The 60,948-nt window shown below is 33.3% G+C and overlaps 4 protein-coding genes and 1 pseudogene across 4 annotated transcripts; all 5 read left to right on the top strand.

Annotated features, from left to right (window-relative positions):
• Positions 1 to 6,568: 6,568 nt before the first annotated feature.
• LOC134282643 (serine racemase-like) lies at positions 6,569 to 11,923 on the top strand. Its single transcript, XM_062765040.1, has 9 exons — positions 6,569 to 6,772; positions 6,888 to 6,929; positions 7,122 to 7,288; positions 8,624 to 8,708; positions 9,417 to 9,543; positions 9,798 to 9,848; positions 10,207 to 10,334; positions 10,990 to 11,040; positions 11,419 to 11,923. Exons 1-9 carry the CDS (start codon positions 6,590 to 6,592, stop codon positions 11,557 to 11,559), a joined length of 975 nt encoding a protein of 324 aa, XP_062621024.1. The 5' UTR covers positions 6,569 to 6,589; the 3' UTR covers positions 11,560 to 11,923.
• A 1,174-nt stretch (positions 11,924 to 13,097) lies between these two features.
• LOC134282690 (solute carrier family 13 member 2-like) lies at positions 13,098 to 20,954 on the top strand. The gene is made up of 14 exons (XM_062765097.1): positions 13,098 to 13,262; positions 13,690 to 13,839; positions 14,063 to 14,178; positions 14,617 to 14,765; positions 15,017 to 15,119; positions 15,576 to 15,779; positions 16,136 to 16,255; positions 16,365 to 16,451; positions 16,730 to 16,834; positions 17,279 to 17,355; positions 19,640 to 19,764; positions 20,067 to 20,228; positions 20,382 to 20,519; positions 20,704 to 20,954. Exons 1-14 carry the CDS (start codon positions 13,164 to 13,166, stop codon positions 20,914 to 20,916), a joined length of 1,848 nt encoding a protein of 615 aa, XP_062621081.1. The 5' UTR covers positions 13,098 to 13,163; the 3' UTR covers positions 20,917 to 20,954.
• A 203-nt stretch (positions 20,955 to 21,157) lies between these two features.
• Positions 21,158 to 25,338, top strand: LOC134282653 (TNF receptor-associated factor 4-like). Its single transcript, XM_062765049.1, has 9 exons — positions 21,158 to 21,684; positions 22,090 to 22,236; positions 22,380 to 22,431; positions 22,563 to 22,667; positions 22,889 to 23,128; positions 23,294 to 23,371; positions 23,590 to 23,730; positions 24,319 to 24,511; positions 25,004 to 25,338. The coding sequence occupies exons 1-9, from the start codon at positions 21,599 to 21,601 to the stop codon at positions 25,336 to 25,338; spliced, it is 1,377 nt and encodes a 458-aa protein (XP_062621033.1). The 5' UTR covers positions 21,158 to 21,598.
• Positions 25,339 to 32,021: 6,683 nt separating this feature from the next.
• LOC134282688 (atlastin-1-like) lies at positions 32,022 to 43,497 on the top strand. The gene is made up of 12 exons (XM_062765095.1): positions 32,022 to 32,144; positions 32,841 to 33,055; positions 33,163 to 33,291; positions 33,885 to 33,989; positions 35,012 to 35,062; positions 37,758 to 37,820; positions 38,016 to 38,108; positions 39,437 to 39,575; positions 40,766 to 40,893; positions 42,325 to 42,381; positions 42,487 to 42,558; positions 42,667 to 43,497. The coding sequence occupies exons 1-12, from the start codon at positions 32,132 to 32,134 to the stop codon at positions 43,003 to 43,005; spliced, it is 1,404 nt and encodes a 467-aa protein (XP_062621079.1). The 5' UTR covers positions 32,022 to 32,131; the 3' UTR covers positions 43,006 to 43,497.
• A 16,289-nt stretch (positions 43,498 to 59,786) lies between these two features.
• The window catches only part of LOC134282652 (mucin-2-like), a 5,614-nt pseudogene continuing 4,452 nt past the window's right edge, over positions 59,787 to 60,948 (top strand).

Below are 60,948 nucleotides of genomic sequence, written 5' to 3'. Positions count from 1 at the left end.
AACGTAGACTACACTAAGATACATAATTCTGTGCATCGGTTTTTGATTTCGATGAACGGTGTTGCCGTGGTTACTAAAAATAGAAATTTCTTTGAAATTCTTTCAAAATGCTACTCCTCCTACAGTTTTGGTCCAATTTCAATATTACTTGGCACACAAGTAGACTACACTAAAATACATAATTCTGTGCATCGGTTTTTGATTTCGATGAACGCTGTTGCCGTGGTTACTAAAAATAGAAATTTCTTTGAAATTCTTTCAAAATGCTACTCCTCCTACAGATTTGGTCCGATTTCAGTATAACTTGGCACACAAGTAGACTACACTAAGATACATAATTCTGTGCATCGGTTTTTGATTTCGATGAACGGTGATGCCTTGGTTACTAAAAATAGAAATTTCTGTAAAATTCTTTCAAAATGCTACTCCTCCTACAGATTTGGTCCGATTTCAGTATAACTTGGCACACAAGTAGACTACAAAGATAAATTCTGTGCATCGGTTTTTGATTTCGATAAACGGTGTTGCCGTGGTTACTAAAAATAGAAATTTCTGTGAAATTCTTTCAAAATGCTACTCCTCCTACAGTTTTGATCTGATTTTGATATAACTTGGCACACAAGTAGACTACACTAAGATACATAATTCTGTGCATCGATTTTTGATTTCAATGAACAATGTTGCCATGGTTACTAAAAATAGAAATTTCTGTGAAATTCTTTCAAAATGCTACTCCTCCTGCAGTTTTGGTCCAATTTCATTATAACTTGGCACACAAGTATATTTACATAATTCTGTGCATATCTTTCAGAGACCAGAAGAGCTTATGCGATAGTATTGCGTCCGTCGTCGTCCGTCTGTCTGTCTGTCCGTCTGTAAACAATTTTTCAAAATGCTACTCCTCCTACAGTTTTGGTCTGATTTCAATATAACTTGGCACACAAGTAGACTACACTAAGATACATAATTCTGTATATCGGTTTTTGATTTCGGTGAATGGTGTTGCCGTTGTTACTAAAAATAGAATTTTTTGTGAAAATCGTTCAAAATGCTATTCCTCCTACAGTTTAAATCTGATTTCAGTATAACTTGGCACACAAGTAGACTACACAAAGATACATAATTCTTTATATCGGTTTTTGATTTTGATGAATGGTGTTGCCGTTGTTACTAAAAATAGAATTTTTTGTGAAAATCATTCAAAATGCTACTCCTCCTACAGTTTTGGTCTGATTTCAATATAACTTGGCACACAAGTAGACTTAAGATACTAATTCTGTATATCGGGTTTTGTCATTATTCCTTTTGTAAAGTTTTATATCCCAACTGCTACTTTTCTATTTCTTTATTATAAGTACAAACCAGTAGAGCTTCAGTCTCAACAGAGACTTCTGGTTTGTAACGCAGTCTAAGGCTACATGACAAAACATTGGAAACATGAATTTCAGCAACATATTTTCGCAGATTTATCTTATGGCAGAATGGTTTATTAACTCGTTTTCTATCTTATCACAGGTTAAAGAGTATTGAAAGTTTGCATTTACAAAACTCTATGTGAAAATTTATTCCATAATAATGTCAAAAACGTATACTGGTTGACAGGCGAATGAAAAAATATATTTTAAAATGCAAAATGTATTCATTTTATCGAATATTCGAATATATCCTGTCTTCTCTTGTCGAATATTCTAATATCAATTATTGAATTTTGACATCCCTACTTTAAACTGAATAATTAATTGACAGCAAATTACCAAAATTTGTTATATTGATTAAATATATACCTAGATTTAACTATCATTGTATGAAAATTATCCATTTTATTTGTTTTGGTTTAAAAATCAGCGTACGGTTCATCAACTGAAAAATGCAAGAGTTGCTGTTATTTGTTTAGTTTATTCTGCCCTTTGTTTTGAAAAGTTCGGTAGGTGGCAACACCTCTATCCTCTGTTTTTAGAGGATAAAATCAATCCTCCAAAAACAGAGGCCGTCTAGACCTGATAAACCGAGGCCCCGTGTCGCAGTAGGTTTTGGCATAAAAAAGATCCCTCACTGCTTAATGACCCTGAGTGCCGCGGTATAGGACGAAATTTGCAGGTTTTCCCCGACTTGTGGAGGCGTCTCCATATGAGTGAACAATTCTCGAGGGACGTTAAAGAACAAAAAAAAAGTCAAGGTAGAAAAATATTGGGTTGGTATAGAAAGGTGAGAATTTTTTAACTATAAAATTTTACCATCAATGCTGAATAAATCTAATGAAAATGTTTGACGGAATTAATTTAATTTCTTTTTCTGGCGCTAAAAATAGTTCTTAGGCCATTCTCGCCATTCGGTTCGTAGAGGGTAAGCCTTTAACTTCAATGATTTTAATCGCCTCATGGGTACATATGAAATTCTTATTGATGTAGTCTGCATTCTTTTTGCATTCTGAACTTTTTAGGCGGGGCGGGGGGGGTGATTGATAACAATGTTGTTTTACTTCCCGTTCGAGATTAAAAAAAAATTATATAGAGTTGTCACCATATACCAGTTAGACGCTTCAAGTTTAATACCTAAGGCTTTAACGTGCCAACGTCTTCCGTGACACGGGGCTTCGGTTTTTAGAGTTCACTTCAATGTGTTAAGTGCTTTGCAAAGGAAAAGTTGCTAACAAATTTTTTTCGACTAACGCTAGTCGTGGCATGATTCGAACTTACGATCATGGAGTCGGAAAAGACTCATGCATTAACTTAAGGAAAATATTTTCGTATTTGCAAGTTCTATGGTCGAAATAAATAATGATATTGTCAGCAAATAAAATCTACCATAAAGTCAAATTTTAACTGACATTTTTCTTGCAAATTCTAAAGCCATTATTAGGAAACTGAATTTTCTACGGATATTCTGCTTGTCCGATCATGAAAAAGACACACGATACCGGTCAACAGGGAATGCTTATTCCTCCATGGCACCTGATCCCACTTAAAATATCAGTGGTCCATGGTGGCGTTGCTCTTATACATGTACGTTTGAGCTTGATTACTATTCGTTATATCCATATTTCATAGATATATACTTGACTGTATATATCATTGAGCAAAATAAAAAAAAAATAATTTTAAATAATGCATTCATCAATTTGATATCGATAAAACCCCCCCCCCCCAAAAAAAAATAACAAAATTAATTATACATGTATTATATTAAATTCTACATCACAAATTCAAAACTGTCTTATTATAATGGAATTGATAAAGTGAACAAAGATTAATCAAACTAAAAAAACCTAGAAACAATTTGGACCCTATTTAAAAGTTTTAGGTAAAACAAAATTATGGATCACTGGAAATTCCAAAGTCGGGAATCCAGCTGTCTAGAAGGACCGACCATCCCCCGGTCGACAAACCACAACCGCCATGAGCCGCCTGTATCTGGATCACATGGAAAAAATAATTAGCAGTAAAATTAAGTTTAAAAACAAGAACCTTATAATCAGTATGATACATGTCAGTTAGAATGCTACCTGATGGTAGGTTGGAGATTCAGGTAATTGTGGTGATACCCACACTTTCAATTTTTATGCCCCGTAAACGAAGTTTCGGGGGTATATAGTTTTTGTCGTGTCCGTCTGTCTGTCTGTTTGTCCACAAAAACTTTAACCTTGCCCATAACTTTTGTTTAGTGGAGCCATGACTTTTGTTGAGAGAACTTTCATTGGATACCAACAACCTAAACCCTTTGACCTTGACCTTGTAGATTTCCGTACCTGTGGAAAAAACTTTAACATTAGCCTTCATTGGATACCAAGCATTTTGACCCTTTGACCTTGACCTTTGAGTTTGACCTACTTTAAAAAAACAAATGTTGATCATAACTTTTAAAGGGTTAGGGCTAGTCTTTTATACTTTACATATTTAATCCTTGTGACAAGACCTTTTATTTGATAACAAGAACTTTGACCCTTTGACCTTGACCTTGGAGTTTGACGTACTTTTAAAAGAAATTAACCTTGGCCATAACTTCTGAACGGTTAGGAATGGGGCTTCCATACTCTACATAAGTATTCTATGTGGAAAGACCTTTCATTGGATACCAATTACCTTGTCCTTTTGACCTAAACCTTGGAGATATTTGTACTTATTGAAAAAACATTAACATTGGCCTACTTTCGAATTTCACACCTTTTTTTCCAGTGAGAATACCCTACTTTTGGTACCAATTAATTAAATTTGCATTTAAGAAAAGTTTAATCTTTGCTATGTTGCCATACCGGGGCATCAGTGTTCCACAAACACATCTTGTTTGCAAATGCTTAAATGACAGTTTAGATATTCATCTTTTCCCTATTTAAGAAAGTAATGCTCATTTTAAAGGTATACGAGGGCTGTTCTATAAATAATGTACTGACCTGTATGACATGCACTATACATGTAGGAATCAGGTGTCATTAAGCTTGACTTTCTCTTATGATTGAACTTTGATGAATTGATAACAGTTTATTTGACCATTTTCTATTACATGGTTTCACTGTGAGTACTGGAAAACAAGGGCTTTTCGAGACACTGCATTAAAAATGAAAATGGTAAAGAATCAGTATACTAGAGTGAAATTAAGCGCTCCATTAAAGCTGTCAGTTGTAAAACTTGTTAAGAACCCTAAAGAAATATTCACTGAAATAATGTACAGCAACCAATATTTGTTTTCTAGACACATGAGCAAGTGGATTTCAGTGAACAGAAATGATATAATGGACATCAAAAATGGGTACCGTCCTTGGCGACAAGGACTTGCATCAACCAAAGTACTTTTGCCAATATTCAACAAACTATCACCGATGATGTTTGATTGACTCTAAGACATATAGCAAATTCGATAGGCATCATTTTGGGGGTAGTTCACACAGTTTTAAAGAAACATTTGACAGTGAAAAAGCTCACTACTTAAAGGGCACCCTATGTTTTGAAAAATGGGTGAAAACGACAGCGTGTAAGAATACCTTAACAATTTTATAAAATCAGATATTGTATTTTTCCACGTTTGTCTGAAATTAAAACGGATAATATATCTTGAATTCATTGCTTTTAAGCTCAAAACAAATAAATAAATAAAATAAGATGCACTTGACAGAAATAGCAAAGGTCTGAGAAGAGCAAAGAATTGCAAGAACATGGAGACAGTGTTATATGCCATTTTCTTAAATATTAGTGGTTTTGTTGTTCAAATTCTTTTTTGGGGAAGCAGTTCAGTTTTTGGAGGAATCTAGAAAGCAAAACGTTTGCAAAAAATTGAAAACTTTTTGAGAGGAAGGAAGCATAATCAGAAATCCACTACATAATAAATTTCTTCATGACAGCGTCCAAACCCACACGCCCTGAACAATGTTCGCCAGATCTTTCACCCTATATGACTTGTTTCACTTTCCAAACCTGAAGAAAATACATTTCAGAAAGAAGAAATAAGTACAGGAAATCATAGGATTTGCCATATTCCAATATACGATGGGCCATACTCAAAAATTTGTTCTAAAAAACAAGATGTGTTTGTGAAACACTTTGCGCCCGGCGGCAGCAAAGTCACAAAAAACTATTTTTAGCATATAGGTCACAGTCAAGGTCACAAGGTCATTGATATCAGTGTTATTTGAAAGAACTTTAGTAGTGGAGTATGCATACCAAATATGAAGTCTATATCTCCTATGGTTCAAAATTTATGGCAAAAGTTCGAAAATAGCTATTTTTAGCATTAAGGTCACAGTCAACATCACAAGGTCAATGACTTTGGTTTCATTTGTATAAGCTTTATTAGTGAAGTATGCACACCAAATATGAAGTCTTCATCTCCTATGCTTCAAAAGTTAAAGCAAAAGTTTGAAAAAGCTATTTTTAGCATGTAGGTCACAGTCAAGGTCACAAGGTCATTGACCTTGGTGTCTTTTGAAAGAACTTCGTTAGTGAAGTATGCATACAAGCATGAAGTCTCTATATCTCAAGGTTCAAAAGTTAAGGCGAAGGTTAAAGTTTTCAGCAGACAGACAAACAGATAAACAGACAAACAGACAAAAAGACAAGATAAAACAATATACGCCTCGGATCTATCGATCCGGGCGCATAAAAATCAGAAATTGGATAAAAATGTCACGGACATGTGTTTTAATTAAAAGAGAATATTTAAGTGAAATCATTAAGACCAAATCATTGAAAAGTGTTTTTGTTTCTTTCTGAGCACTGAAGACATTTATTTATTAACAGCCCTCGTATATTGTTCGTTTGTCGTTAAGTGCAGTCAGCCTTAAATCAACACGGTCGTTATTTTTAAAATTATGAGTATCACGCTGCTTTGATTACGAAAACTTTTTTTCATCCATTCAGTTTGGTGCTTTAATACAAATTTAATTTTGTTGCAAATATTCAAATCGCTATATAGACGAATCTTAAAGCCAGACAGTTGCGTGTTAGGTATGTTTCTTGTACATTGGTATTGCTCTTAAGAGGACAAAGTTTTTCGACAATAATTAAGTCTTAATACAATGTATATTACTATGATTAATAATTAAAATATCAATAAGTTTACTATTTATTTTTTTTAGGTCAACGGACAAGCAAACAGTAGGATGGCAAATGAGGTTACCATTCAGGATATCAAGAAAGCTTATGAAACTATTTCCCCGTATGTTCATACGACCCCCGTCTTCACCAGCTCAACTCTAGACAATCTTGTTGGAAGAAAAGTGTTTTTCAAAGCTGAGAATTTGCAGAAAACAGGTTCATTCAAAGCCAGAGGAGCACTAAATGCGGTAATTGTTTATAGAAATGTATACTTGAAGGTTGTAAGGATCCTTTATTCTCTATCTATTTGTTTTATTACTACTTCCTGATGGAGACTTGAATTCAATGATACATGTATTTCAGGTGCAGTCACTAAAGACCAACAACCCGTGTGTTAAGGGCGTTGTAAGTTTTGTTTTCTTTTAAATATTTAACACTCAAATTGAATGATATTTAGCCATACTAATTAAAATACGATTATTTCACACCGTCTGGTTAAGATCTTGAAATTTGAGATCATTAGCACAGCCATCCATAAAATAACATCGTTCAGAGAATAGAAATTATTTACATGGATATAACAAATTTAATTTGAAGGTCACTCACAGCAGTGGAAACCATGGGGAAGCTTTGGCGTGGGCCTCCAAAATCGCCCAAGTGGACTGCACTGTAGTTGTTACACAAGATACCCCGAAAACAAAGTGTCGAGCCATTAAAAGCTATGGGGCTGATCTTGTGTTTTGTCAGTCTTCCCCTTCGGCAAGGTAAGAAACATCTTTCAATTAAAAATTTAAACATTTATTGATTTTTTTTTTCAGTGTAAATATATTTAACATTTGTTTATTGTATCGAAACAGGATCTAGAGTCGTAGAGAGATGAATTTTTATAATCAGAATAGATTCAAGTTTATTCAAATAAAGAACTAAAGGACCACGCCTTCTTCCAAGGAAAGATAGTTATAAATAAGTGGAGAAATAATGGAATGTGTTAATCTTATTCTCAAAAACCACCGGTCCAGTAAAAATGACACTGCAGTGAGTCGTCATCATGTAGTGTAGATTCAGGCTTCTACAAATCAGGTGGGTTTGGTCGAAAATGACAATCAAAATTTTACACAGGAATATATAGGGAAATCTTTAAATATCTTCCTCTTAAGAACAACAAAGTCATATGATAAGGAATCATCTTAAGGTAGTGAAGATTCAAGCATATGCAATTCATGACCCAGGGCTAGAGTAAGGTTTCAATGGACTATCAAAGTTTTACATAGAAATATATAGAAAACAATTTTTTTTTCTGCAGAATAGCAAAGCCATAATTGGTCATATTTATAAGGAAACATCCTCAGGTGGTGAAGATTCAGATTTATTCAAATCATGACCCTTGAGAGTAGGGAAGGACCACGATGATTATGAAAGTTCAAACTTTAAGAAAAAAAGTCACGGTTACTCAGTAGTCTAAGAATTATGTACTAAACATCCCTTAGTTGGTGTAAATTCAAGTTTTTTAAATCAAACTGCCAATATAAGTCGAGATCATTTACGCGCAAAATCTTTTTTAATAATGAATTGGTTTCTGCTTATTTCCTAACAAAAGTGCTCAGGTGAGCGATGAGGCCCATGGGCTTCTTGTTTATAATTATACGTCTTCTTGAAAAAAAATTAAAACAATGATAAAGATATTTACTCTTTAAAAAATGTGTTCGACTTAAAGTTTGCTGATAAAAAATCAACCATTTTATACAATTTCGACATACCTACAAATATCTGTAGCTCGTCTAAATCAAATTTACTTGCTTTTCCATTTAAATATAGTAATTCAGAATTCCATGGTGGATACACAAATTAACACCCCCCCCCCCCCCCTTCCAATAGGCAATATCCTCGATCAAAATCAGAAATTTAGTTAGGAATTTCTAGAATTTGTTTTGTTGGTATAGACTCACCTAGAAATAAAACGCGTCAAATTCTACTCGTATAGAAAAGGGTTGGATAAAGTAGGCAGAAAAATATGAGGAGGAAACAAAGACAAATTTCAGAATTCTTTGTTGATTCAATGCTCTGCTTAAATACTATATATTTGATGTTTTATCAAACAGAACAGAAACATGTAACCAAATTTCCAGCGAAAAGAACTACCCATATATTCCTTCATCTGATCACTATGATATCATTGCAGGACAGGTACGTACATGTATCACAACCCTTCTGTTACAATTAAATGTACGACACCAATATATAGCAATGACAAATACTTCTTAGTTTAAAGCGTACACATTACATGCACACCTTTCATATGAATTTATTTAGCTCCTGAAATGGAGAGGTTATTCTGAAGATATACCGGTATGGCATGCTTGGAATTAAAAAATAATCTAGATTTATGTCGACTTTTCAATTATCTGTTTCTTTAAGTAGAGTTGTTTTGCCTTCCTAGATTTTCCTCAATCTAAATCTATCATTTCTTACTGTACGAACTGTAAGAAATATGTGACAAATATTTGACTAAGTTCAGAAACATTTCTTACAAACGGTGATGTTTAAAACGATTACCTAATTTCTTTGATATGTTTTCATTTGATAATTAATTATTTACAGGAAAGATTTTTTTTCTGACGAGTAATGTTATAATTCTATATATGATAATTAATAATACATATAAATTAGTTCTTGTCCGGATACACGTGTAAATCATGAAATTTGTCCAATGGTGAGTAACACGTGTTCGATGAGTACTTTACATAATTATTTAACTTAAAAGTTAGTACTATAATTTAAAACACTCTTTTGGCATTTTGAAAAGAAAACTAAATAGGACTAAGTATTATCACATGTATCCTAAAATCTTCGAGCAGAATTTTTTATATTGAAGGAAATTGATTTATTTTGAAGGGTACAATAGCTGTAGAGTTCTTGAAGCAGGTGCCAGAATTGGATGCCATTTTGGTTCCTGTTAGTGGTGGAGGAATGGCCTCAGGGATTGCCATAGCAGCTAAAGCCATTAAACCAGATATTAAAGGTTAGCTTAAAATAGTAACCTATTACCCAGAACTTCATTTGCAAAAAATTAGCTGATACATGTACATAACAATTTACTCATCAACACGCGCGCTATATATTGTTCTAGCTTAGAATATGAGATACACATGTTAATAACTATCTTAACACTTTGTGAATGAACCACTTATATCTTATATTTATCAGTAGGAAGTCTTGATGTCCTTTATGAATGTTTATAGTAAAGCTCATGTACACACTTTCTTTTTTCTACAGTGTTTTTAGTTGAACCCGAGGGGAAAATGTGCGAAATATGCCTCCAAACAGGTACTAAATAACGGTCATTGTTTATGGTTCTTTCCTTGCATTTAATTGAACGTGATTTTGATATTATATATTTTTTTTACTTTAATTGTTGGTAACTACACGATTACATAAATGTACATAGTTTTTTTTAATTTTTTTCAAAAGGATCATTTTCATCCAAATGAAGGAACTATTGGGAGGTTTAATTTTATTCAGACTGAATTAGTCCAAAAACGTATGAAGACAAACATGAACATGTATGCCTCTAGAGTATTACTTTTTTATATATATTGTGTTGCTTGCGTTGTATTATATAAATGTAGCTTTTGTTTATCAGACATCAGAATTAATTTAACAACATTTAGTACTTAATTTCTAGGAAAACGACTCTGGCCCAACCCTCCTCAATTTCTAAATACAATAGCAGACGGATTAAAATTGCAACAACTAGGGAAGTTAACATGGCCCATTATTCTAGATCTCGCAGAAAAGGAAGTATTCTCAGTGGTATGGCTTGATTATTTTCACAAAATTTCTAAAGTAATTTTTTCATAAAGAAAATATGTTTCTTTGATAATAAAGACCAACTTTCAATGTATAATGGAAAGTTGGTCTTTATATAAAGACCAACTTTCAAAGTATAATGGCCCCGTGGGGATCCAGGTTAGAATAGGTCCTCAGTACAATCTTGCTTGTCGTAAAAGGCGACTAAATGGGGCGGTCCTTCGGATGAGACCGTCTAAACCGAGGCCCCGTGTCACAGCAGGTGTGGCACGATAAAGATCCCTCCCTGCTTAAAGGCCGTAAGTGCCGAGCATAGGCTTAAATTTGCAGCCCTTCACCGGCAATGGTGACGTCTCCATATCAGTGAAATATTCTGGAGAGGGACGTTAAACAGTAAACAATCAATCAATCAATGTATAATGACTACATATGTATGACATTTTCTTAAAAATTCTGACAAATGACTACATAATTATGTATGACATTTTCTTAAAAATTCTGACAAAGACGATCAAATTGAAGACCTCGAAATGGCATTTTATTTGTGTAACAATGCTAACTTAAGATACTGAGCTTGTAGAGTAAACACCAATTTTGTTTTTTTTTTAATTAAGTATGTATATGTACCTTGAATATTTATCAATTGTTTTTATCTTAGACTGACGAAGACATAATAAAGGCAATGAAATTTGTTTTCGAGAGAATGAAGGTAAATATAAACAGGTGGCTCTCTTTATAATAATTTCTTCATCCTCTAGATTAAAACATATCAAAATTGGTCTTAATGGTATAAATATGGAAAATCCCAATACGAGTTTGACTTGAAAAAGAAGGAGATAAGGGTTCTTGTGCGCTTTGTTATCTATATATTTTATAATACATGTATTTTAGATGATTACTTGGAATGGATTTACAGTAAAACGTCAAATATGAACATCACTGCTTCCAGAGCAATAGGCCTATTTAGACAACATTCCGGATAAGATGATATTTTTAACAATGAGATTTACCGAAACGAAGTTTCTTTGTATCATTTTTAAAAATTAAATTCTGCAATACTTGAATTTTGTTACCCTGCTTTTAACAGTTGGTGATAGAACCGGCTGCCGGTACTGGAGTAGCCGCTGTGATGTCAGAAAGATTGGCAGCGATGGATGCCAACATGAAGAATATAGGCGTTATACTGTGTGGTGGAAATGTGGACATCGACAAGCTACCCTGGTACTGATCGAGTACAAGATACTTTGTACTAACTGCATGGTCTATTAGAAGTTTGTTTATTTGATATATATAAAAATCATATGTGCAACATCGGTGCAATTTTGCTCACACATTTTATTTTATTACATGTACGATACATTTTATTATTATACATTCATTTTACTTATGTCGGTAGTAGAGATGTTGATAGACAATTTGGACCATAAAGTATACAGTTGTTGAAGTCAATTGATATTTTCTCCACGTCCCATAGACAAAAAAGCTAGGAAATATCCGCAGTGATTTTTTATAATTTGTACATAACTTGGCAGAATTTTAGAGGAGAAATGTGGCATTTTTTCCTTTTGTTGAGAATTTTTATGTTTCTAACATCTGATTGATATTTATTTATTTTATGAAATATTTATGTATATAATTTTCATTTACAATAGCATAGTGACATACATGTAAATACAAGAAAACATTGATGTAACCATCAATTGTCGCCCGGGAAATATATAAAGTAAACAATGGAAATGACCTTTGATCATCAAACCGCTTCGATACGTGTAAAAAGGCATGCGTCTAATTGATGGAGACGATAGTCGCGAATATTTGGAAAACTTATAGTCGGATAAATGTCAAACAAAAACGATACCATTTTAAACTTCAATTCCTCGAGTAAATGTTGGCTGCATAAAATATAAATTGAAGGTAGACACATGCATCACCTATATTCAAAAATGTATTTAATTTTCAATTTTAGAATATAAAACACGAAGGGTGCATAGTACGTTTTTATGCGAGAAGTAAAATTCGATGATCTAAAAAAGGGGACCTGTCGTTTTTTCGATAGTAAATGATAAACAACTTTATATATTAAATGTGAAAAACATATCTATTTTTAGAGAATCACTTTATGGAAGTAAATATATTATGTATCTCGTAATTTATAAAGGGAAAGAACATTCTGATTAACAATCTTTTCAATGTTTAGAAAACCTTTAATTTTGAATAACTACTCCCACCCCAATCCCCATATACCAACACTTAAACTTATATGTATAGAGCAGCCCGGTCCTCCGGGCTGCAATAATAATGTATCGGTTATTTCCCTTTGCCTTACATTTTAACTATATTAGACAATAAAACATATCTGTGATAGTCATTTAAGGACATTTTATATTAAAATGAAAATCGTATTCCTGGTGCATAATACTCTGATATATGTATATATGTTAGACATTTTTATCTTTTAGATAATAAAACTTCTTTACAAAAAAAGTTGTGTTCTTTCTGACGACAGGTTTGCAAAATCCCATTGTGCTTGAGCTTTCAGAGTGTTTTTTTCTGTAAAAAGACTAGAAGTGTATAAGATGTTACTTAGTCTTCGCTTTTACAACTATCCTATCTTTGTAACATTTGACTGCAACCATCAAGCATTTATTGCATGCAACATCACGCGCATTAGGCAATGCCAGTTGACAGGCCATGTACATTAAATAATATGAAAATGTTTATGTACATTAAGTCAGTATGTGAGGACGAATAATTAATATATGGAAAGAAAGATATTCAAACGGGTCAGCCAAGGTGGTCGAAAGCTGCCTCAAGGAAAATCAAATAATTAAAATGGCGAAATTATTATTTATAAGGAGAAATATTAAGAAAATTTTGTTGGTAGCAGTTCCTATCCTTTTGCTGCCGATTCCAATTGCACTGCAGTCAAAGGTAGGTTTTCAAGGTCATAACTATGATTAAATATTGCTTACATATTTTTATGTTTCAAAGGTTTCATAAGCCTCCAAATTAATATTAATAATAAATAAGGGTTGTTGAAGCTTTTGATTTATGTTCATTTTATTCATGTTCAATGACGGCAATTGCAAGTAATATGCGTTTTGTTAGATGTCCTGTAGCAGTTTGAAGACTTAACAATTATTTAAGCACGGAGTCTCTTTTTTTTCTTATCTGATTAAGCAAAGTTGACGATAAAAAGTAGCATCTTTAATTGAAAGAAAAATAGCTGACCAGAAAAAGCAAACATTTAAGTCGAATTCACCACAAATGTATGAACTTTCCTTGAAACAAACCAATTTTTTATAATGAATTTAACTAGCGAAACGATTCCTAAAATTTTGAAGTATGTTCGTTTAAGCAAGGGAACTGTGCCTATGGCCTCCTGTTGATGGCGGTATTTTGGATCTCGGAGGCCCTACCGCTGGCCGTGACCGCCATGTTACCCGTATTCGTGTTTCCTTTGCTGGGGGTCAGCAAGGTCAAAACTATGACCAGTTTATACTACAATGTAAGGAAGCCCTAATGATATATTTTTACTTTTTATGAATACATAACCGCATTCTTGACAATTTATCAGCGGGACATGATCAGCCATTTAACACTTGAAAAAATAATTTTTCCTACTCTCTTCTTTTTTTAACCAAAATTTACACAAAGTTACATATTCGTTAATACCAGAAATTTATACTGCTATTGAAATACATGTATGCAATGTATATTTTACTTTTAAGCATATCACCTTTGTCTTAATCGGAGGCCTAAGTGTTGCCATTGCAGTTGAAAAGTGGAACGTACATAGGCGGATAGCACTCAAACTGCTCCTTCTCATGGGATCACAACCCAAATGGTATGGAACATAAAACTCAGATCTGACGTCCACGATTTTCTGCATAAATTATACACTACAAAAATATTCTGCACTTTAAAGGGAATTATTCTTATTGTCATAAGATTTAAAGATATACTTATATACTTTCGTAATTGGAATTGATAAATAAATTAAGGCAACAATCTTTCTCTTTTAAATTTAAAGTAAAATCAAAGATTAAGCAAAGAAATTAGGACCTCTGAAAGAGCAGTAGTTTTAAGGAAGTTTGAAGAGAATGCTACAAGTAATAACAAAGGGGAAACAACTTGTCCCCAACCTCTCTTCATTCGCCACTGAATGACCAACCGATTTCGTTCTAAATACCATTAGACAACTGTTTCGTCAATGCATCATTCAGTCTTTTTACTCCACTTTTATCATTATATTATATAATTATACATAACAAATAAAATGCAGGTTGATGTTAGGGTTTATGTTAATCACGTGTTTCCTGTCAATGTGGATGAGCAACACCGCAACAACGTCCATGATGATCCCTATAGCACAAGCAGTCCTTGTACAACTTATCAAAACCAAAAAAAGAAATACGTCATTGATGAATCAAGGTTTGTCTATTGTAATATAGCTACCTTTTTTTTTGTGAGGTTTTGTATTGAAATGTCCAAGAATTTATTTTAAAAAATTGATATAATAAGTTACTTCTATGTATTTTTAATTAATTCTAAATCTTAAAAAAATCTACTTTGCAAAACAGAAATCAAATTTCAAGAAATAACTACATATCAAAATTTTAGTCAAATGTAAATATTTTTAAAACCTGGGTTTAAGTGAAATGGAAAACTACATTTGCTTATAGAATTTGAAGTTACAGTAGACATGCCTTATAATAATGAGAAAGAGAGAGAGGAAATTCAAAATGGAACTGAAATCAACAATCTCCAAATATCCAAGAAATCCAAGTATGTTAGATGCGCTTTTTTCATTAACTAAAAGTATTTTTTTAATCAAATTTTACATGCAGTCTTAACTTCGTCAATTTTAGCGCTAGTTTAATGTCAACTTAGCACCACATTTATAGATTTTTATTTCCAATTGTATAACTAACATAAACTTTCACATTTGTAATTGTTGTTATCCTTCTTAGGAACTAATCTAACTTGTACTCCAAATTATTTATTCATTTTTGGAAATTTAAATCATCTCCAATTTTTAAAGTTTTTAAAATAATTATTTTCTTATATTTTAAATTTTCCTTAATTATGTGGTAAAATATTGTTTCTTGAATTTTATTACAAGGAATAAATTTTTGGAAGCATCGTGTTTGCTCTGTTCCTAATCTGTATTGATTTAATTGACATTTGAGCTTGATTTGTTATCTCCATTTTTAATTTCAGAATATTTTTTCTCTTTTAAAGTGACAAACTAGAGGTTGTAGAAGTTAAAAGAAAACTGGAGAATGAAGAAGACTATGAAAATTTCAATTTTGACACTCTGGATCCCGCGTCTAAGAAATTTTGCAAAGTGTTTTGTCTGTGTATCTGTTATGCAGCAAACTGTGGAGGAATCGGAACTCTAACAGGAACCGGTCCAAATCTGGTTATGAAGGGGCAGGCTGACATGTAAGGATTTTCTGATGGTATTTTAACCCCAAGAATGAATATCGAATGCTAAAATATTTCTGAAGAAACTTCCTTAATAAAATGCTTTTAACTAAATTATTGTAAATTTAGTTTAAAAATTTATCAGGTATACCATTCAATTAAATCCTCCTTTCCCACGTAAAAATGACTTTGTCCTACAAAAATTGAAAGAGAATCGAGAACAGATACATCCAAAATTGAAAAACTCGTATTCGGCACTGAGATTTTCTTGTGATCCAAGTAGTCATTTTATACTATTGTAACAGATACAACATACATTGAAATCTTCATAATAAAATTATATTTTCAACGTAAGAATGTCTTATGTTTTTTAGGATGGCAGGTGGAGAATCTGTGATAACTTTCACTTCCTGGTTTATTTTTGGGTTTCCTATAGCTGTAGTCAACTGTATCATAGCGTGGCTAGTGCTTCAGATAGCCTTCTTTGGAGTGACGTGAGAAATTTTACTTCCTTGGCGCAAGTAGCCTTTGTATAGATAAATTGTTTATATGCACTATGACCTTTACTTTTTTGTGGAGGAAAATATGATTGGTTTCTTTCAGATCACTTTTATGTACAGGCCAGAAAGACGATTCGAATACTGTTCAGGAAGCTATTAGAAAGGAATGCCAGAAGCTAGGACAAATAACGTAAGATATCAGCCTTGTAATGAAGATTGAATACAGAAAAAATTACTTGCATAAATACTAGTATCATAACAGATGTGTACACACTTTTGAAGCCCTTACTTTGTCTGGCTTGTTACTGTCCTCAATTGTTTTCTCTAGGAGGATGTGTCATAAAATATTTTATGGCCATTTACATTTAAAAATCAAACAGATCCATTTCAACACTAACCAAAGTCCTACTATACCTCAAAGGAGTAAATATTAACCTCTCAAGATTTTTCTTTTTTTTTTGTCTACAGATTCGCAGAGAAAGCAGTACTCGTCCATTTTGTTGTACTGATAATTTTATGGTTTTCTCGTAATCCAGAATTCGCTCCGGGATGGGGTTCTTTTTTCAAAGATGGGTAAGCTTTCCAGTGGTTTGTATTGTGTAGGTAGTCTTTTTTTAATTTAATCGTAATTTTGATCACTATATATATGTGATCGTATCATGCTGTACCTTTAAGGTTTGGGAGATCCAAATCCAGGTGTAAATACAAATTGGAAAGAAACAAAAGATCTCCAAATTTGCATGTCATACCTTTCTGATTTTTTTTTTTTTTTTTTTTTTTTCTTTTCTTTTTTTTTTTTTTTTTTTTTTTTTATAAATTACATAAGTACATGTACATATACATTCATTCTTAGCTTTGTATTCTGGTTGCAAAATAACGAAACTTCAGGAAACAATATGTTTAAAATTTTCATTCTGGGCATTTGAAAGGCGTAAATGTAGTCCTCTTACTACATATATGGGAATTATTCCCATCTTAAAGTTAGAAGTAGATACGTAAGCGTTGAATGTTTTGTAGTTACCTCGGAGATTCCGTGCCAGCCATTATAGTTATGGTCAGCTTGTTCACATTTCCGAGCAGACGTATGGTCAAAGGTTTGTTTTGTTTTTACAATTTTGTAAGGATATTAACTTCCTAGATTTTTCTAAGGAAAGTATATTTTTAAACAAGAGGCCCATGGGCCTTATAGGTCACCTGAGCATCATGCAACAACTTTTAAATGATTGAATTTGGTTCATGTTTTAAGCTAGATGCTATGGCATTCACAATTCTGAAAGAGGCACCATTGCTAATCATAATTATACACTTAGCAATTGTTTAGTTTGTTTACTTAATATGGATAAGCAGGGTAGGGGAACAAAAAAGTATGTCAACTAATCAGTAATATTCAGCAATAATCAGGAGTGCTCCTACCACACATGAACCCCTGACCCTAGGTCTACACATTGCACAATTTTTGAAAAGGCACACTTGCTTATCAAAAATGTTTGATAAATACCAAGGAGCAGATTTCAAACAATTCATTTTCAGTATATAAGTAGAGCCCCCCCCCCCCTCCCCATTTTGGTATCTCTAACCCAGGGGCCTTGAAATTCACAATTCTGGAAGAAGAGCCCATCGCATCATAACTGTGTTAATAGTTCATTCTGCTTAATACCCAGGAGTAGAGAAAAAGATTTTCGTAGATGTAATGTATTTTCACCATATAATCATTATATACCACATCCTAACACCATAACCCCTGACCCTGGGGCCATAAAATTCACAATTTTGGCAGAAGCATTCTTGCTCATCATAATTATGTCCTTAATTAGATTATTTAATACTCAGAAGCAGAGAAGAAGATTTTCAAAGATTTAATGCATTTTCACTATATAATCAATTGAGCCCCGCCCTAACACCAGAGCCCCTGACCCTGGGGCCCTGAATTTCACAATTTTGGTAGAGGCACTCTTGCTCATCATAATCATGTACTTACTAGTTAGTTTATCAAATACTCAGGAACAGAGAAGAAGATTTTCAAAAATTTAATGCATTTTCACTATATAATCAATAGAGCCCGCCCTAACACCAGAACCCCTGACCCTGGGGCCATGAATTTCACAATTTTGGTAGAGGCACTCTTGCTCATCATAACTATGAACTTAATTAGTTTATTTAATACCCAGGAGCAGAGAAGAAGATTTTCAAAGAATTAATGCATTTTCACTATATAATCAATAGGGCCCCGCCCTAACAACATAACCCCTGACCCTGGGGTCATAAAATTCACAATTTTGGTAGAGGCACTCTTGCTCATCATAACTATGAACTTAATCAGTTTATTTAATACCCAGGAGCAGAGAAGAAGATTTTCAAAGAATTAATGCATTTTCACTATATAATCAATAGAGCCCCGCCCTAACACCAGAACCCCTGACCCTGGGGCCATGAATTTCACAATTTTGGTAGAGGACTCAATGCTGATTACAGGACTCAATGCTGATTACAATCATACCAACAGTTTGACTGCTTGATGTCTGGGAGTAAAGAAGAAGATTTTTAAAGATTGCACTAATTTTAGTGGTTTTTGCCCCACCCCCCAGGCCCCAGGGGGCCAGGGACCACGAAATTCACAATCTTTGTTCCCCTTCACCCATAGATGCTATATGCCAAAATTGGTTGAAATTGTTTCAGTGGTTGCAGAGAAGAAGCTGAAAATGTTTAAATGTTAACGCACGACGCACAACGCACGACGGACGACGACGGACAAAAACAGATAGCAATATGACCTAAAAATGTTTTTCTTTTTGTAAACCTCCTCTTAAAAAAGACCATTTTTCTTAAAATCTTTTAATCGTCAATATCGGTTAAAGCATTAAGGCCATTCCAAGTTTTTTCTATGTTTAGCGTCCACCCATCTTTCAAAAACCTACCTACCTATTCGCAAAAAACACACAAGCCAAAACACAAACACAGGCTTAAAAGTCATTAAAATGACGCCCTTCAGATGATTTGATCTAAATAAACTGCTTTAGTAGAAGAAATATATATATATATATACATATATATATATATATATATATATATATATATATATATATATATATATATATATATATATATATATATATATTCTTAAGCAAACACAAGGGATTAAATGCTTTAAATTCACCCAGTATAACTTACTGTACAGAATTATTTGGAGAAATTGACAAATTCAAAAATTTCGACTTAGTTAATCAATTTCAGGACTCCTGATGTTGTGTTTTTTTTCTTATGTGGGGTGTCAAAAACCAAGGCGCACGCGGACGCTAAACATATAAAAAATTTGGAATGGCCTAAGTTAATGATATACAATTACAACAGTCACCACATAAGATTTTTAGTAACTTGCAGATGATCCAATGGATAACGTCAAGGAAATCCCGCCATTATTAGACTGGAAAACTGTCTCAGCGCGCATGCCTTGGAACGTTGCACTTCTGTTAGGTGGCGGATTTGCTCTAGCAAAAGCCTGCACAGTAAGAGAAAAAATAATACGGCCTTGTTTTCTCAAATAAATATAGACATTGTAATGTCAATCAATCAATATTGTTGAGAAAAATATCGTGAACCTTTTGTTACTGTAAAAGAGAGAATTAATTTTGAGAATGATAAACTATAGGCGAAATATCGAAAATTTAGGGAATTAAATAGGTTTTTATATTTTTAATATCTGCTGTTTTTACTCTTATTTTGAGTATTGATTTCTTGATATAAATTCTTTTTAAAGGATGCAATATATATTTATATTAACAACACAATCTTCATTCTTATCTTACAGGAGTCCGGATTATCTGTTTGGCTGGCCAGTCAGATGTCTGCGTTTAGAGACATTGATTCCTGGTCAATGATTTTTGTCATCTGTTTAATAGCCTCGTTTGCTACGGAAGTCACAAGTAACACCGCCATCTGCACACTGCTTCTTCCTATCCTGGCAGAACTCGTATGTCTTAAAGATTAACAAAAATATTTTATCCCCCATTTTTTGAAAATTTAACGGAGAAAAGAAATATGTTTTATGCGGATTATAATTTATTTTTTTATTTTTGTCCCGATTTCAAAACTTTCCGTTTATTATTTGAATTTTGTGTTGTAGGCCATAGGAATGCATTTAAACCCCATATACATTATGTTACCAGCTACAATATCAACATCTTTCGCCTATATGTTGCCAGTTGCCACACCCCCAAACACCATTGCCTTTTCCTATGGTTATCTAAAAGTGATTGATATGGTAGGGTTATTATTGGGGGTACTTCTCTTGACTTGATTTTCACTTTTGCAATATTGTTGAGCATCTTTTTAATTATACACAAGTTACCATAAATTGCAATGCTTTCCGAATCCTGAATTGTTCAACGACCTAAAATGTAGTTAAAATATTATTTATTATTATTTAAAAACGATCTACTTTACAGGTCAAAATTGGATTCATATTAAATCTGCTTTGTGTTGGCGTTGTGACTATAGCCATAAATACCTATGGCATTACGTTCTTTCAACTGGACGAGTTTCCGGAATGGGCTGACAAATTCCTGAAGACGTCAACTGAAATGAACTCTTTAAAAGATAATACGACCATTGTCTATACAGACGGGGTCATTTATAACTTCTCTCTTCCTTTACCATAAAGAAAATAAATAAAATGCGATTTATTTACAATACGAAATTTTAAAATTCTTAATTTTTGTGTGTACACCTGTACATGTATGTGTCACATATGTGAGGTTTTAAAATTGTTAAGCTGTGGGAAGAAATTGAACTAATATAATAAAAATACATTGAAACAAATCATTTGTTTTATACTTTTATCACATTGAGTATATGGGATCAATCGAGCCCAGCATTTGTGTTCAGGAGAGTAACGAATCAATTATCTAATATATACATGTACATTACAAGATACAATTATTAAACAAAACATGATAGAAATGTTTCTCTTCGGTTGTTACATCTAGAACCAGAGAATGGAGTTGATAACTATTAGATAATAAAGTATTAAAATACAGAAACAACACGCTTAATACGCAACCTTTGAAAATAGACTGTAATCGATAAACTTGTCATGAAAGTGGCTTTAATTATATAAGAAATAATGATAATTGTTTTTGTCAATAGACTTCTTTCTTTAAACGGTCATTATTTGCTTAAGTAATTAGATCAATATATTGAAACTCAAAGCAATCATTAGAAGGTAAATTGAATAGAGAACATAATCGATTTTTTTATTTAAAAGAAAATTTGCTGTACCATTTTTCTTGGGCTATAGTTTTCATATCTAGAGAGAAGCTTACATTTTATTCTGGTATTAAGATGGATGACGACTACTTTTTGACCGGACGAGCGGGAACGTCCTTTAGTATGGCGTCCCCCATGGGGATGGAGGGAGGGCTTATCAAGTGAGTAAAATATCTTATTGACTGATATAAATTAAATTTTTTTACTGAATTAACAAACTTTTAATATTGTTTAATATCTGACAATACCCTATGACTCAGAGCAAAAACAGAGCTTAGACGTTTAAATTGTAAAATTCTGGTTTTGTCTAAATGTTTTAACAAACAGGTACTTAAAAATTTAGGTTTTTTTTATGATATTGAACATTTATGAAACTTTCAATATCAAAGTAAATTAGTTTATTTTAATTTTATTTTAAATGTAATCTAAATTTCATTGCAATAAAATTTTGGTTCAATTATGTTCTAATTTTGAGCCTGGTAAATAATTTGTAAAAAAAAAAAAAAAAAAAAAAAAAAATTAATATACCGTAAAACTTTGGTAAACTATACAGAATCTGCTTACAGTGGACACAGCGATACCCAGTATAATTTTCTGGTACCATTGGACAAGGCATACGAATGTCCTATCTGTTGGAATGTGCTTCGTCACCCAGTGCTTTTGGAGAAATGTGGACACAGATGTTGTGCTTCTTGTCTACCAGAAATTATGAGGTATTTCTCATGTGAATGGATTTTACATGTACAGAGATCAGAACATACCATAACAATTCGAAATTTACTTATTTCACCAATAAAATTAGAGGGAGTAATTTTGTTTACAACTTGGTAATTAAAATATAAATGTTGTTCAACAGAGGCGGGGGAAAATGTCCTTTGGATGAAAAGCCAATAGATAGAGACAGAGACGTAAGTTTTATTCCCGAACATCCATCGATCTTTAGATTAAGAATATATTTATCAAAATTTAGTTTCTAAAACAGCAGTTTGAAGTTCTGTCAATATTATTATTTTACTCCAAGAATTATCATGTTGTCTAGGTCATTCCCGACCATGAATTCCAGAAGGAAATCGGACAGCTTCAGTTAAAATGCTCTTATGTGGATAAGGGGTGTACTTGGTATGGTCTGATGAAAGACATTAAGGTGAGATATCAACATAAAAGCAAAACAAGGTTTACATTATGTTAATGCTATGGATAAAAATCGATTGATAGAATTTTTTAAAAAAATCTTTGACAATTCCATGTTGCATTTGCTATCAAAAGAAAAAAATAAATAAATAAAACAAAAGCAAAGCAAAGCATATCTGTGAACAAGATTTGTACATCAATTACCTTGTCCATAACTTTATCTTGTTTTAACAGATCCACTTAGAAGATTGTAAGTACGTTATAGTCACTTGTCCGAAACGATGTGGAATGGAACTGGAAAAAGCAAAGCTACGGAAGCATTTACAGGACGAGTGTATGAAGAGAGAGATAAGCTGTGATTTCTGCAGCATGCCTATTCCGTTTGACCAAGAAGAAGCACATCTACAAGTGTGTGGCAGATTCCTGATACCCTGTCCCAATGACTGCAAGAAAGGAGAAATTCCCAGAGAGGAGGTAATACTTTTCTCCTCAAAAAGTTTTTTAAGACGACAGCTAGAACCACAAGCAATAAAAATTTAAATTCACTCGTAAGATTTTCTTTTGTCGGGTTTAACTTTGCATCAGTAAATTTAATTTAGAATTTTTATTTTAAACAGTTAGAGTTTTGTATATTTCTAGATGCAAGATCATTTGGAGAACAAATGTCCTCAGCAGCAAGTACCTTGTCCATTCCACGACGCTGGGTGTGACTTTATGGTGGGTATTTGATGTTATGCATTAATTTACACTGAAAAAAAATTAAAAGCAAAAAATGTTTCGAAATTTGTATAAGCTCTCTTTTGAAAACTTGTTTAAAGGTAGCTTTTTACAAGTACAAATAGCTAGAATCTTATGAATTTAATCAAATTATAGTCAATGTGAAGAACATGCAAGTGCCTGTCACAAGTTTAAAAGAATAAAACAATGTTTAACAGAGTAAAAGAAAACATTTACACAAGCACATCAAAGATGATCCGATCCAGCACTTGGCAATGGCTTGTGATATCATTATAAAACATTCAAAGACCCTGGAGGAAAACGAAAAAAAGCTTACAAAACATGCAGAAAATATAGAGGTAAATATAAAATACAGGTTTGAATATACTCAACTTGTAAGTAAAATGCATTAAAATAACGTAATATTCAATTTATAAATTAGATGATAAGTAATTACAAATCCACCATTGTGTTAAGATATTCTAATTTTCTTTATGAATATGTTACTCAAAATCAGCGTTTCTTGTTAAAGTAGTTAAATTCAAAATATTTATAATTTAAATCTATTAAAAATAAGAAAAGAAAAAAAACAGGAAATACATACTCTTTTTTTCGAGTATCCCTGCTTTTTACTGATAAAAAATTGTAAGGATATTTTTTTTTCGATTTTCTTCCTCCATTAAACTTTGGTCCATCGAGTATTTTATCTATTTTAATTCTTTCGAAATAAAATAATGTAGAAATAAAAAAAAAAACTTTTATTTTTCGAAAATATTGTCTTTTGAATATATAAAAAAAAATATTGATAATGGTGAAAATATGTTTTGGAAAAATGTAATTTTTTGGATAAAGTTTATGATGAGGGAAATTAGCCTTTACTAGTAATCTATATAATACCAAATATAAACGGATTAGTTGTCAAATCAAATAAAAATTCTTTTTTAAAGACAATGGAAAAGAAAGTCAGTACCCTTGAAAAACTATATGGCTGTCAGTTGGTGTGGAAAATAGAGAAATGGGGGAACAAAATGGAAGAAGCGAAACTAGGAAGAAAGACTACTATTTTTAGTCCTCCATTTCTGACTGCCAGGCACGGCTACAAAATGGCGATGTCAATTTGTCCGTACGGTGACGGAAGAGGTTGTATACATATAATGTTTCACCATTGGCATCGGTAGCATATTGAAAGTGGAGGGGCTAAGTGTAAAAAAAAATTATACCTTCCAAAAATCTGACAAGCAAAAAAAAAAGGGGGGGGGGAAATCCATTTCCTAAACACGAAAATCCTATTTCGGGGGGGGGTTCGAACTTCAGTACTAAAATTTTTTTCCAAACACTACCACCGTCTCCATTTTTAACCTATATTGCGACGTGTCTTTGGAAAGTGGAGGTGGGGGGCTAAACCTACGAAGCAATGTTCAATGTCTATACTAAGTATATATTTGGAAAAAAAGTGGGGGGGGCATAAGCCCCCCCCCCCCCCCCCCCCGGTTTCGACGCCTATGTTTACGAATGCTGCAACCTATATTGCGCATATGTTATATACTATGAAACTTGTAAAAATGAAGATTTTAAAATTCTGATCGGCATTTTCTGTGTCATTAATACTTTATCCTTTTGTCATTTTACTAGCAAGAGGGCGGTTCCTTTCCATCTTCATCTGTATCTGTAGAGGCGAGTACGACGCACTGCTTACATGGCCATTCTGTCACCGTATTTACTTTACTCTCGTGGATCAATGCCAAGATCCCGCGGCTCGTCGTAACGTGACGTATACCATCAAACCGAACACCATCAAGGACAACAAGGCTTTTCTCGGCCGACCAATCGGAGAAAGGAACGCCAGCTTTGGTGCGCAGAAGTTTGTAGAACTGGATGTTTTGAAAGAAATGGACTACATTAGAGACGATTGTGTGTTTATAAAATGCACGATTGATAGCGAATCAAGGTTCAAACACAATTTTTAAAGAGTAAAATACCTTATAAGTAGAAATTTTAGCGAGAAGAAAATATAGCGACTTGTCCTAAAGATTGGTTTTTATTTTTAGCGAGAAGTAATTTAAGCAATTTTAAAACGCTCACATAAATTGGATTGATTGTTTTAATGAAGTGAGGGAGATGGTTAAAAATGATGTTTGTTATGCTGCTCAGCAAAAGCAAGGTGGGGAAGAGAGTAAACGCAGTTAATTTTTAGCGATGTTTAATTTTAGCGATCTCAGCACCTTCGCTAATAATCCCAAATTAATTGAATTCTCGTCCAAAATTCTGCTAACACGGTATCGCTTTGTGTGCGGAATACACTGTAATTATGTTCCCCAAACGAAGTTGGGGAACATATTGTTTTTACTCTGTTTCTTATTAAGGTCTTCCGTCTTCAGCGGAAGACCTTCTTGTTATTCTTCGGTTTCTTTTCCACTTTTTTTCTTACCTATTATTATTCTTTTTTTTCTTACCGATTTTGTGCACGCGATTTCTCGAAAACGGCTCGATGGATTTTAATGAAACTTTCAGGACGTATGTAACATTACTTGAACTTGATTCATTTTTTTCCGTTTTGATGACGTCACTTCCGGTCCGGAAATATTGGCGATTTTATGATTTTTGAAGGGTCAGGTTGTCCGCGAACGTTCTAAAAAATGGCTATAGATAGAAACATGAAAATTTCAGGTATGATAGTCCTAAGTCTATAGATGTGCAAAATGTATTTCATTTTTATCGGAAGTGCCGCACGTTGGCGCTCGCTAGGGCCCGAAAATTGTCGTATCGCGAATTTCAAAATGTTTAACACCTTTTCTACGAGATCTTTTTACCTGGAAATATTTTGATAAAACATATAGAACAAAAGAAGTGTAGAATTCCAAGATCTTTCAAATGATATCTCGAAAAAAGGGCTGGCCCCTAAAATTAAGGGCTTAGAGGGGCCGTACGTTTTTCCTTTATATCTCAAAAAGTATTGAGAATTTGTAATACGTCAAAGAAGCAAACTTGTTCAAAATGTCAAGCTCAATCTATTGGAGTCATCAAAATAGGTCCGGTGACGTCACTTCCGGCCAAACCGGAAGTTGTCGAAAAACGCGTATTTTTGCCATTCTTGACAAGTTCTTGGGTAACATATGTCATTGGAAGCCTAAAACCTAATTTTCCGTCCGTCAGTGGCACTTCCGGTCAAACCGGAAGTAGCCAAAAATAGCTTATTTTTGCAGGTTTTGACGCAAAGTTGATTTATATAAAGTCAAAGGAGACGACCTAGCTCATTTCTTTCTTTTGTTGATGTCACTTCCGGTCAAAACAGGACGGAAGACCTACTCGTTGCTTTGCAACAAGCTTTGCTCTAGTTATTATTATTTTTCTTCTTCTTCTTCTTCTTCTTCTTCTTCCTGGGTACTTTTTTGTCCGGGAGTGATCTTGTAAACTGTTGATCCGATGTAGGTAAAACCTTTTTAGGGTCAGTAGACATGTTATGTAGATTTGCGGAATCAAGGTCATTTTGTGCGCACGTGCTTGCAAGAGCGCGCACGTGCATCATGTGAAATGACCAATATAATGTATATTGCCTTAACTTTTCTATTTTTTGATGAAATGCTTTGAAACTCATAGTGTAAAGATATATTAGTACTATAGACAAGATGACATGGTCAAAATAGCAAGATCTCACGCGCATGCACGTGCGCTTTGCTCTGATTGGCTGAAGCTAAAGTCTCTATATCTTTCTTGTTTTTTGACGAAATCCTTTGAAACTTTGAACATAGCCATGCATAAGGATATCCTACAACATGGTATATAGCAATTATCATGAAAACACGTGCATGCACGTGCGCTGCAATCTGATTGGCTGAAACTTTAAATTGCTATACTGGAGTAACTCCCTTGGTTTTCAACCAAACAGGATAAGATTTGGAACATAGATATATATAATCGACTTCTACAAGAAGGTATGGTCACCATGCACAGGCATACACGTGCGTGTACGTGCGCTGCAATCTGATTGGCTGAAACTTTAAACAGCCATAACTCCCTTGGTTTTCAACCAAACAGGATGGGATTTGGAACATAGATATATATACTGGACTTCTACAAGAAGGTATGGTCACTATGCACATGCATACATGTGCGTGTACATGCGCTGCAATCTGATTGGCTGAAACTTTAAACAGGTATAACTCCCTTGGTTTTCAACCACACGGGGTGGGATTTAGAACATAGATAGATGTAATGGACTTCTACAAGAATGTATGGTCACCATGCTCATGTATGCACGTGCGTGCACGTGAAATGGGTAAAATCAAAAATACACTTGAATGACCTTTTTTTTTTTTATACTTTTGGATTATATTTAGCATATTAAAATATATAGATTGTGTAGACAATATGATATGGTCATTACGCACATGCATTCACATGCGCAAGTGTGCAATAATAAAATTTGAATGAACATGGTACACTTCTTGGTAAACGTTGTTAAAGTCTCAAATGCATAGAGTTTGTCTTATTTAATTACGCCTACAGGGAATATGATTACAAAAGGGAGTTGGGGAGCGTTTGGGGAACATCTGTAACGGTCCCCGTTACAATTAGCACTAGTTCTCTCTGTTTTAAGTACTGAGTACTATATATTAAAGAACCTCATGTGTCTTTTTGAAAATATCAACAATTGTCATTTTCCATAGACAAGTTCGTGGAAAGAGGTAACCCGAGCACTGTGGATAGGAAAAAGTAACACTTAGTTTAGTACTGATCATGAAAAAGCTTTTATGAATAAGTGGTATCATGGTCCCGACCTAGCCCTAAAAGAGGGGGATGTGACTCGAACAAAATTGTGAAGAAGCCTGTAGGATTTTTCCTGTTTCATTTTTCCTAGTCCAATAATTACTGAGAAGAAATTTAAAATTCTACCTTCAACATTTTACTATTTTGTTATTATCTCCCCTTGGAAGAAGGCTTGGCTATTCCTTTGAACAAAATTGAATTTTATTTACTTCAGGATACTCTGTGCCTGGTTTGGTTGAAATTGGCCCAGTTATTCTGGAGAAGAAAATGTGAATAGTTTATGACGACTACAACGAAAGACAACGTGAATGTGAATAATGCAAGGGATTAGCAAAATAAAACTTAACCCAGGGGCTACTTAATTGAAATATCTGATACAGGACAAACAAGAGATAAGGAAACATGAGACATGTGTGTCACACCGCTCACCCGAGTATCACTGGTCCTGTTGTTCTTCACTAGACACCCCCACCTGTTATACCTATTGTGGCCCCGCCTTCCCCCAGGGTAGAAGAGAGATAATTAAAGATATTTTTTTTATATTTAAAAATGGAATTTGAATTCTTTATTGTGTTTAGCCCTATCCCCGTGGCTGATAATTTGAACAATTTAGAATTTACATTACCTCAGGATGCTATCACTTCAAGTTCAACCTTTCTGGCCCAGACTTGAAAAGACTTGCATGCTTGTGTGTTGTTTAATGTCCCTCTCGAGATCAATTTTTCACTCATATAGAGACACCACCGCTTGCCGATGGAGAGCTGCAAAGTTTGTTCATATACTTGACACTCAAGGCCATTGAGCAGGGAGGGATTTTTTCGTGCCAGCATATACTGCGACATGGGACCTCGGTTTATACGGTCTCCACGTCCCACATTGGGATTTGAACCCGCGACATAAGGATCAACTCCTTACTTCGCTACTCTAGAGCAGATGCTCTAACCACTATGCCACGAATGCGACTGAAAAGTATGTTTAATTTTTTTTTTCATGTATGTATTTCTATGATAAACTTGGATTCACTATTGTGCTCCCCCGGGGTATTGATTTGAATAAATAAAAAAAAATCTACAATAGGATGCTCAAGATGCTTCTACATAATTCTCAGTAGTTCTTGAGAAGATTTTTAATGACCAAATCCTATTTTTGTCTTTCTTTGGTTATCTCCCCTTGTAAGGGGGCTTGAACTTCATTTGCAGACTAAAACTCCTCTTCACACAATGGATGCTTTGTACCAATTTTGGTTAATATTGACCCTGATGCCTATTAAATATTCTTACCCCTCACTGTTTATTGTGAATCGGACAATATTATATAACTATTATACGAAAACCCCATTATGGATTTCAAAAAATACCTGTTTGTACAATTTTATTTCAATTCTTTTTTAATTTTGAACTTTATACTCCTTACCTTTAAAGCTGGAATTTTAACGGTTTGTGTAACATCTGTACTTTTGTTTGTTAAAGAGATATTGATTTTAAGGTATGTCACTCGTGAAATTTCTGTTATCAAGGATTTTTTGAGAAGTGTATTTTGGATAAGTACTCATACAGAGTGACTCAAAATCGCAGAGAAAATAGGGAGTCAGAGTTAATCTAACTAGTTGATCTACAGTACAATGAAGTTGACCTTTTTGCACTTAAATTTTAACTCTTTGGTTGATTACTTTAACCTTTATCATATTTTATCAGATGTAACCATGGCAATAAATATAATTTTATTTTATGTAAAATACTTTGAATAATATTTATTAAAAAAAAGAAAAAATCTTGCAAATGAATGTGCGTAAATTATTGTTTGACCTTTTTGCACTAAAAAGTAACATATTTGGGGTATTAAAAAACTAAATGGACAATAAAAGATTTTCTTAAATCAAGCTTTTTAAGACTTAAGTGCTAATCAGTCACAGTATCGAGTACTTTAAAAGAATGAAAGAAAAAATTGGGATCAGTGATGTTGATTTTGAAATTTTGGTCAAAATATGTGATTTTCAGGCGAAAAAATGGTGTAAATTTTATCTAGACCTATTTGACATATCTTCATCTTCATTTACCTTAAATGAAGGTGTAAAACTTGTTCTAAAAATATACACTAAGGGCCATATTAAATATTTTTAGCAATATCATAATGGAAAATATTCTCCGAGTAAAAGTATTGAGGCTAAAGTTCCAAGATATTAAATTTAATAAATATGCAGATTTGCAGAATTATCTGCTAAATATCCTTCCACCACAAGAAAAAGTCCCTCATAAACCTTGCCTCTTTTAATTTTTTGAGCAGTTTTTTCGTTGAATGTTAAAACATTAACATTGTTGAAATTAGATATGTTATTCATAAAAATTGAATTTTAATAAATAGATTTGAAGTAAGAGGGTCTGCGTGGACTTTCTAAAAAGCTGACGAGTGACATACCTTAAGATTTTTATGTGTATGTTTTATAGAGAGCTACTTTGAATTACAGTTTATAACTATATACAACTCCAAAAAACAGGAAGAAATAAAATCGGCAAAATTCTACTATAACCAGTTTTCAATTTAACGTTGATTTCAACATGTTTTCATCTTCCTCTTTTAGGACGCTCTAAACACTGCACACTAAAGAACTCTATGTTCTCCTTCGTTTCACTCATCCGAACATAAAATATTTCTATTCTCAGTATCTTAGAGAATAAAAAACAGAACACAGATATAGAGTTTGTTGAGCGCCTATCAACCAGCATATATGTACAAATAACAGGCGACTTTAAGTAGCGATGCACTGAAGACCCCAAGAAACATTTCCATTCCAAATACAATCTATCTGCAAAATACAATGTAACATATCATAATTATACAATATATATAGGTAATTAAAAAAGCGTGTTCGAATCTGGTTGATTATTGCTCGTCGATGACCACTTGACGCCTAACCAACTTCTTATATACTATGACCAAACAACTATCCTTCAATCCCCAAATACAATTGGTTACAGACTAACTAATTTTAGCTAGTTCCAGTTTAAATATAGAAGTTTTTCCTTAAAAATTCTTTGGGGTGTTTATAGAGTGGAATGGGGTTATTTTGGGGCATAAATGGAAAGGAGAGGGTCTGAAAAAAAATATAAAATTGATAATGATGGGAAATTTTGCTTTTAAGCGCGTAGTAGGCAGGGTGTAAAGAGGTCCATATTTACCCTTTCCTCGAAGAGAAAGTGAAAAAAGCAGGGATGGGGTTATTTGCGATGCCATAAAAGGACTTGCAGACTATGAATGTTCCTAAGAGCTTGAAAACTTTTTGGACTTGAATTAGTGTTACTCTGTGCCAAGTTTCAGGTAAGTTGAGCCGGTGTAATTTTTAAAATCATTTTTTATATAAGGAATGTGTAGCAATATAATTGGTAGTCTGTGTCCAACTAATAGAAATTGATTTATTGGGTAGTTTTATGCAGTTAGAGTGATCTGCCCTTAGATGTAAGATTAAAGAAATTGTTATTTACCGTTAATTACATAATTCAAAATAGATTAAAATATTTTTAGCATTATATAAGACCAAGAGTAAGAAATTTAATTATTTTTATTAATTTTCCTAATGTAAGTAAAGGACAGTGATTTCTGCTCATGAATAGTCCATTGTCTTTGAACATTTTTCCTGGACAAATAAGGCACGTGCCCTATGTTCTAAATGAATGAAACAGTCTCAATATGCATATCTTTATATGATATATTTTCCTCTGAAAAAATAGTTTCTGTTAGACTAAAGTGTTTAGAGCTTCCTTAAAAATTTTTGCATTGTGCTTAGGGTGAAAAGGACATCATGGCCGATAAAATGCTATCACGCGCCCGTTTAACACGCTTAAAGATGCTATAAATAAACTATACCTGGTTTTACACATTTTATAAAATTGAATTGGAAAGCCCTGAATTTTAATTTTTTTTCGGTTTATGTCTTGTTTGCAATATTGTTGCTGTAATAAAAGAGAATTTATATCTTAACATTTAGACTGAAGGGAAATGGATCACATAGGTATGTAGTAAATATTTATTTATATTTATCCTTATATTTATAATAAGGTTGTCCTTATATACAGATAATACATTGTACTTACATGTATATAAGATTTAAAAGTACGTTTTAGAAAATGCATAACTAACATAAACGAGTATGTTTAATTTGAGAAATGCATTCTTACATACATTACATTTATTCGAAATAAGAGTTCATATATATTTTTTTCGATGAAATTGATAATGGATTTTTAAAGTTTTATGTTATCAATATATAAGTATCTATAAATATAAAATGACCTACAAAGTGGTATTTCCGATGACCATTGTCCGCAAATACATTTCAGTGAGCTAGGCGACCTGAAGTGTACTTTCGATTTAAAACTATTTGCACCTGAGAACCTCATTACAGAGATAGAGACTTTTATTGACATTTATTTGAGGTCAAAATCATTTCCGACGGCCAAATGTTTGAGCCGTTGTGCCTGCTCATTTGACGTAGAAGAGTCAAATTTTAGTTTTGTATAATATTTGATAAATATCACAAGGAATAACCTGCCACATACTTTTTTCCTCTAGGGTGGCATTTTTTAAATTCTGGCATACAGGATCATATATTGGTTAATAGATGATAAATATATTACTAGATAACGTGCATTTTTCAACGTAGTGTGCGACTTTAAGTCATAATTTTAAAATCTAGTCATTGAAACAGGTGAATCTTTGCAAATAATTCGAGTAACGACGGACGAAAACGATGGAGTGATAAGTCATGGACTTGAGCTAAATGAAGAGAATCTGGCAAAAATTCTGATGCACCCAGATGTTAAGGATAATCCTGTGGTTATCGTGTCCGTGGCTGGGGCCTTCAGAAAGGGAAAATCATTTCTAATGGGATTTTTCCTGCAGTTTTTTCAGACTGAATCTGAAGTGAGTATCAATGAAAGTAAATGAATATATGCATATACTAGGGGAAAGTTATTATTGCAATCAAATTTATTCTTTAACAGTTTTATAATTCGCCTTTCTTCCCGAAGGACTATGAATGGCTACATGATGAAGACGTGATCGAAGGATTTGAGTGGAGAGGTGGTTCAGAAAGAGTAACGTCTGGAATTCATATTTGGAGCAAACCTTTTATTCGAGAAAACAAATGTGGAGAAAAGGTACATGCATTTACTGTGATTTTATAAAACAAATACTCAATATTAATTAAAGAAAGATGGTTTACAGGTAACATTTTCATTTAGAATAAGTGAACAATGTCAATCATGACATACATATAACTATAGTTTCAGATAGAAAATCATATATTGTAATTGCATCGGATTTTGTAATTGCATCGGATGTGATTGTTTTTAAGTTCTTTTTTGAATGTATTACAGAAACTGTTTTTCATGTAACTGCGTTGACCTTCAATTGCTATTAAGACAAATAATTTGTGTGATATAATACATGAATGATTATTATATAAACCCAAAAGGTTTAACACTTTCAAATTAAAGATAACGTACTCGAGATGATTAGTACCAAAAGTAGTTATCATTACCAGAGTTGATGCTTCTAGGCAATTTTCTTTTACTTTAGCCCTGCTTAGATTGAAGGCCAACGTAGCTTTCGATTTTTATGAAATAAATCCCCCCTTTACTATGCCCCAAAACGCACTCAAATTAAAAAGACTCGATTATAATAAAATATTCTCTTTTTTAAAAACATAAATGTATTCATTTTTAAAAACAAATGTTATTTTATGAAATAGGTTGCAATTTTATTAATGGACACGCAAGGAGTTTTTGACAGCGAATCCACAGTAAAAGACTGTGCCAGTGTGTTTGCTCTCAGCAATCTGATCAGCTCGGTGCAGGTAAGAGTTTTCTGTATGTTTAACGTCTCTTCGAGAACTTTTCACTCATATCGAGTTACCAACGCTTTTGGACGTAAGGTTCCAAATTTAGACATGTACATATTTGAAATTTTGAGCATTAGAGCAGGGAGGGAAATTTTTGCGCCTGAACCTACTGCAACACGGGACCTCGGTTTTTTCTGCCTCATCTGAAGAACCACTCTCCTCGTCTATAGTGGGATTTTGCACACGAGACGTAACGATCAACTCCTACTTCGCGTCCATAGGACACGGACAAGGATCTAACAAATGTTCCAAAGGGGAGGGGGGGGGGGCTAGAACTGAAATTCTCATCATTATATTGAAAATGTTGATGACATATTTAAACTCCTTCACTTACAAAATAATACAAACTGAATGTTTTCGGGATGACGTCCGTCTGTTACGCTTTGGGATACCCATTTCTTATCCGCAACTATCGTTGAATGAAATTTAATGAGACTATCACAGAATCTTTGTTAAACAGTGCTATTATGACCTACTAGTATTTTACTTTTTTAATTGGACACATATTTTGGGTTTTGCAAGCAAAACACGATCAGTTCACTGCCATTCTTTTTTATAATATTGAAGTTTACTCATCTCTTATCCGCAACTCCTCCTATACCACTGAATAAAATTGAATTTTATGATACTTTCACATATTTTTCTTTTACACAGATAATAACATACTCAGTAATTTTTCATTAATATTGAAGGATACCCATCTCTTATCCGCAACTCCTCCTATACCACTGAATAAAATTAAATGATACTTGCGTAGATTCTTTATAACATAATGCCATTATGCACCCCTATTTTATTATTTTTTATCTGACACTTAATTCAGGTCTTCGATCCTTTACAAAACATGGTCCTTGCGTTGTAACCATATGAGAGACGTATATCATGTAGTGAGCTCATTGCTCACAATACCTCTAGCTGCTTTAAAAACTCCAATTATTTTTCAGCCTTAATTTAACATAATCGTTCTTTTTCTCTAGATTTATAACCTAATGCAACAGCTACAAGAAAACGACCTGCAGCATTTCGAGGTAATGTCTTACTACTATACATTCTATGATCCTGAAGAACCGTAGAGAAAACTAACTAACTAACAAAATAATGTAGTAATAATACAAAAAATATGGTAATATGACATGCTTAAAAACGTTTATTTAGTGTTTGGTCTTTGGTGATAATATTTTGAATAGTTTCTTTAAATTCAACCCAGTTCAATTCACTTTATTGACAATTACCATGTCGACATACAGTCATGAACAAAGTGAGTTTTATGCGCAATAAATAGTATATAGTAAAGTTAAAGGTCATTGGGAAGGTCAGCGTAAAAAAAATTGACACAGTTGATGATTTTTTTTTAAATTTATGTATCATTGCATTAGCTTTCATAGAAATATCTTGATTACTTTCTTTAAAACTAAAATGCAATTTTAAGAAGAAACAAATTATTAAAATTGAAAAGCTTTCATCAATGTGTAAAATAATGTGAAATTTGATAAATATATTTTGAACAGTTTTTTTAAATTAGCTAAACACAAATATTAGTAGGTCAAAGCAAATATTCAGATCAAATAAGTTGAATAATTTTCACCAGTGTGCATCAGTATTACCTCAAGATTTGATAAAAATTAAGATTTGATGGAATAAAAGTGTTTTCTTTTAACCTAGTTAAACATAAATGAATCATACGAGGGCTGCACAATAAATAATGTCCTCGGTGCTCGGAAAGAAGCAAAAGACGCTTTTCAATGATTTATTCTTAATGATTTAACTTAATTTTCTCTATTAATTAAAACACATATCCGTAAAATTTTTCATCCAATTTCTAATTGTGTTTAGAACTCAATTTTTGGTATGACCCTTAGTTTACTGGAAAATGGCAGAACTTAAGATTTCCTGGACTCATTTCTTACTTCTGAAAGGTGTTTTTTCAAGTTTGGAAAATGAATAAAAGTCAAAATGCGAAAGATCTGCCGAATATTGTTCATGTGAAAAAATTAATTTTCTGTTTATCCCAAAATCTCCTTTACTCTTCAGGGCGTGCGGGTTTGGACGCTGTCATGAAGAAATTTAGTGTAGTGGATTCCTGATTCTGGTTCCTTACTTTCATAAACCTTTAGATTTTTTTGGGCAAAACAATTGCTTTCTAGACTCCTCCAGATATTAAACTGCATCCCCGAATATGAATTTGAACAACAAGATCACAAATATTTAAGAAAATTGCATATAAATAATAAAATAGGCATCAAAAATGGGTACCGGCCTTGCCAACAAAAAATTATAACAACTAATGAATGTTTTGTTTACCAAATTTCAACAAATAATCACTGATGATATATGATTGAATTTAAGACACATAGCAAATATAGACATCATTTCGGGAGTAGTTAATACTGTTTAAAAGAAAAGTTTGACTGTAAAAAAACTTTCAATGTTGTTTGTCATCTTATTAATAATATTGTAACGATCCCTCCCCCATTTTTCTTGAATCTCATTTTTATCTTGGTAAAGCACTTTCATGCACACCTTCATCTTATCCATCAATTCTTGTATAAAATATTGAAATGTCCAGCGAGAGTTATTTCTTAATTATTGGTTGTTTAAATTTAACGAAGTTCTGTGCCATATTTCTTGTGTTTAGATGTGTTGAATGTCACACATCGTCTTGCTATTTAATTACACGCTTTTTGTTGGCTTAATCTTACACACAATATTATAAGGTTGCGCTGTAATTTAGGATTATCTTATAGTTCCCTTATTTGTCGTGTGATCGATGTTTTTATCGTCTTCGAGCACACACGTTTCACTGAAACTTCTGCCACCGCCATACTTTGTTTACTTGTGTATTTTCCCATGATGCATCACGGTAATCTATTTTTACTTGAGTTATGTTGGCGGAAGATTTGATTGTAATTTTTTTTTAAATTAAATGTTAAACAGTTAAATGAGCTTTGAAGAGTGTAACGTTATATTTTATGAATTTATTTAATATTTACGTATTGTAATAATTTTACATACGATGTACGAGAGTGAAATTTCATTACGGGACGATAATTAGATTTGATCAGCATTATTATTAACAGGATGTGATTTTCAATTATGATTGTTTATGAGTTATTGCGGGTTTTGTTAATTCTAAAAATACCCAGATGCTGAATATCGTTTGCTCTCTCGTTTTCTTTGCGTCCTAAAGAAAGGTCGGCAGTTTTGTATCCAGTGTAAGGTGTGTACTATTTCAGTATTGACTGAAGTACATATGTAATGTTAGGCTAAATTAATATTATCAGTAATTGTACTAGTTTTATTTATAATTACTAGTTGAGAACTAGTTATTTAATCTTCTTTAGGAGTTAGGAAATATTTATGCTGCGTGCTAGTAGTTGAACTAGTAGCGGGAATATTTATTTGTAAATAAATTATAAGTCATTCATAGCCTTTACGTTTTAGTTTGGTCGGGGGAATTTACACTTTAATTATAATTTACTGGAAATAGTGCCAGTTATATCAGTAGTTGTACTGATTTTGTCTTATGTCCCAAGGGTTGAGACTTGTGAATTTCACACCCTGTTATTTATTTTCGCTGTTCATGTATTACTGAATAAAATTATAAAACTTTACATCGGAGTTTTTGTTCTCAACACAAGGCAGGCGTTCCGTAGCGTTACAATATATATCTTAATAATATATCTTAACTAAATATGTTTTATGTTATTCTAAATTCTTTTACAGTTTTTCTCTGAGTTCGGAAGACTTGCAGTTGAAACATCAGGAGAAACACTGGCCACCAGATCAGTATAAGCTCATATAAAGCTTTGACTCGTTTTCGAACAATCATAGACAATTATTTAATGGAATTAAATTTTCCTAAGATTAAATGGAATTAAATTTTCCTAAGATTACAACCTGCAAGCTATGTATAATGCTGTAATTTCGTTCATTGAATCAATGTTTTAAAAAAAGTTAATTTACTGTAACACTTGTTCACAGCGGCTGATATTTCTCATCCGTGATTGGGGAGTTCCATATGAATATCCGTACGGAAAAGATGGAGGGAGCGCATACATAGCAAAGAAACTTAAAGTATGTAATGTTACATGTATACACGTAATCATACAGAGGATTCAGCTATTACAAAAATTTAAAATACAAATTTAGTATCCATGCCTTTCATGACGTTCAACTTGAGCATATTTTTGTCTAGAAAAGGTTAAATGTATTCACTGTGTACATAAAATAACAAGCTAATTCAGAGAATTCGTGTCCCCCGCTTAGGGAAAAAGTCGGCTCCCCCTGACTGAATTTGTAGAATTATTAAATGTATACATGTATACTGAAGCAAATAAAATGCATGTATGTCAATATGCATATAAAGATTTGATTGCTTATTCTTCATTATGTGTATAGAAGATTTTTTATATGGAATTTTTATCACACTGTAATGATGATTTTATAACCTCATAAATTTTTCATTTCACATGCTGAATACTATCATTTAGTAAAAAAAAAAAAAAAAAAAGTATTTAAAAAAAAAAAAAAAGGAAGGTTCCACCGAGATTCGATCTCTCACACTTGAGGCGAGAGACATAACCACTACACCACGGAATCGCTTTACATGGTGTGAAGTATATGCAGAAGTGAAGTCACATACATGTATATATTCATGTTCGGTATTCTCAAAATTTTACACAATCCATGGTGTTTGATTTATTTAGCCTTTATTAAACAGTTCTAATAGATGTAATAAGAACATAAAGTCCACCGAGAACCTGTTTTATACGCAATAACTCTCCTCATGCCCCTGCGCTAAAAATAGCGACATGTAATACTATAAATACTAATAAAACAAACGGGGCGGGGCACTTTGAGAGGGGCGAGAGACGTCCTATGGAGTTTTGATATAAAATTACATTGCATAAGCTCAAAATCTTCTTGAAATATCGCCCGGAAATAATAGTATTTCACACAGACAGAATGTATAAATTTACGACCTTGAACTTTGACCTTTTGACCTCAAAATCAATAGGGGTCTTCCTTAGGCCACAGGGAGTTGTTATATAAAATTTCACTGCAATAGCTCAAATGGTTCTAGAGATATCGTGTGGAAACGAAAGTGTTTTAACAGACAGAATTTGCTTATTTATGACCTTGACCTTTGACCTTTTGACCTCAAAATCAATAGGGGTCTTCTTCAGTCCACAGGGAGTTGCTATGCTAAATTTCATTGCAAAAGCTCAAAGGGTTCTCGAGATATCGTGTGGAAACGAAAGCGTTACAGACAGACAGAAAGACGGACGGACGGACGGACGGACAGACGGACGGACAAACCCAAATTAATATCCCCCACTTTTCAAGCGGGGGACAACAAATTTTGTCAATCTTGAGATATAAATGCAGTGGCATTACCTTAGGTACATCAAAGTCAACACGAAGAACATCAGCGACTTCGCAGAAATTTGGATGCATGTTTCCCAGACATTGGAGGGTTTCTTTTACCTCATCCTGGCAAAGTTGTTGTTACAAGCAAAACTTTTAATGGAAAGGTGAAAGGTATTTAAATACTGTCCGTGTGGATATATTGCTTTAAAGCATACTTTTTCAATTAATCCCTCACTTCTTGTACAAATCCAATGTTGAGTTTCTATTCTTTTTCTTTATGAAAGACATTTGGAGTACCAGGTCGATAATCTATAAATAATTGAAATGGATATTGAAGTAATAAATTCTTAATATCAGCATTTGATTTGTAAATACTTCTAGAACATATTTTAGCCGGGCTTTGCTGAAAGCTATAGGCATCATGATCGACTGTCTTACTATAAATAGCACAATAAACAAAGAAACCAAACAGCGTCAAAGCATACGCTTCCGACAAACAAAATAGTCCCATTGCGAGACGATATTCAAACAAATATTTTTAACATCCCAATCGTTGGAAAAGTTAATGATCTATATTTATGCTTGAGAATTAAACTGAAAAAGAAATTAGATCATTGCTTTATGGGAAAATCGTGATATAACAATTTGTGCATATACGCTGTTGAGTGCATATTCTAAGCGAACCATTTCAATAGCGCGGGCTTTTCGAAATGTTGAAATTGTTGAAGAGTTTCATGTTTCATATCGTTTTCGTCGATGTTATGTTAGTGGTTATATTCTGTTTTGATTTTTAGCAAATTAATAGTAAAGTGAATTGGAATTTTAAGAATTAACATGCGTGAAGTCGCTTGACAATGTACATGTATTATTGTTTCTACATGTAGTTGGCAATAAAAGTACTGTTTGTTTGAAACTAAAGGAATGTCTATTAAATACATACGTGCATTAACTATTCCAAGACTGAATTTTTAAATTATGAGAAAAAAATGCTTATTGAATAGAAAATATGCGAGAATTTCCTGGAAATATGATTTTTAAAATTTTAAAATCATAACATATCTTGGGGTCTGGACTGTTAATTTTAATTACTGGTATATAAGATATTGTTTTCAATCATAATCATACAAACTCTACCTGTTAAAAATCAACAGCCAAAATGAAAAAAAAAATAAATACAACTGTATTTAGTAATTTCGGATCCGACAACATACTCGAGCAATTAAAGCCCGGCTTTCAGTTCTTTCAGTACTTTGATTTTGTGATGTGTGGAGATACATTATTGTTTTTTTTCCTTCAGCAAACCTATTTCAAACAAGCATTTCTTTAGCTAATTTCTATGAAACTTGCATGCTTAATTTCAGATATCGATGAGGAATTCATTCAGTATGTAAAGGAATTTGTTCCTTATATTGTGTCGAGGGAAAAACTGGTTACAAAGCGGATCAATAGCACTGACGTAAAAGGAGAAGACTTGTTAAACTATATCAAAGTAAGGTGTTCATGGTATTGCCCGCAAACAATTTTTCTGTGGAGGACCACTAGTAGATAAAATTGGTCCTTTAAAGCCCGCTATCAAGTATTCTCGTGTATTAATGCATTATAAATAAATTTCAAGGTAAAAAAAAAGTTCAATGGGAAATGAATTTGGTTGGTCAAATGCCGTAGTTCTGAGTTTTAGTTACTGATTACTTACATTTTAAATCGGTATAAATATTAAGAAAAGGACTTTTGAAGGGACGCCTTGAAAGGTTTTAAAAAATGTCCTTCAAAGCGACCTATGTCAAGAAAATATGGGTTAATGATTTATCAAAACAAAATACTAGTTGCAGGAGAGAGGAGTGTCTAAAAAAAGTTTTGCATCTTTCGACAAAGAAAGATTGATTGATTGATTCATTTGATTGTATGTAGTATAACGTCCCTCTCTGAAAATATTTTTGGTTACTACTATTAGGAAATGAAACGTATTGTTTGTATTTTGATTATTCAGTAAGGAAGTTTCCATATTTTCTAAGCAGAAAGAAAGGATAAGTTAAAAGTTCTCAATTTTGTTACATACATTGTAGTCTTCATATCGTGAAATAAACTGAAAATATTTTCAATATTATTTTCTTTGGTCAAATAACAATCGTAGATGTCTTCCGAGTTTGCAAAAATGCTCCCTTTGACTGACCCTCCAATTACGTATAAAAGGAAATTTTAGCGAGACGCAAATTTAGCGATTATAAAAAGCCCACTAAAGAAGCTATTACAAATAAAGCGCAATTAATTTTTAGCGATCTTGGCACCCTCGCTAACGATGCCAAAATTAAATCCTCCCTAAATATTCTGCTTATACGAGAGGGTCGGGATGGGGCTCCCTGCTTGCCTCAAATCTGTTCAAATTTAAGTTGCCCATAGATGAAATGGGGCCACAATAAGCTATTAGAATTTTATATAGGAATGCACAGGGTAAAGAATCTTTAAAATTCTGCTCACGAACAAAAAAGACATGGATTATAGTAACATTGATATCAAAGCATTCTGTTAGCAAGTAGTGTACATTTAATTCTGTCCTCAACCCACCCCCATCCTCTTTCAATAAAATTTTCAATACTGATCCCAGTGCCAGTGTGTTCAGGTGAGCAATGTAGCTTATGAACCTTTCATTTTAAAACGACTTAGGTTTGTCATGACGGCGCTTCGATCCCGAGGTTTCTGAAACACGGATTTTCTACATGTACCGACTATATGATACCGTAACAGCCAAATTCGAAATGAAATCCCATTTCCTTCATGCTTTGTTTAAAGGTTTAAAAAAGACCGTGTGCTGTACAAATTTCTAACGACTTTATTGAAATTTATCTTATTTCAAATTAAATACTTTGCAAGGATGGTATATTGTAAAGCAAATGTTTATAAAGTTTGACTTTCATTCAAAAAGGCATATGTCCACTCCCTGAAAAATGAAGAGCTTCCAAGTCCACAGACGACTTTTGAGGTACGTAGGCTAGCCTGCCTAAATATTATGTACTCTCTCTCTCTTTCTCTCTCGACTACGTTTTAAAGAAGGGTTTTTGGCAGTTGCTACTTTTCTTTTCATAAGGCTACAGCAGCAGTGGGAAGACGATTAGCCGTTAATAAGGCATTGAAATTATACACTGTCGGGATGAAAGAGGTATAGATTTACAACACTTAAAAATTTTAGTGCACATTAAATATCATTCAAATTGTTAAAAATAATATTTATAAAAGTATTTTATTGATATTGATGCATGTTTTCTAGGTTTGTGATCTACCAGTTGGGCAGTTCCTTCACGAGACCGAATTAAGAAGTAAACATGAACATTATAAAGCAAAGGCAAGGGAGGCACTGAAAGACACACCAAGAATGCATGTGGTGGAGCATGAATTTGAATGCAAAGCACAACTTGACTCTCAAATCGAAGAAGCATTTAACTACTTTAAAAGTCTGATAGCACAGCAAAACTCAAACGCAATTCTTAAACAAATGGCAGATGCAGCTATTGCAGCCAAGAGAAAAGCCCAAGCCGCTTTAGCTGCAACGGGTACAGCAGCTCTTACTGCAGGGGCAGCTGTGGTTGCATTTCTTATTAAGAGATAGATAACAAAAAAAGGAAGTCTGCAGATGTCAGGTCTTCCTTAAATTTTGTCAGTTTATTTGCAGTTTAAAGGTAGAGGTTATAATCATAAGTTTTAACATTATAAGAAAAAACTGAAAAAAAAGAGCATCAATCTTAAGGAGAAAAATAAAACTTAAAGGAAATAAAATTTTCAGAGAACCCAAGGTACTTAAACAAGGAGTTAAGATGACCTGCACCACTGGTTGATCATAAAAGTGTTGTCTGTCACTCAGTGCGTATAAATTTTCAAATTTTGGCTTCTATCCCAGAATCACTGGACCGATTTTCCTCCATCATAACCAAAGCAGGCGGGCATATATTTTTTCAAATTGGTCATTTTTACAAGAAAAGTTTTTCCGTTTTCTTTTCCGCAATGGGCTTACTGAAATTATTTAGGTCAATATCTGAGCAATTTCGTTGTTGAATGGTCCTTTTGGATTATGGTCGCTTTCGGTAAAACAGGTAGAGACAGGCCTAGGAGAAAATCAGTAGTTTTTGTGATTTCATCGACATAAACACAGAATGTCATTTTCCTGACAGAGTGATTTCTGAATAGAATCTGATGCGACAGAAGTTGAGTTGCTATAAGATATCCATATAAATATATGATTTATATGCGCTTCTGTAATAATTAACTTACTAGCATTTTTCATGTCAAACAGTGAGTTTCCTAAAACCTGTATTTAACGTAGCATATAAAACGTATATTGAGATATTTTATTTCTCGTGACATATTTTATAAATATGTATGTTTGTTTGTCTATTTTATATAAAACTGTTGTACAAAAAGATCTTTACTAACTTTTTTAGCTCAGCTGAGCCAAAGGCTCGAGTGAGCTTTTCTGATCACATTTTGTCCGTCGTCCGTCCGTCTCTAAACTTTTCACATTTTCGACTTCTTCTCAAGAACCACTGGACCAATTTTAACCAAACTTGGTACAAAGCATCCTTGGGTGAAGAAAAATTTAAATTGTTAAAATGAAGGGCCAGGTTTTCTCATAAGGGGAAATAATCAAGAAAATACAAAAATAGGGTGGGGTCATTAAAATATCTTCTTCTCAAGAATCACTAAACCAGAAAAGCTAAAACTTAGGTGGAAGCATCCTGGGGTAGTGTATATTTTAAATAGTTCAAATCATGACCCCCGGGAGTTGGGCGGGGCCACAATAGGGAATCAAAGTTTTACGTACATGTATACTAGTATATAGGAAAAATCTTGAAAAATCTTCTCAAGAACCACTGTGCCAGAAAAGGTGAAACTTAGGTGGAAGCTTCCTGGGGTAGTGTAGATTCTAAATTGTTCAGATCATGACCCCCGGGAGTTGGGCGGGGCCACAATAGGGAATCAAAGTTTTACATAGAAATATATAGGAAAAAACTTTAAAAATCTTCTTCACGAGAACTAACTTGGCCAGAAAAGCTGAAACTTATGTGGAAGCATCCTGGGGTAGTGTAGATTTTAAATTGTCCAAATTATGACCTGTGGGATACAATGGGGTCACAATAGGTATTACAAGGGGGAAATCTGGTTAAGAATAGCATGGTCAAAGCTTCGCAGGTGAGCGATGTGGTCCATGAGCCTCTTGTCTTTTAGATTACGTTGGATTCTGTCACTTTTTTAAGATCATGAGAAATGTTACATGTGCCCTAAAATAATAACTGTTACATGTCTACAATGAATATTTGAATATGTTTTTCGATATACAAGTTATATGAAGTATTTTTTAAATATTTATAAAGATGAGATATGAAGATAACGAGCAGTAATTACGTACAAATTCCATTTAAATAATAGAAATTGGGAGCAGAACAAAAACAAGAATCTACAAGACAGCAGAGGTTGGATCAGGTACAATGGAGGTGCAATCATCCCCAGTCGATTTCTCCTTGTCATGATTGGGGAAAATCCGAAGACAATTCAGTGTGTAAGTAATGGCCTAACAATTATATGTAGCATGAAAAACGTCAGTCAGCATTAGACTTAACGATGGTAAAGGGGGAGTTTCGATAAGGCCGTTTTTTGGCCCCTCAAGAAATTTTACGAAAAGAAGATAGGGGGATATGGCGGACGAAGTGCCTATAGTGCGTCAGATAAGAAGCAGAAAATTTAACCTCAATTATATCCAAATTTTATTTGATATTTCATCTAATATTAACGTATACTTAATGTAAAATCTCTACAATTTACAAAAATCTCACAAAGACTGAAAATATTTGCCTAATATGAAAAAGCATACACACACTAAAAAGAACAAAAGCGACCATTTTTTCTTACTTAAACAACATTTTTCAATATGAGTGGGTTTTCGCTCCATTTTCTTGAAATATAATCCTAAAAGTTTGCAACAAAATATGCATTTTTTGGTTTACAAAAACATGGAGCGAAGACCCACTATACCTTAAAAGTACACTTTTATGATCAAACATTCGTATCTTTCCGAGAAATACTTCAAGTTCATGAAGTCAAGGGTCATATCATAATTTTCAAACTTATTTCAAATAAGAATTGATTTCAAAGAATTATATATAATAGTTTTAAAAGGTCTTTTTTTATTAAATCACATATAAGATACACTAATTAATGTACATGTACAGTGTAAACCTTGCCACCTTTTGAATAGATAGAGTGTCGTCAAAACACACTACGCCTCTGGGTTATGTAACAATTAAAACAATGCATTGTTTGGAGAAATGCTCCAAATTACCAGTCCTTTTCTCCTGACTGTGTTTATAAAACATTAATTGAGCTGGTCTAGCTTATACTGACCATGAAAATTCCATTGTACCAAAGAAATAGAGGACATGCAGGCATTATATGATTAGCAGATCAAAATGTACATCCTGTCTACCTATTCAAAAAGTTTGTCAATGCATTTATTATATATTTCATTATAATTAAGGCACTTATAATCAAAATAGCCTATATGCTTTATTATTAGATATTTTAGGCAGCTAGGGGTTAAAGTGCCCCAAAAGTTAAATTGCTTCATGACATCAATAGTTAAATAAAAAGGGGATATTGTACAAGTGTTGTATAACTGACAATTTAAAATCTTGAACTTTCTGTGAATGTAAGTTATTGACAATGTAATATATACAAAAACTTGAAATCAAATTTGAATTATTATTTATCATGTTTAGTTTTGAAGGGGGGAGATATCATATAAAAAAACCCGCAAAGTTTTGTATAAATTTCTATGTTTAAAAACACCCATAAGTAATGGTAATGCATTACTTTACTAACGTAATGGTAATGTAATGCATTACTTTAAGAAAATAGTGTAATGGTAATTAAATAATAATAATATGATCCGTCCATTTTCTTTGGGGGGGGGGGGGGGGGGTGGTGGTAATGCTTCAGAACCTTACAAATTAAATACTTTATACGAAACATCAGGAAGGGAGTACACTATGATTAGGAAATAGTGTATTTAGAATTTAGCGGCTCGATTTTTTTGTCTTAACATCTTTCCTACTCATCAGAGGAAAGGACATTTATTCAGGAACATTAAGGTAGATATTTATTGTACCTCAAGCAAAAGGATTACAAGTAGAATGAACATGCATATGGATAACATTTGAAAGAAGTTATAATATTGCATGATTTTTAAGATTCTTGACATGATTTTTTATTAAAATGAAGAAAGAAAGGATAAAAAAAATGTGATTGAATGAAGCAAGGGAACTGTGGCTTTTTTAACTATATGGCTTAACTTAAATCAAATACATAGGCGATCAGAAATGCCGCAAGACAGCTGAAAATACGATCGAAACTTATATGTATAATATCAATCTAAATAGTCTTAAAATTAATATCTGAATTGAGACTGACTTAAAACGAATCCTTTTTTGCATTACTAATTTTGAAGACAATTTATAACGTAACAGTCCTTAGAAATTTTTACGATTTCAAAGGGAAAAGTATAATTTCTTCATTAAAAGTGTGAATGGGCGAAAATAAAACGGGGCAAAATTGTTTGCAAGTGTGAAAGGATGAAAATTACACGAGGCGAAAATAACCCTGTATGTTTTTCTTAATTTGTTTTCCTTAGAAAAAATGGGGGGGGGCTGCGTACTATGGGCCTATATAAAAGGTCTATAGATGTACATGATGATTAGGGCAAAATGTACCTATCCCCCCTGCCCCCCCCCAAAAAAAAATAACTCAACTTTTACAAAGATGAAAAAAATCGTTGCTTTAGTGTTACTAGTCCATATTAGATACAATAATACGTCATTCTGATGTTATCGAAGTAGAGATTCTTGTGTTTGAGAATCAGGTTCAAAAACGGAATTTACTTTAATTAATTTCATGGAAATCTAATTGTTTTCAGTCATTAAATTAAAATCGTGTAACATCTTAATTTAACGAAAAATGCCGAGTGATGTTTCGATTGGAATCGAATCGTGACTTTGGCACAAAATGATCGTGTCACTCCTTTCCTTGAAGACAAGTCTAGTAAAAAAATAAAAATGTATAACGAGAATAAATTCTATGTACGGTATAAACATATGCTTTAAAATGTACATGTATTTTAAACATCATAAAGTCCGATGTCAGGTGTCTGAGATTCCGAAAATGTCCAGTACTGGGACTTTTACGAGAAGCACTGACTTTTACAGTTGACGGTTTACTTGGACATTTAAACCTGTGTCGTGTACGGAGGTACAAAACTGATAAAAGATGAGGAACTTTTTAAGTGGTTATAAATATGGTGTGAGGGGCACTTGCGTATGAAAGTTGGGATTGAGGGTAGGATGGTTGTCGTTTTCTTAAAAGACAACTTATTTGTGCTTTGAAATAACTCATTTTTTTTCGTCGAGTTAAATGTTGAGCTAAATAGTTGTATAGTAAAAGAGCTTCCATACATTGTCTTAGTGTAAAAGTCAATCGCATCATCTCGGGTCTTTCCGTCAGAGGTCGGAAAAACAACCTCGAATGTATTAACATCGCCGGATGTTAAAAATTTATACATTTCCTGTTTAATCAAATGTAGGATAGACGGAGTTATAAGTCCCTTCTATGGTATATTTTAGGTAATATCATTACATGGAATAAAGTTAAACTCCATATTCCACAGATAAAAGGTCTCCATGCATTTATTTCAAAGATCATGAAAAAGGAGGGTTGTCATGGCGTCTACCATATACATTCGAGGTCGTTTTTCCGCTAGTCGGAAAGGCCCGAGAAGTTGTGATTGGTGTAAAAGTAAGTTGTCAACTGTAAAAGTCAGCGCTTCTCGTGAAAGCCCATTTAGAACTTGGTACAGAGTACATTTTATTATACATATTTTCTAGTGAACAACAAATTAAAAACGTCCGTGAACATCTTTTATAATTTTTAATATTTGAATTTTTTCATAAGAACAGTATTTTGCGGTCCATTTAATATCGATCTTAGGTCGACCTGAACCACGTGTTCGAAGTACGTTGCTATTCATTCAACGATTGGTCAATTGTTCGTGGCAAGCACCACTGTGCGTATTGATATCAATACCCATATAAGGTAAACAAAAGTTTATTCTACAAGCGTATCAGACGATAAAAAAAATTGTCGCTTGTGAGCTCCAATTAATTTTCAACGTAATTTATCCCAAAAGCAAAGATAATTAGATTGTGATTTGTACTCCCACCCACCCCTCCAAACCCCAATATCCTGTTTAAAATCATGAAGATCATTCAGAAAGGTCTGGAAACATCTTTTCATAGGAAATTTTTTAAAAAGAAATAGACTATTGTAAATTTTTCTGTTTACTGCACATTTTATATCTATACATGTAAAACCGGTTCTACTCAAGGTGAACAGGTAATTGGATTTAAAAATTCAAAATACTCACATGACACCAAAAGTCCTGTTTCAATGCCCGAGAAAGCATCAGAATTCAACCATAAATGCATAAAAATAAACTGAAATACTTTTAGTCACATTCAACGTTGTTGTAATAATTGCTTTATACAGTAAAACATTTTAATTTTTACTATAGGGTTTTGAAAATTCATAATATAAACATATAGTTTTGATGAAAAAGTTATCATCACACGTGTACAGGTAAAAACCTGAGGGCTTTGAAGCGTATTTTATCCTGTTACGGTTATCGAGCTGATACGCCACATTAACAAGTGTTTCAACAGTTGATACATTGTAAAAATAACACAATAGACAATAAGCCTACAAAACAGTATCGTGCCTTCGTATGTTTCCGATAGTCATATGTTTCTGATAGTCTATTTTCGTCGCGCGAGTTTTCCCTAAAATGACGTCATATTTCTAATTACTAAGAACATCTGACGTAGGGAATCTCGCAACATCAATATAAGCAAAAGTCTCAAAAGTATGCTGCGTGCAAAGGTAAATATCATAAAAACAATGCAATAAGTGATAAAAATACTCATTTTTCTTATTACCATAATTTGTAGTTATCAAAATCGCCTGAAAACCCTTTTTATTCGCACTCCATCTAAAGACGCTCATCGTCTGATAAAATAAACTTCCGGTGACGTATTTTGGTATTTAAATTAATCATGTGACTCTATTAGTTTTTCTTTGTATGGAAGCTCTAAACCGTCATAAAATTAGCTGATTCGTGTGGATAACGTCATTTTTTGTAATATTTTAGGCAGTAACAAATATACTCTTCAAAAAAAGAAACGCATCGTAGAATTTTAGTGACACATTGAACATAAAGATTATTTAGTAAAATGATGCATTAATAAAACAGAAATGTGGTAAGCAACAGGAATACTATCTAAATGTCATAATTACTCAACAATTTTAAAATTATAGTCAGTTTAAGACCATTAAAGATCAATATCTGGTATGCCCCCCGCAGACACAAATGATAGCCACATACGGCATCTAATGGAAGCAAATGTGTGTAATTAAAACTGCATAGGAATAATCTCCCACTCCAAATGTAGAACTTTAGTCAGCTGTTGCAGATTCTGGGGATGCGATTGTCTTTGGAAAATCATGTAAATCCATTTTGCCCAATGCTGCTTACTTTGGATTAAATCTAGCGATTTAGATGACTGTGACTGAAACAGGTTGTTGTTTCTTTGCAAGAATAGGTGTGCCAGACGAGCCATATGTGGCTGTGTATTGTGAGATTACAATACGGCTCTAGGATGCTGCAAAATTGAATAGGTATGTGTAGGTAGAACATGGTTAGAGTACCTTTTTCAATCAAAGTCCAATGAATTCGAACCAAATCAATCTTACTTTCTTATAATACCATTTTCCATATCATTACACTACCACCACCAACTTTTTTAACGTCCTGGAGGCAGTTATCTATCTAACCTTCATTAAAAAGCATAAGCACTCTTAAACTTATAAGAGGCTTTCAGATAAACATTCTGGACTGGTAGGTTAACCAAAATGTTCAGCAGTGATGCTGTGGTCATACTCTATTCACCTGAGATCTTTGAAGTCGATATTTGGGGTGTTGTGGGGTCGGAACAACGGCATGAATAATCCTTTTGCAATAATTCGTAGTCAACTGAAAACGGTCTTGTGAGATGATCTGTGCAGTTCAGGGATAGCTAATGCTTTAGATGACGTCCTTGCATTACATTCATGCAATTTGCGTAATCCTCGGAAGTGATGCTGTGCTGCTGATGTCACACGTAGTCTACCATATTTTTTGCGAACATTGGATGTTCGATGTTAATGGTTTAGGTTTTATTGGTTAGATATGGTCTATGTGTAACATATAAACCTCTTGCAACTGTAGATTGCGGTAACCCTGCTTCCGGTGGCCCATTTTCCTTTTTGTGCCACGCAACATTCAGATTCAGCAATTTAAGGAAGCGTCATTTTTCAGATAAAACCAGATTCAAAATATCGAGGACCCCCGCTTTTGATAGCCCCTTTGTACCTGAAGGAATTGCATCGTAATTCAACAAATGAAAATCGAGATCAAAATTTTGGGGGAAATTTTGCAAAATCAGGTCTTTTTGTCTGTGAGACTTGTAGAATAGCTGTAAAGTTAACAACTGCATTAAAAAATCATTCATTTCACTCGAATACATCGTATTATTACAAAAATAAAAGGCATGACAAAATTATCAAAAATTTTCAGGGCATTGTTCCTACTATGCGTTTCTTTTTTTGAAGAGTATAAAAGAAAACGCTGTTATTCCCCTTCTGCACTTGTCAGGGCGTATCAGGCAGTGAAACAGGATGGAGTCACTGTATATAGGGCAGCTAAGGAACATGCTATTCCATTAACAACTCTTAGAGACCGTGTTGACAATAGGGTTGACATTGACTGTACTAAAACTGGTCCAGAACCACTTCTGTTTCAGTTTGAAGAGGCCAAACTTGTAAATCATTTGAAAGAATTAGCTTCTGTTGGTTATGGTTACACAAGGGCAGAAGTACTCGGCATGGCAACAGATTATTCCATTCACCTTGGAAAGAAACACATTAAAGAAAAATCATTAAGCATGCAGTGGTTTTACAGTTTTATGGGAAGATGGCCAGAATTAAGGGTTTTTAAACCATCAAGTTTGTCGGAATTAAGAGCCAGATGTGCGTCAGAAACTTTAATAAGATCATATTTCTGCGAACTTGAATCAATTCTTGACAAATACAACTTAACGGACAAGCCCCATACTTTGTTTTTCCAGGTCAGCGGATGATGCCGGAACTTTTGAAAGGGAAATCTGTTTGGTGCTGACGGAACAATGACACCTAATGGATGGTCAAATTCTGAAGTTTTTCGTTCATATATGAAAAACCACTTTCTAAAGTGTTTTCAGGGTCGGGATCAATCCGACACTATACTTGCCCTTTATGTCGGTCATAGAAGTCATATTTCATTAGATCTTATAGAATAGGGCTAAAAACAATAACCTTACTCTCTTTGTTCTGCCCCCACACTGTTCTCATATTCTACAACCTATGGATGTGGGTAGCTTAATTTGGACCCTTTCAACTAAAATACAATCAGGAATGCCTATCTTTTTCCCGCTTAAACCACAAGACAGTTACCCGTTATGATGTTTGTTCCCTTGCTTGTAAAGCGTACACTGCTGCATTGTCCCCAACCAATATTCAGTCTGCATTTTCAAAATCTGGCATTTATCCTTTTCAATCAGCCGATAGCATGATAGAAAAACTAAAACAGAGAATAACTCCATCTATCCTCTATCAAACTGAAACAGGAGATAATCTAAATATGGAAACTGAAGAAAAAATTCCACTGAAGAAAATAAGCTTGAAACATCTGTAAAACAGCTGAAACCTGCGAATTCAAGCACAACTGGCTGCAGAGAGAAACACACAGACTGCACTGGAGATAGTAATCTACCAAATGATGAAGATTTCTTTTATAAGAAAGGGGGAGAAGTTTAATGTAAAATTGAAAAATTAAAAAAGAAGGGAAGAAATAGAAGCCATGATTGGAGGGAAAGTGGTAATTGAGGACGAGAAACTCGGAAAAATGAAGGAATACTATAGTATTTGAGCAAGTCAGCTAAACAACCAAAAAATCATCCAACAAATTGACTAATAAAACAACAAAAACTGTAAGAAAACCATCAAAAAATAAACAGGAACCGAAGAAGAACAAGAAATGCATCACAACATCCTCTCAACAACCTGGACCTTCTTGCATCAATATTTCCGATTCAGATGATTATATCTTAAATTCAGATGATGAAGAACAAGAACATGAATCACAGATAAGTGACAATGAGAAATGTTGTGTATGTAAGAATTTTATGTCAAGTCTAGAAATATATATGAATTTGCTATTGTGAAATGGGCTCAATGTGATTCATGTGGACATTGGGTTCATCTGCAGTACTGTTCTCCTGTTCGTGTTGTCAGAAAATAACACACCATTTAAGTGTCCTTGCTGTGAATGGATGAATCTACAAATATAACTGCGATATAAAAATAGTGCACTTGAGTAAATGGTGTATATAATCACTGAAACATCTATTTTCCAAGCATACAGATTAATCTCGGATTAGCTAAATATTATGAAATATTTAGAATTTTATTCATAGTTGAATAATTACGAAATTAAGACATGTATACATGAATAAATATATTAAATATATTTTTAGGATAAAATAGCTTTTTATTTTGATTATTGCCCCAGTTGTTCACCTTACTTTAGCAAAGAAATATATCGACGAATCAAACTATCGGAAACATATGACGCTCGTTTTGATTGGTCAAATACGGTATCCGTTTTATTTACAGTCAGAAAATGCATATGATGACGACTTAATGTCAATTTATTGCCGGCGATTTTTAATGCATTGCCTAATGTTAAAAACTAATAAGCTTTGAAAATCAATGAGAAAACTGGAAATCAACTCGGACCGCGATGGTTGTTAGAGTATCGGAAACCCATGACGCCAGGATACAGTTTTCATTAGCAGAGACGTTTTAATCAGCAGAGAAATAGTATTTCATGCGCATTCAGGACAGTCAACTGTAAAAGTCGATGATTCTCGAAAAAGTCCACTACTACCCAACTTTCCTTGAAATAATTTTCGAGTTTTCCAGCTCCTTTTTTCGTTACCTTGTCAAACACAAACTTTTTTCATTAAAGAGGAAAATGATACAGGTTGCCAGAGATGAACAGACAATTAACTATTTTCAACATTTTTGACATTTGTTGTTAAACGCCCCTCTCGAGAATTTTCACTCAAATGGAAACGCCACCACTTGCCGATGGAAAGCTGCAAATTTTGTCCTATACTCGGCACTTACGGCCATTGAGCAGTGAGGGATCTTTTTCGAGTCAAAAGCTACTTTGACACGGGGCCTTGGTTTTTACCACCGTATACTACGGGTAACGCGGATGAGTCGCTATAAAGTATGGTGGAGTAGATTTTCACTGCTTCAGAATCGGAAGAGATGAAATGTACATTTCAGCCGTGAATGAAAGGCTGTGTAAATTTCAGATTAGGTACGTAACGTCGAGAATACATGTACCATGCCTTACTGAAAGTCCAAAGTTGACTGAGAATTGTACTATCCCACGGAGGGTAGCAATAGTTATGCTTTGTCTTGGTTCTTTGTCCGAGTTTCATATACGTTAAGTTCTCAAACACTTTGCAATTTTTCGACAGATTTCATATTTACGGTGATCGAGTGGTCAAAACATGCATGATTTGCACAATCTACGACTTGCATGGGGCTTCTGACATTTAAAACAGCAAAAGCAAACGTTTATCTTTTAAATGCAATGATTAAAACTTGACAAGACTTTCTAAAAATTAAGACATTTTCTCTTCAGTCAGTAATTGTAATGTCGGGGGGGGGGGGGGGGGTTCTGGGAAAACAAAACGCAAAATAACATCAAATGTACTCGGGGTTGCTTTTATGTTTTTTATTCTGCCAATATCTTTTTCATAACTACTCGTAGATCTCAAGAAATCGATATTTAGTTAAGGTATTCCGATCCACAGGTTCTGAAAATCAAGCATAGACTTATTGAAAATGCTCACAAAAATGTCTCTGAATTTTTAAAATAATGTGTTTTACCATGATACTTCTTCAAACTTCATCTTTAAAATAGATTATATTATAAAATAATTAAATCCAAAATAAATTTTCAGGAAATGCGAATTAAAGTACCTACTATGCATTTTCCGATTCAATTTAGAGTCGACCACTCATTTTTAGGACATTAACTCGTCAAGACTACTTTCTATCACTTTTCAAAAATGTCTGTTTGTGTATAATTTTTATCTTTACAGATCAGAAACTAAAATGACAGATTATAAATTGATGGACTGTAAGTAAATTCATGGGACTTTTAAATTTGGACAGATATTTTACTTAGTCTTATCAGCACGAGTTTTAAAAGAAATATATATAAATTTAAGTCGAATTCTGAGGATTAACATCAATATTACATGTAATTGAATTATAAAATAATTTCTACTCCGGCCAAAATAAAATCATAGTTTGTTTGGAATTGCCTCCCGCCTCATTGAAATTGCCCCCTCCTGAAAAAATTTTATTGACCAAAAGTAGTAAGATTTTTTTTTATTTAATCAGTTTTTTTGCCCATTACATGTATCACATGCACCATACAAAACACTGAAATATAGTATCAGATCTATGTAAAATTAGGTTTACTGTTTACTGAGATTTTTATCAAATTTAAATTTTTTCTTCAATTTAAAAAAAAAATAATTTCCCTCCCTCCCTCCTGTGTCTGAAACCCTTCAGGCGGCAATTCCAAACAAACAATTTTTTAAGGATGGCCTCCTTATGTAAACAAATCTGCGCACGCAAAACTTAACAGCTTCCATTTTACATAAGGAATTTTGATTTCAGTTTTGATTGCACAAAGATCAAGGAATTTTATGATATTTTATAATTATAGTAAATTATAAAGAACTCTTTCACCTAAGCTTGCTTGTAAATTTTCATAACAAATCAGATAAAATCGTAACAATCCACTGTAAAAACAACACCATCTTTTGCATCAAGTTATATTTATTTTATCAAACCCCATTATCGATGGGACTTATTATAACTTCGCGATATCCAATGTCTGGAGATGTAAAATGTGATTAGAACTTTGAAGTCACTTCAACAAATCCATGGTTTTCGAGATAACGCAGTTCAACTCGTGCAGAAGAAGCTTCGAAATTATATCTTAAGTATTTCCTGACAAAAAGTAGTCTGCTTCGTTTTTTTATAACGCACTTTTAAAAAGCATATACTAGTATGGAGACCTTTTTGTTAATCTTTGAGGGAACTTTTTTTTAGCTCACCTGCACCGAAGGCTCGAGTGAGCTTTTATGATAAAAATGTTCGTGGTCTAGCTGTTGTCGTACATAAAGTTGTCGTAATCGTTAACTTCTATTTTTTCTCATGACTGAAAGAAATACCTAGTTAATTTAATAACTAGAGTGCCTCGTAAAGCGTTTGTCTTGATTAGTTATCATTCTGTTTATTAGCTAAGATAGTGAGTACAAGGTGTCTCGTGGAGCGAGAGTCGTAGGTACTAGATAACCTAGTGAAAGTTACTTATAAATTCTAGATTTACCAATGCCATCAAGTACATGTTACCTAATCTACCCAATACCAATAGTAAAACTACTTTTGAGGTAGTGATTGTATGGACAGTAAATTTACTAGTCTTCCTAGTAACTTTAACTAGTTTTTTCAGTGCAGGGGGATGGGAGTGGTAGAGATCAGACGGTCTACCAAGAAAAGCTAAGAAGAGTAAGTAATTAACGTCATGGAACGTGATTTGTGCTTCACTGTTGCGGCACCTGCGAAAGCAAAGTTACGCAGTAAAGAATTTGAAACACTGAAAACTAATTAAAGCTTCTAGAACAACCCGTTATACCGTATAAAGAGAGGTCCCGTGTCGCAGTAGGTGCTGGCACGAAAAAGATCCCTATCTGCTCAACATGGTTAAGTGTTGGCGTTTCCATACGAGTAAAAAATTCACGAGAGGGACATTAAACAACATACATCAATCAATTGATGTTTTTTTTTAGCGCGGTCTTATGTTATAGTACCACATTAACAAGAATCAAAAACTTCTCAGAATTTTTTTTCTTTAAAACGCTACTTCTCGTACAGTTATAGTACAATTTTAATCAAACTGGGAACATCAGGAGACATTTTTCATTGTTTTCCTTTTAAGCTATGGAGATCCCAGTCTTTTTTATTCAGTTTTATCCATTAAATTATGTTATTTCATAATAAATGACATTTTTGGAACAGACATGTCTTGTGTTATTTGGCAAAAAACAAGCTCAATGTTGTCAGAGGAGTGTTTAATTCAAGGAATGAAAGTTAAACTTAAATGATGTTAAAGTTTTTGGATACAGTAAATCTGTAAAATTCTTAAGAGCCTTTTCTCTGTAAGATTTTTCTTAGTTCGATATATGTAATACTTGGAAAACTGGCCATAGTACACCTTGGTTAGGTACGTAATTTTGTTTTTATTATACTAGTTTTTTAATGTTAAATATTGTTACATAAAAATGATTAATAAAAATAATATTAGAAGAATTTTCAATGAATATCTATATCATCTATACAGTTTTAGTCCAATAAAAAACTGGTACTGAAGTATACAAAGGCCTGTGATGTTGATATACACATAGACCTAAAGCAAAAGCGAAGGGTTCGCTTTAGGTCTATGATATATTCAACTGAAAGACAGAAAACGTGAACTATTTCTAAATAGTTCATTTTTGTTTCAGTTTCGGACGAATTACTTGAGATCTGAAGATGCCATCACTTATAAAGAAAATATTTACAGTTGAACATAAAATCTAAAATTAATAGAATTTTCATTTAAAAGGATCTGATTTATTTCACTATTGAAAACAAAAACAGTTCACATTTTCAGCGAAGCATGAAATGAATATCGGGTTCGATAATTCTCAAAATAAAACAAACTGCACGTGAACAAATCAATACGATCATAACACTTACATAAAAGAGAAATGCAAATTTGTATTATCACAATTTTTAGAACATAAAATATACAAATTCTATTTGATAGCAAATGTATGGTATTTTAGCATAGGTTAGATATACGCGATCTTGAATTATTTAAACGTTCAAGGGATATTTTATGTAATATTTACAGGTGTACATACATTAGAAATTGTACGTACAAATGTTTCATAATTGTTAAGTCAATACTTTAAGGTCACTGGTATAGAATGCATAATATTATTAAAATTCTGGATTATGGCTATAATTTTGAAATGGAGAATCACTGGAAGATTATACTTGGTACAGAGATTGTTTATGACAAGAGACGGTAGGACCATGCCCAAAGGTTATTCCGCAAGATCCAAAGTCACTGGCCGAAAAAAGTGTAGAACAATTGTTCGGGGCATAACTTTGGAAACTCGTACTTGACAGAAGGACTTTGCCCAACGGTCATTCCGACAAATTCAAGGTCACACTTGCATAAAGTGTAAAAATCATAAGTTTATTTTTTATGCCCCCGTAAACGAAGTTTCGGGGGTATATAGTTTTTGTCGTGTCCGTCCGTCTGTCTGTTTGTCTCTCTGTTTGTCCGCAAAACTTTAACCTTGCCCATAACTTTTGATTTTGTGGAGCTATAACTTTCATATTTCACATGTGTATTCCTTGTGACTTTCTTTGGGAGCCACCAAATTTGACCTTTTGACCTTGACCTTGAAGTTTGACCCACTTTTACACAAAAATTCTAAACTTCAATTTTGGCCATATTTTTTGAACAGTAGAAACCAGGACATTTATACGTCAAATATTTATTTTTTTTTTTGAAAGACATTTCCTTGGATACCAACAACCTTGACCCTTTGACCTTGACCTTTGAGATTTCCGTACTTGTGAAGAAACTTTAACTTTGGCCATAACTTTTAAAAGGCAAGAGATAGGACTTTCATATATCACTTATAAATTCTTTGCGAGAAGACAGTTCATTAGATACCAAGAACCCTGACCCTTGACCTACTTTTGAAAAACATTCTTGACCATAATTCTTAAGGGTTAGGGCTAGGGCTTTCATATTTCAAATATTTAATTCTTGTGACAAGACCTTTCATTTGATATAAAGAACTTTGACCTTGGAGTTCGACCTACTTTTAAATTTTTTAACCTTGCCCATAACTTCTATACGGTTATGGCTACGACTTCCATACTTTACTATATATTTTATGTGGCAAGACCTTTTATTTGATAACAATTACTTTGACTTTTTGACCTAGACCTTGGGAGATTTTTGTACTTATTTAAAAACTTTAACCTTGGCCATAACTTTTGAATGCTAAGGGGTAGTGATCTCCTACTTCACTTATGTAATCCTTGTGAGAAGACCCTTTATTGGATACCTAGAACTTTGACCCTTTTACCTTGGAGTTTGACCTACTTTCAAAAAGCAAACTTTGAACATTACTTTTCAAGGGTTAGGGCTAGTGCTCTCATACTTTAAATATTTAATCCTTGTGACAAGACCTTTCAATTCATAGCAAGACTTTCGACCTTGACCTTGGACTTTGACCTACTTTTATGTTTTTAACCCTGGCCATAACGGTTACGGCTAGGGCTTCCATGCTTTACAGATATATTTTTTGTGGCAAGACCTTTCATTGGGTACCAATGACCTTGTCCTTGAAGATTTCCGTACTTATGAAAAAACTTTAACCTTGGCCTACTTTCATATATCACAATTGTATTTCCAGTGAGAATACCCTACTTTTGGTATCAATGTATTAAATTTGCATTTAAGAAAAGTTTAATCTTTGCTATGTTGCCATACGGGGGCATCAGTGTTTCACAAACACATCTTGTTTCTAATGGAGATAACATAGTATATCCATATTTCAGTGGAAAAAAAGTCTATGACAAGAGATCGCATATTTTTGGAAACCATTGTCTTATGGACAAGTCAATATTATATTTACAATAAAAATTCAATTGGACACTTAAAAGAATTGTGGAAGATGCATTATTTTGTTATATAACGACTGAACGAACAGCATTCAAATATAAAATATCTTCTATAAAAACGAAATAACTTGGTTTAAATATGCAAAACAACACTTAATCAAAGGAAAAGAAAACAAGTCTTTCTTTTTCGTAATAAATGCTACTTTCATAATTACCGACCTTCGTCTTTATGGAACGTTTCCCTCATCTTTCATCAGATTATCAATGTAGATAAGCTTCCAGCGTTATAAAAAGATAAAAATTGCATGCGTGAATGTATTTCAAAATTAAGGTTATAAAACATTTTAATATATGGAAAAGGTATATAAAAGTATGGATGAAAAAGCGAGACTTCACTGGCTTCTGCAGAACTTGAAGTCAGCCGTCATGAAGGTAAGATGTGTTATCTTGTCCTTTTCCTGTTAATTTATATCTTTTAAATTTTTTTTTTAAAATAACGATGTATATATTGATTAAAAAAATTTCTCGAAATAATGCATTTCTTTCCATCGAAAGCTGATTTATAACAGTGAAAGTAAGAAGTCACAAGCTAGTTTTATAGTTGTTTTCTGCATAGTAAAGCAACTTAAAATGACCTTGGTAGGAAAAAGTCATATATGTATGTAAACTTTAGACTGAAGTAAAGTGGTGCTTCCCCCCCCAACACAGAAAACGGGTTCTTTTTTTTTTGTGAAGAAAATCTGTGTGGGATATTTTTTAATATACATGACAACCCCAACCCCCCTTTGATCCACGTCTGTTTTGCGTTCACTACATGTAATGTACAAGGCTGTGTATCAAATTCAGAGACTTTTTACAGGAAATGATAAATAAAATGACACGTTCAAAATTGTTTTTTTCTGTCATCTCCGTTGCCAATGAAAGTTTCTGTTGTACAAAGTTCCACTTGAACACAGATTTAAAATACCTGTATTTATACATTTCAATTTCGTTATGTGAAACAAGAATATCTTTTCGCTTAAACAGTATGTACTCTTGACATCCTTAATCTACTTTTTAGAAGTGTTATTATAGTGTTTTAAACCTTAATATTTCAGTGCGATTGGATCTTAATTGCAACTTTCCTCCTCGGTGTCTGTTTTACTGATGCTTCTGAAAAGAAATGCGGTAAAATAAGATTTGGTTTTGGGAAATTTGACGCTAAGAATCAATGTTGGGAAACTGCGCCGACCAAGCCAAAATTGAAGGTCGGTTCTTACAGCCAATCTTTGTCTATCAGGTATAAGAATTCACTTTCCCCCCAACATTCTTTCACATAAGGCAAAAAAATATACTCTGCCACCCGACCTACCCTACATTTTATCCTAAAAGTTTTTTCTGTACGTTATTTCTTTGGACTATTTTCCCGTAATATTAGAGTCGACCAACAATATTAAATGTTTTCGAAGATGAGTCTCAGAAGTATTTGAATAAACAAAAACTTGGACAGATCTGTCAAAAAAAAGTGCATGATAAACGGCATTTATTGACAAAT

The sequence above is a fragment of the Saccostrea cucullata genome, unplaced genomic scaffold (genome assembly GCF_032062105.1).
Source record: "Saccostrea cucullata isolate Sc308-1 unplaced genomic scaffold, CSIRO_AGI_Scuc_v1 ctg183, whole genome shotgun sequence".
NCBI classification, from domain to species: Eukaryota; Metazoa; Mollusca; class Bivalvia; order Ostreida; family Ostreidae; genus Saccostrea; species Saccostrea cuccullata.
The sequence above is the reverse complement of the archived record's forward strand: the minus strand, read 5'-3'. Positions and strand labels throughout refer to the sequence as shown.

Bases quoted from the DNA above. Each gene is read 5' to 3' on its own strand.
- LOC134282643 (XM_062765040.1), top strand. From the start codon at position 6,590: ATGGCAAATGAGGTTACCATTCAGGATATCAAGAAAGCTTATGAAACT. The intron at 6,773-6,887 runs GTAATTGTTTAT...CATGTATTTCAG, and splicing joins CCAGAGGAGCACTAAATGCG to GTGCAGTCACTAAAGACCAA. The intron at 11,041-11,418 runs GTAAATATAAAC...TGCTTTTAACAG, and splicing joins TTGTTTTCGAGAGAATGAAG to TTGGTGATAGAACCGGCTGC.
- LOC134282690 (XM_062765097.1), top strand. From the start codon at position 13,164: ATGGCGAAATTATTATTTATAAGGAGAAATATTAAGAAAATTTTGTTG. The intron at 13,840-14,062 runs GTAAGGAAGCCC...TTTACTTTTAAG, and splicing joins TGACCAGTTTATACTACAAT to CATATCACCTTTGTCTTAAT. The intron at 17,356-19,639 runs GTTTGTTTTGTT...AGTAACTTGCAG, and splicing joins GAGCAGACGTATGGTCAAAG to ATGATCCAATGGATAACGTC.
- LOC134282653 (XM_062765049.1), top strand. From the start codon at position 21,599: ATGGATGACGACTACTTTTTGACCGGACGAGCGGGAACGTCCTTTAGT. The intron at 21,685-22,089 runs GTGAGTAAAATA...ATCTGCTTACAG, and splicing joins ATGGAGGGAGGGCTTATCAA to TGGACACAGCGATACCCAGT. The intron at 24,512-25,003 runs GTTGTATACATA...TCATTTTACTAG, and splicing joins TCCGTACGGTGACGGAAGAG to CAAGAGGGCGGTTCCTTTCC.
- LOC134282688 (XM_062765095.1), top strand. The intron at 33,056-33,162 runs GTGAGTATCAAT...TTCTTCCCGAAG, and splicing joins TTTTTCAGACTGAATCTGAA to GACTATGAATGGCTACATGA. The intron at 37,821-38,015 runs GTATAAGCTCAT...ACTTGTTCACAG, and splicing joins AAACACTGGCCACCAGATCA to CGGCTGATATTTCTCATCCG.